General features: G+C 48.1%; 1 protein-coding gene across 1 annotated transcript; it reads left to right on the top strand.

Moving 5' to 3' along the window:
• Positions 1–19,371: 19,371 nt before the first annotated feature.
• LOC140898107 (uncharacterized) lies at positions 19,372–56,015 on the top strand. Its single transcript, XM_073311558.2, has 9 exons — positions 19,372–19,567; positions 20,636–20,749; positions 22,670–22,794; positions 23,944–25,320; positions 38,900–38,919; positions 39,129–39,215; positions 40,013–40,139; positions 49,804–49,917; positions 50,276–56,015. The coding sequence occupies exons 3-9, from the start codon at positions 22,761–22,763 to the stop codon at positions 51,397–51,399; spliced, it is 2,883 nt and encodes a 960-aa protein (XP_073167659.1). The 5' UTR covers positions 19,372–19,567; positions 20,636–20,749; positions 22,670–22,760; the 3' UTR covers positions 51,400–56,015.
• Positions 56,016–59,636: the final 3,621 nt, after the last annotated feature.

Genomic DNA, 59,636 nt, shown 5'->3' with positions numbered 1-59,636 from the left:
AACAGTGGGAATATTGGTTTCGCTGAGGTCTAAGCGAGTCAGTAAACTGCGCCAGCGCGCCTTTAAACGTCCAAATGCACATTCTACCACCATTCTGCACTTGCTCAGCCTGTAGTTGAACAGCTCCTGACTACTGTCCAGGCTGCCTGTGTACGGCTTCATGAGCCATGGCATTAAGGGGTAGGCTGGGTCCCCAAGGATAAATATAGGCATTTCAACATCCCCAACAGTTATTTTCTGGTCTGGGAATAAAGTCCCTTCCTGCAGCTTTTGAAACAGACCAGAGTTCCTGAAGATGCGAGCGTCATGCACCTTTCCCGGCCATCCCACGTTGATGTTGGTGAAAACGTCCCTTGTGATCCACCAGAGCTTGCAGCACTATCGAAAAGTACCCCTTGCGGTTTATGTACTCGGCGGCTTGGTGCTCCGGTGCCAAGATAGGGATATGGGTTCCGTCTATAGCCCCACCACAGTTAGGGAATCCCATTGCAGCAAAGCCATCCACTATGACCTGCACATTTCCCAGGGTCACTACCCTTGATATCAGCAGATCTTTGATTGCGTGAGCTACTTGCATCACAGCAGCCCCCACAGTAGATTTGCCCACTCCAAATTGATTCCCAACTGACCGGTAGCTGTCTGGCGTTGCAAGCTTCCACAGGGCTATTGCCACTCGCTTCTCAACTGTGAGGGCTGCTCTCATCCTGGTATTCATGCGCTTCAGGGCAGGGGAAAGCAAGTCACAAAGTTCCATGAAAGTGCCCTTACGCATGTGAAAGTTTCGCAGCCACTGGGAATCGTCCCAGACCTGCAACACTATGCGGTCCCACCAGTCTGTGATTGTTTCCCGAGCCCAGAATCGGCGTTCCACAGCATGAACCTGCCCCATTAGCACCATGATGCATGCATTGGCAGGGCCCATGCTTTCAGAGAAATCTGTGTCCATGTCCTGATCACTCACGGGACCGCGCTGACGTCGCCTCCTTGCCCGGTATCGCGTTGCCATGTTCTGGTGCTGCATATACTGCTGGATAATGCGTGTGGTCGTTGATGTGCTCCTAATTGCCAAAATGAGCTCAGCGGCCTCCATGCTTGCCTTGGTATGGCGTCCGCACAGAAAAAAGGCACGGAACGATTGTCTGCCGTTGCTCTGACGGAGGGAGGGGCGACTGACAACACGGCTTACAGGGTTGGCTTCAGGGAGCTAAAATCAACAAAGGGTGTGCCTGTACATCAAGGAGTATTTTAGGCAGGACTGCACGAAGGGTTCCAATAAGAAATGGTGCACCAAAGTTATCGTCGTTATTGGAACAAGGAGGTTAGCCTGGCCTCTGATTGATTCATGGCTAGATTTACCTCGCTGCGCCTTCTCTGTGAGTGACTGCAGTGTGATCTAGACAGGGGAGGAGGAAAATGAGTACAAAACAGATCTGGTCTATTTCTTGTTCTGACCCACTCCATCTATCCTTTACATCTTTGGCTGGCAGCAGACGGTGCAGAAGGACTGCACGCCATCCACATCTCATGGCTGCTTGGCAGAAGATGGTACAGTACGACTGCTAGCCATCTTCATCTCTTGCCTGCCTGGCATAAGATGGTACAGTACGACTGCTAGCAGTCCGTATCGCCTGCCCGCTCACCATAAGACGGTTCAATAGGACTGCAGGACTAAAGAGAATGACCTGGTCAAGTCACTCCAAATTTAGTCCCTGCGCCCATGTCTGCCCAGGCGCTCCCAGCCGACGTGGCCAGGAGCACCTCGGACACGACGAGGATGACTACCAGTCGTATTGCACCGTCTGCTGCCAGAAGGCAATGGGTTGCTGCTACTGTGCAGCAAAGCCGTACCGCGTCTGCCAGCACCCAGGAGACATAGGGTGACGGTTACCTGAGCTGGCTCCATGCTTGCCGTGGTATGGTGTCTGCACAGGTAACTCATGAAAAAAGGAGCGAAACGATTGTCTGCCCTTGCTTTCACGGAGGGAGGGAGGGAACGGGGGCCTGACGACACGTACCCAGAACCACCCGCGACAATGTTTTAGCCCCATCAGAGTGCTCCATTGTGAGTGCTCTGGACAGCACTCTCAGATGCCCGATTGTTTGCCATTGCTCTGACGCTGGGAGGGGCGCTTACAGGGTTGGCTTCAGGGAGCTAAAATCAACAAAGGGGGTGGCTTTACATCAAGGAGTATTTCAGGCAGGACTTCACGGAGGGTTCCAATAAGAAATGGTGCACCTAAGTTATTGTTCTTATTGGAACAAGGAGGTTAGCCTGGCCTCTGATTGATACATGGCTAGATTTACCTCGCTGCACCTTCTCTGTAAGTGACTGCAGTGTGATCTAGAAGAATGAGTCCCCTAGACAGGGGAGGGGGGGAAGCAAATCTGGTCTATTTCTTGTTTTGATCCACTCCATCTATCTTTTACATCTTTGGCTGGCAGCAGACGGTGCAGAAGGACTGCATGCCATCCACATCTCATGGCTGCTCGGCAGAAGATGGTACAGTACGACTGCTAGCAGTCCGTATCGCCTGCCCGCTCACCATAAGACGGTTCAATAGGACTGACTGCAGGACTAAAGAGAATGACCTGCTCAAGTCACTCCAAATTTAGTCCCTGCGCCCATGTCTGCCCAGGCGCTCCTGATCGACCTCACAGAGGCGACCAGGAGCACCTCAGACATGACGATGACGGCTACCAGTCGTACTGTACCGTCTGCTGCCACAAGGGAAGGGGTTGCTGCTACTGTGTAGCAATGCCGTACCGCGTCTGCCAGCATCCAGGAGACATAGGGTGACGGTTACCTGAGCGGGCTCCATGCTTGCCGTGGTATGGCGTCTGCACAGGTAACTCAGGAAAAAAGGCGCAAAATGATTGTCTGCCCTTGCTTTCACGGGGAGAGGGAGGGTGGGAACGGGGGCCTGACGATATGTACCCAGAACCACCCGTGACAATGTTTTAGCCCCATCAGGCATTGGGATATCAACCCAGAATTCCAATGGGCAGCGGAGACTGCGGGAAATGTGGGATAGCTACCCACAGTGCAACGCTCCGGAAGTCGACGCTTGCCTCGGTACTGTGGAAGCGCTCCGCCGAGTTAATGCACTTAATGCACTTAGAGCATTTTCTGTGGGGACACACACACTCGAATATATAAAACCGATTTCAAAAAACCCAACTTCTATAAATTCGACCTAATTTCGTAGTGTAGACATACCCTTAGGAAAGGAAGGAGTCAGAGCAGCAGAATAAAGACAATGGACTTCAAAAATGCAGACAAACTCAGAGAACTGGTAGGAAAGGTCCCACGAGAAGAAAATCTAAGGGAAAAAGGAGTTCAGGATTGCTGGCAGTTTCTCAAGGAGACAATATTAAAGGAACAACTGTATATCATAGAATCATAGAATATCAGGGTTGGAAGGGACCCCTGGAGGTCATCTAGTCCAATCCCCTGCTCGAAGCAGGACCAATTCCCAGTTAAATCATCCCAGCCAGGGCTTTGTCAAGCCTGACCTTAAAAACCTCTAAGGAAGGAGATTCTACCACCTCCCTAGGTAACGCATTCCAGTGTTTCACCACCCTCTTAGTGAAAAAGTTTTTCCTAATATCCAATCTAAACCTCCCCCACTGCAACTTGAGACCATTACTCCTCGTTCTGTCATCTGCCACCATTGAGAACAGTCTAGAGCCATCCTCTTTGGAACCCCCTTTCAGGTAGTTGAAAGCAGCTATCAAATCCCCCCTCATTCTTCTCTTCTGCAGGCTAAACAATCCCAGCTCCCTCAGCCTCTCCTCATAAGTCATGTGTTCTAGACCCCTAATCATTTTTGTTGCCCTTCGCTGGACTCTCTCCAATTTATCCACATCCTTCTTGTAGTGTGGGGCCCAAAACTGGACACAGTACTCCAGATGAGGCCCCACCAATGTCGAATAGAGGGGAATGATCACGTCCCTCGATCTGCTCGCTATGCCCCTACTTATACATCCCAAAATGCCATTGGCCTTCTTGGCAACAAGGGCCCACTGCTGACTCATATCCAGCTTCTCGTCCACTGTCACCCCTAGGTCCTTTTCTGCAGAACTGCTGCCTAGCCATTCAGTCCCTAGTCTGTAGCGGTGCATTGGATTCTTCCGTCCTAAGTGCAGGACCCTGCACTTATCCTTATTGAACCTCATCAGATTTCTTTTGGCCCAATCCTCCAATTTGTCTAGGTCCTTCTGTATCCTATCCCTCCCCTCCAGCGTATCTACCACTCCTCCCAGTTTAGTATCATCTGCAAATTTGCTGAGAGTGCAATCCACGCCATCCTCCAGATCATTTATGAAGATATTGAACAAAACCGGCCCCAGGACCGACCCCTGGGGCACTCCACTTGATACCGGCTGCCAACTAGACATGGAGCCATTGATCACTACCCGTTGAGCCCGACAATCATAGAATCATAGAAGGCTAGGGTTGGAAGGGACCTCAGGAGGTCATCTAGTCCAACCCCCTGCTTGAAGCAGGACCAATCCCCAATTTTTGCCCCAGATACCTAAATGGCCCCCTCAAGGATTGAACTCACAACCCTGGGTTTAGCAGGCCAATGCTCAAACCACTGAGCTATCCCTCCCCCCAATCTAGCCAGCTTTCTACCCACCTTATAGTGCATTCATCCAGCCCATACTTCCTTAACTTGCTGACAAGAATACTGTGGGAGACCGTGTCAAAAGCTTTGCTAAAGTCAAGAAACAATACATCCACTGCTTTCCCTTCATCCACAGAACCAGTAATCTCATCATAGAAGGCGATTAGATTAGTCAGGCATGACCTTCCCTTGTTGAATCCATGCTGGCTGTTCCTGATCACCTTCATCTCATGCAAGTGCTTCAGGATTGATTCTTTGAGGACCTGCTCCATGATTTTTCCAGGGACTGAGGTGAGGCTGACTGGCTTGTAGTTCCCAGGATCCTCCTTCTTCCCTTTTTTAAAGATTGGCACTACATTAGCCTTTTTCCAGTCATCCGGGACTTCCCCGGTTCGCCACGAGTTTTCAAAGATAATGGCCAATGGCTCTGCAATCACAGCCGCAAATTCCTTCAGCACTCTCGGATGCAACTCATCCGGCCCCATGGACTTGTGCACATCCAGCTTTTCTAAATAGTCCCTAACCACCTCTTTCTCCACAGAGGGCTGGCCATCTCTTCCCCATTTTGTGATGCCCAGTGCAGCAGTCTGGGAGCTGACCTTGTTAGTGAAGACAGATGCTAAAAAAGCATAGAGTACATTAGCTTTTTCCACATCCTCTGTCACTAGGTTGCCTCCCTCATTCAGTAAGGGGCCCACACTTTCCTTGGCTTTCTTCTTGTTGCCAACATACCTGAAGAAACTCTTCTTGTTACTCTTGACATCTCTCGCTAGCTGCAGCTCCAGGTGCTATTTGGCTCTCCTGATTTCATTCCTACATGCCCGAGCAATATTTTCATACTCTTCCCTGGTCATATGTCCAACCTTACACTTCTTGTAAGCTTCTTTTTTATGTTTAAGATCCGCTAGGATTTCACTATTCAGCCAAGCTGGTCGCCTGCCATATTTACTATTCTTTCGACTCATCGGGATCGTTTGTCCCTGTAACCTCAACAGGGATTCCTTGAAATACAGCCAGCTCTCCTGGACTCCTTTCCCCTTCAAGTTAGTCCGCCAGGGGATCCTGGCCATCCGTTCCCTGAGGGAGTCCAAGTCTGCTTTCCTGAAGTCCAGGGTCCGTATCCTGCTGCTTACCTTTCTTCCCTGCGTCAGGATCCTGAACTCAACCAACTCATGGTCACTGCCTCCCAGATTTCCATCCACTTTTGCTTCCCCCACTAATTCTACCCGGTTTGTGAGCAGCAGGTCAAGAAAAGCGCCCCCCCTAGTTGGCTCCTCTAGCACTTGCGCCAGGAAATTGTCCCCTACGCTTGCCAAAAACTTCCTGGATTGTCTATGCACTGCTGTATTGCTCTCCCAGCAGATATCAGGAAAATTAAAGTCACCCATGAGAATCAGGGCATGCGATCTAGTAGCTTCCGTGAGCTGCCGGAAGAAAGCCTCATCTACTTCATCCCCCTGGTCCGGTGGTCTATAGCAGACTCCCACCACTACATCACTCTTGTTGCACACACTTCTAAACTTAATCCAGAGACACTCAGGTTTTTCTGCAGTTTCGTACCGGAGCTCTGAGCAGTCATACTGCTCCCTTTCATACAGTGCTACTCCCCCACCTTTTCTGCCCTGCCTGTCCTTCCTGAACAGTTTATAACCATCCATGACAGTACTCCAGTCATGTGAGTTATCCCACCAAGTCTCTGTTATTCCAATCACGTCATAGTTCCTTGACATCACCAGGACCTCCAGTTCTCCCTGCTTGTTTCCAAGGCTTTGTGCATTCGTATATAAGCACTTGAGATAACCTGTTGATCGCCCCTCATTCCCAGTATGAGGCAGGAGCCCTCCCCTCACAGACATTCCTGCCTGTGCTTCCTCCCGGTATCCCGCTTTCCCACTTACCTCAGGGCTTTGGTCTCCTTCCCCCGGTGAACCTAGTTTAAAGCCCTCCTCACTAGGTTAGCCAGCCTGCTCGCAAAGATTCTCTTCCCTCTCTTCGTAAGATGGAGCCTGTCTCTGCCCAGCACTCCTCCTTCATGGAACACCATCCCATGGTCAAAGAAACCAAAGCCTTCTCTCCGACACCACCTGCGTAGCCATTCGTTGACTTCCACGATTCGACGCTCCCTACCTAGGCCTTTTCCTTCCACGGGGAGGATGGACGAGAACACCACTTGCGCCTCCAACTCCTTTATCCTTCTTTCTAGAGCCACATAGTCCGCAGTGATCCGCTCAAGGTCATTCTTGGCAGTATCATTGGTGCCCACGTGGAGAAGCAGGAAGGGGTAGCGATCCGAGGGCTTGATGAGTCTCGGCAGTCTCTCCGTCACATCGCGAATCTTAGCCCCCGGCAAGCAGCAGACTTCTCGGTTTTCCCGGTCAGGGCGGCAGATAGATGACTCAGTCCCCCGGAGGAGAGAGTCCCCGACCACCACCACCCACCTCCTTCTCTTGGGAGTGGTGGTCGTGGAACCCCCAACCTCAGGACATCGCATCTCATGCCTTCCAACCAGCGGAGTCTCCTTCTGCTTTCTCGCCCCAGACATATCATCTGGTCCACTCTCCGCAACGGTACCTGTGGAGAGAACATGAAAGCGGTTAGTTACCTGTGTCTGTGTTACTGGAACCCGGACATTCCGCTTACCTCTTCTGGAGGTCACATGTTGCCAAGCTTCTTCACTGGCCTCTTGGCTCCTCTGTGCAACCTGCTCTATATCTGTAGAGCTTTGTGCCCCTAGAAGCCTATCCTGAGTTTTGTCTAGAAAATCCTCAGTTTCTCGTATGCAACGCAGGGTCGTTATCTGTTGCTCCAGACCTTCAATCTTCTCTTCCAATATGGAGACCAGCTTGCACTTTGTACAGACAAAGTCGCTTCTGTCCTGTGGAAGAAAGACAAACATGGCACATCCAGTGCAGGTCACAACAGCTGAACCCCCCCTTCCATATCACCTTCCTACTATGAGCTTCCTCAGAGAAGTTTGCAAGACGTAAGCCTCACTGGGCTCACTCCAGGTGAACTCCCAGGCAAACTCCTGCTGTGTGCTGCTCTGCTGTCCCTGTTGGTTCGCCGCCGCTCAGCTGGTTCGCGAAGCTCTGGCTATTTTTAAACAGCCAGGCTTCCCTGACGCAAACAAATAGACACCCTAATGCCCGCCCCCTGCAGGCTAGCAGCCAATCAGACACTCACTCAGGCTCTCACACTGATGATGCAAAGGAAAGATGGGAAGAATAACAAAAGGCCAATATCACCCTATGACGGGGTTGGGACTCACCACCGTGGTGCTTCCCGCTGGTGACTCTGGGAATTAGCTCAATCCTTGTGGAGCACCCTCCACCGGTGGTTTCCCATCTGTCTCTCACCCTCCATTGGTGTCTGGACCCACATTGCTCCTCTCGGCAGCATCCTCTTCAGTATACTGCCCTCCGGCAGTGTCCCTTAGTCCACACTCACCCCCTTCCAGGGGAGGGTGGTGTTTAACAGCAGTCTCCTAGTTTGCCCCTGCTGCAGTGGGCAACCACACCCCAAAGTCTAACCCCTTCCCTCAAGGGTCTGGTGCAGTCCATTATGGCCACTTCCCACCGCCAGATGCAAGATAAGGGGGAAAGGGGGGGACCCAGGCCCACCCACTACTCTGGGTCCCAGCCCAGGGACCCTCTAGCGACAGCCTCCCTGCCCTCCTTCTCTCCCCTTGTCTGTCTGCTCTCCCTGGGTCACTTCCCCTCTGACCCCTTTGCATCCTCTAGGCCCTTCTGCACAGAGCCCACAGCTTGGCAGGTAACAGGCTGGAGCTCTCCTACACTGTCCAGGTGCTGGTCTCCTTGCTCAAGAGACCAACCTTCCCTGCTGAAAGTCTGGGAGAGACTAACTGTTCCCTTCCTGGGCAGCCTTCATATAGGGCTGAGCCCAGCCCCGATTGGCCACCTCTTGCCCAACCCTGATTGGCTCTCTAACAGGCCCTCCCTGATTGGCTGCTGCTTTGCACCGCCTCTCTGGCCTGTCTTTGCCCACTCTCACAGGGGGGTTGGGCAGTCACCCCACCACACACCCCATCAGGAGCTCTTTATTGCCTTAAAAATCTAAAAGGAATCCTTCAAAAATTGGAAACATGGACAAATTGCTAAGGATTAATACAAAAGCATTGCACAAGCACATAGGGACAAAATCAGAGAGGCTAAGGCACAGAATGAGTTACACCTAGCAAAGGACAAAAAAGGCAATAGGAAGAGGTTCATTAAATACATTAGGAGCAAGAGAAAGATGAAGGAAAGTTTAGTTCCTCTGCAGTGCTGGCCTTACCATGAGGCGAACTGAAGTGGCTGCCTCAGGTGCCAGACTGTGGGGGAGCTCCATGAGGACCCAGAGTGTAGGAAATTGTGTCTGCTGCTGGTGCATCTGTATTCTCTCTGCTCTAGATGCACAGAGATAGTGGAGTGCTGTGCTGGGGGAAGGACGGCACAAGAGACATAACAGGCAGGCAGGAGAAAAGGTGAGAAGGAATAACAGAAAGCAGCAGGGGCTGCAGGGAGAGAGAGGAGGAGGAGCCTCTTATGTATGTCTCTAGCATCCCCAGGAGCCTGGACTGATTAAAACCAGCTTCTCAGGGAGCTTCCTGTTTTCTGCTGCTACCCTGAACCCACTTGAGGAGAACAGGCAGTCAACTGAAGTAGTAGGAGCCAGTTAGGCCCTTAAGACGCTGATATCTTCCCTCACTCAGGCCCTCCTATCAGCCTGCTTATTTGCCCCCTTCAATTGAGTGTTGAGAGCCACTATAGCTGGCACAGAACAGCAGTCATGAGTGAAAGAAGAAAACGCCCCTCTGGGGCAGCATTCAGAAAAGGAAAGAAAGCAAAGGAAGCTTCTCTATCTAAGCAGGAAGGAGCTCTCCTGAGATACATAGACACAAATGTTCACGGTGAGCCTTCCTGCCCCAGTGAGGATGTGAGTGGTGCGGAGATGCCTGATCTTCCGGTTAGAGTGCAGGTGACCTGGCAGCTATTGCAGCATCCATATCTACATCTCAAATAGATGTAACCATGCACATTGCTGAAGAAAAGTGTAGATCAAAGAAGAGTGTGGTGGAGGCACAAGAAACAGCTGCTTCTGAGTTTAGTTCCTTAAGTCTAGATGATCCAGGACTGTGGACTCACTTGAGCAGTAGCCCGAGGGACTTCCTTGTACTGCATGGACCACAGCAAGTGAAAAACTTCATGTTCCCCAAAGACAATGAAAATAGAAGTTTCCATCCAACACATTACTGGCGTGAAATCCCCAATGTGACAAAAGTGGAGAGGCCATGGCTTATGTACTCAAAATCTCAGAATGCTGCATACTGTTTTTGTTGCAAACTCTTCCAGTCTAATGTTCCAGCCACATTGGGTTCTACAGGAACAAAGGACTGAAAAAATCTGGCTAGAAATCTGGCATGCCATGAGAAGGCAGCAAATCACCAGAGAACATTCCATAGGTGGAAAGAGCTTGAGATGAGACTAAGGTTAAAGGCCACCATAGATGATCAGCATCAAGAGAAGATTGCATCAGAGTCTCTTTACTGGCAAAATGTTCTGAAAAGGCTCATTGCCATTGTGAGAATGCTTGCTACCCAAAACCTAGCACTGCGTGGCACTTCAGATCAGCTGTATGTGCCAAACAATGGAAACTTCCTTAAAGTTGTGGAGCTGATGGCTGAGTTTGATGCTGTACTCCAGGAGCATCTAAGAAGAGTCACCACCCAAGAAATTGGTACACATACCACACCCTTGGAAAAATCATTCAAAATGAGATCATACAGTTACTGGCAACAAAAGTCAAACAGAAGATTGTGGCAGATCTGAAGTCAGCAAGATATTACTCTGTTATTCTGGACTGCACACCTGACATCAGCCATATGGAACAAATGACTTTAATGGTGCGTTTTGTAACAACAACAGAACCTAGTGAAAATGTCCCTGCAATAGTGACGGTCAGAGAGCATTTTCTAGAATGTATTGACATTGATGATACTATAGGAGCTGGTATGACAAATGTGCTTCTTAAAAAGCTGGAAGATATGGGAATTGCGATAGCTGACGTGAGAGATCAGGGCTACTATGATAATGGTGCCAACATGAGAGGAAAGAACAGAGGAGTGCAGACACGGATCTGAGAATTAAACCCTCGAGCTATTTTTGTCCCATGCAGTTCTCATTCATTGAACTTGGTGGTCAGTGATGCAGCATCAGCTTCTAGTGAGGCTATTGAATTTTTTAATGTAATTCAAAGCATCTATGTATTTTTCTCTGCATCAACTCATCGATGGCAAATTTTGAAGCAACATCTGGGAACTTCCTCTCTGACACTGAAACCACTGAGTGCCACATGATGGGAAAGTCGAGTGGAGGCGATAAAGCCTATCAAACACCAAACTGGGAAGATAGATGATGCCATAGTTGCTATTATGAAGGATGACGCTATGACAGGAACTATTCGTGCGAGAACAGTGGCAGAGGGAAATGGAATCATCAGAAATGTACATAAGTTCAAAATTCTGTCTGGCTTAATGTTGTGGCATGACATACTGTTTGAAATAAATACTGTTTGAAAAAAATGTTGTAAGCAAGAGACTCCAAGGTGTTGACCTTGATATATGTGGAGCAATGGAACAACTGGACAAAGCAAAGTCATACCTACAGTCTTACTAGACAGATGAGGGATTTCAAAACTTTCTGAAAAGTGCACAGAAGTTGGCAGAGGAACTTCACACTGAAGCTATTTTCCCACCCATTCAAGAATGCAAGAGTCACCAAAGAAGAAGACATTTTGATTAGGAGGCACGGGATAATCCCATAAGAGACCCCAAACAACAATTCAAAGTTGAATTCTTTAACCAGGTGCTCGATTGTGCAATACAGTCAGTTGAAGAAAGTTTCATGCAGCTCAAGGAACACAGCAGTATATTTGGGATGTTGTATGATATTCCAAAACTCCTCACTATACCTGAAGAAGACCTACACCAGCAATGCAGGGCACTAGAGACACTGTTGACACATGATGACATGCACGATATTGATGCCAGTGATTTAGGTAATGAACTGAAAGCCCTTTCAAGATACATTTCAGCAGGATCAACTCCAAAGGCTGTTCCGAAATATATGTGCACAAATAAGATGACCACCCTTGTCATAAATATAAAGGGAAGGGTAAACACCTTTAAAATCCCTCTTGGCCAGAGGAAAAACCCTTTCACCTGTAAAGGGTTAAGGAGCTAGGATAACCTCCCTGGCACCTGACCAAAATGACCAATGAGGAGACAAGATACTTTCAAAGCTGGAGGGGGGGAGAAACAAAGGCTCTCTCTGTCTGTGTGATGCTTTTGGCAGGAACAGAAAAGGAATGGAGTCTTAGAACTTAGTAAGTAATCTAGCTAGATATGCGTTAGATTCTGTTTTGTTTAAATGGCTGACAAAATAAGCTGTGCTGAATGGAATGTATATTCCTGTTTTTCTGTCTTTTTGTAACTTAAGGTTTTGCCTAGAGGGATTCTCTATGTTTTGAATCTGGTTATCCTGTAAGGTATTTACCATCCTGATTTTACAGAGGTGATTCTTTTGTTTTTCTTCAATTAAAATTCTTCTTTTAAGAACCTGATTGCTTTTTCATTATTCTTAAGATCCAAGGATTTGGGTCTGTGTTCACCTATGCAAATTGGTGAGGATTTTTATCCAGCCTTCCCCAGGAAAGGGGGTGTAGGGTTTGGGGAGGATTTTGGGGGGAAAGACATTTCCAAGCGGGCTCTTTCCTGGTTATATATCTGTTAGACGCTTGGTGGTGGCAGCAATAGAGTCCAAGAACAAAAGGTAAAACAGTTTGTACCTTGGGGAAGTTTTAACCTAAGCTGGTAAAAATAAGCTTAGGGGGTTTTCATGCAGGTTCCTACATCTGTACCCTAGAGTTCACAGTGGGGAAGGAACCTTGACATGGTGGCAGAGCGGTGGGATTAATATGAAATCATTTTGAGATCAATTTGAGATTTTTTTGAACCAGAAACACAGATTTTAAAAGGAAATATTTTTTTTTAGTTTGGGCTGCTGGAAAGCAGGTTTTAAGCTGAAAGCAGTTAGAGGTGGTTTTTTGATTTTTTTTTTTTTTTTTTTTTTTTTTGGTCTCTGCTTGGGGGCCAGAACAGGGAAATTCATAAGTTTTCACAGACCTGAAGAAGTTTTTTTTACCTAAGAGCAACTGGAGGGGTTTTCTCTCTATTTGCCTGGAGACAAAGGTGTTAGGCTTTTTTGTTGTTGTTGTTTTTTGTTTAAGCATTTTTCTGTAGGCTGACAATCACTATCAGAGACTATAGGTATCATATTACAGCACAGCAAAATGTTACAAGCCAAGTTTTTTTGTTTGTTTGTTTTATTTCTACCTCTCGGGTGTAAAGTTAGTTAAAAACAGAGAGGCAAAGATGACAGAAACCAAGACACAACACAAATTGGAGTTAATCAGACTGGAGGCAGCGAAAGACGCAGAAAAAGTTCTAGAAGCTGCCCACAGGAGAGCTATGGAGGCAAGGGACACAGAACTGGAGGAGAAGGAAAAAGAGAGGAAGCATGCACTGGAGATGGAGAAGGCAAAGGCTCAGCAGAATATACCAACAAACCCTAGCAATCCTTCTCCAGGTACCACTTCCCATCCCAGAAAGTTCCCCACCTACAAGGCAGGCAATGATACCGAGGCCTTCTTAGAAAACTTCGAAAGGGCCTGCCTTGGATACAGCATCTCTACAGACCAATACATGGTAGAGCTGAGGCCACAGCTCAGTGGACCCTTAGCTGAGGTGGCAGCTGAAATGCCTAAAGAACACATGAACCAATATGAACTGTTTAAAACCAAGGCGAGAGTCAGAATGGGGCTAACACCTGAACATTCCCGTCCGCGGTTCAGAGCCCTAAAGTGGAAACCAGACGTGTCATTTACCTGACATGCCTACCACAATGTGAAACATTGGAATGCCTGGATATCGGGAGCAAGTGTTAAATCTCCAGAAGATTTGCCCTTCCTGATGCAAATGGAGCAGTTCCTAGAGGGTGTTCCTGAGGAAATAGAAAGATACATCCTAGATGGGAGGCCCAAAACTGTAATCGAGGCGGGGGAGATTGGAGCCAAATGGGTGGAGGTGGCAGAGAAGAAAAAAACTGATCGCAGTTGGAGTGGATACCAGAAGGGACAACCTCAGACCACACCCTACTACCGGGGGCAGCCCAAGGCCCCTCCTACACCCCAAGGAACCCTCCAGCCACCTTATCGTCCTGCCACACCGTTCTCCAGCAACCCACCTCACCCCAGTGACCCATCAGCTGGACGATGTTTTAAATGTAACGAGCTAGGGCATGTAAAGGCCAACTGCCCCAAGAACCTCAACAGATTACAGTTCATTGCACCAGAATCACACCAGAGGTCCTCAGGCCCAGATACCTCCCAGATACCCTCAGAGCGGAGGGAAACTGTGAAAGTGGGCGGGAAGAAGGTCACCACGTGGAGGGACACCAGAGCACAAGTTTTGGCTATCCATGCTTCCTTAGTGGACCCCAATTTAATCAACCCGGAGATCCAAGTGACCATTCAACCCTTCAAGTCAAACTCTTTCAATTTGCCTACAGCCAAGTTGCCTGTCCAGTACAAGGGCCGGTCAGGAATGTGGACTTTTGCAGTCTATGATGATTATCCCATCCCCATGCTGTTGGGGGAAGACTTGGCCAATCAGTGTGAAGCTAGCCAAGGGGGTGGGAATGGTCAACCACAGCCAGGCTAAGCAAGCTGTCACGCCTAGCTCTGTTCCGGAAACTTCTACCAGGACTCGGTCAGAGGTGATCGGCCCTGACCCCAGACCAATGTCTGCAACAGCAGTAGTGGATCCAGTCCCAGAGACCCAGAAAGAGCCAGTCCCAGAACCGGAACCGGCAGCAGCCGATAACCCTACACAAGAGGCTCAGCCAGAGCCTGAACCCCAACATAGTGCACCAGTGGAGACCGGTTCACAGTGCACGGAAACAGCCCCATCCCCAACATCACTTCCAGAGGTACCAAGCCTAGGTCCACAATCCAATGAGGAACTGATGTCTCCAGCATCAAGGGAACAGTTCCAGACCGAACAGGAAGCAGATGAAAGCCTCCAGAGAGCTTGGACAGCGGCCCGGAGCAACCCACCACCTCTCAGCTCTTCTAATCGATCCAGGTTTGTTGTAGAAAGAGGACTTTTATACAAGGAACCTCTTTCTGGTGGACACCAGGAAGACTGGCATCCTCAGAGACAGTTGGTAGTTCCAACTAACTACTGGGTCAAGCTCTTGAGCTTAGCCCATGATCATCCTAGTGGCCATGCTGGGGTGAACAGGACCAAAGACCGGTTGGTGAGGTCATTCCACTGGGAGGGAATGGGCAAGGATGTTTCTACCTATGTCCGGTCTTGTGAGGTATGCCAAAGAGTGGGAAAACCCCAAGACCAGGTCAAAGCTCCTCTCCAGCCACTCCCCATCAGTGAAGTTCCATTCCAGCGAGTAGCTGTGGATATTCTGGGTCCTTTTCCGAAAAAGACACGCAGAGGAAAGCAGTACATACTGACTTTCATGGATTTTGCCACCCAATGGCTGGAAGCAGTAGCTCTAAGCAACACCAGGGCTAAAAGTGTGTGCCAGGCACTAGCAGACATTTTTGCCAGGGTAGGTTGGCCCTCCGACATCCTCCCAGATGCAGGAACTAATTTCCTGGCAGGAACTGTGGAAAGCCTTTGGGAAGCTCATGGGGTGAATCACTTGGTTGCCACCCCTTACCATCATCAAACAAATGGCTTGGCGGAGAAATTTAATGGGACTTTGGGGGCCATGATACATAAATTCGTAAATGAGCACTCCAATGATTGGGACCTAGTGTTGCAGCAGTTGCTCTTTGCCTACAGAGCTGTACCACATCCCAGTTTAGGGTTTTTCCCATTTGAACTTGTATATGGCCACGAGGTTAAGGGGCCCTTACAGTTGGTGAAGCAGCAATGGGAGGGATTTACACCTTCTCCAGGAATTAACATTCTGAACTTTGTAACCAACTACAAAACACCCTCTGAAACTCTCTAGCCCTTGCTAAAGAAAACCTACAGGATGCTCAAAAAGAGCAAAAAGCCTGGTATGATAAACATGCCAGACAGCATTCCTTCAAAGTAGGGGACTAGGTCATGGTCTTAAATGTGCTCCAGGCCCATAAAATGGAAGCTTCGTGGGAAGGGCCATTCACGGTCCAGGAGCGCCTGGGAGCTGTTAATTATCTCATAACTTTCCCCACCTCCAACCGAAAGCCTAAGGTATACCATATTAATTCTCTAAAGCCCTTTTATTCCAGAGAATTAAAGGTTTGTCAGTTTACAGCCCAGGGAGGAGATGACGCTGAGTGGCCTGAAGGTGTCTACTACGAAGGGAAAAGTGCTGGTGGCGTGGAAGAGGTGAACCTCTCCATGACCCTTGGGCGTATGCAGCGACAGCAGATCAAGGAGCTGTGCACTAGCTATGCGTCGACATTCTCAGCCACCCCAGGACTGAATGAACGGGCATACCACTCCATTGACACAGGTAATGCTCACCCAATTAAAGTCCAACCTTACCGGGTGTCTCCTCAAGCTAAAACTACTATAGAACGGGAGATCCAGGATATGTTACAGATGGGTGTAATCCGCCCCTCTGGCAGTGCATGGGCATCTCCAGTGGTTCTAGCTCCCAAACCAGATGGGGAGATACGTTTTTGCATGGACTACCGTAAGCTAAACGCTGTAACTCGCCCACACAACTATTCAATGCCACGCACAGATGAACTATTAGAGAAACTGGGACGGGCCCAGTTCATCTCTACCTTGGACTTAACCACGGGGTACTGGCAGGTACCGCTAGATGAATCCGCCAAGGAAAGCTCAGCCATACATGCTGGGCTGTATGAATTTAATGTACTCCCTTTCAGGCTGCGGAATGCACCCGCCACCTTCCAAAGACTTGTAGATGGTCTTCTAGTGGGATTAGGAGAATATGCAGTCACCTACCTTGACGATGTGGCCATATTTTTGGATTCCTGGGCAGAACACCTGGAACATCTACAAAAAGTCTTCGAGCGCATAAGGGAGGCAGGACTAACTGTTAAGGCTAAGAAGTGTCAAATAAGCCTAAACAGAGTGACTTTACCTTGGACACCAGGTGGGTCAAGGAACTATCAACCCCCTACAGGCCAAAGGGGATGCTATCCAAAAGTGGCCTGTCCCAAAGTCAAAGAAACAGGTTCAATCCTTCTTAGGCCTGGCCAGTTATTACAGGCAATTTGTACCGCAATACAGCCAAATCGCCGCCCCACTGACAGACCTAACCAAAAAGAAACAGCCAAATGCTGTTCAGTGAACCGAAGAGTGTCAGAAGGCCTTTAACCAGCTTAAAGCGACACTCATGTCTGACCCTGTACTAAGGGCCCCAGACTTTGACAAACCATTCCTAGTAACCACCGATGCATCTGAGCGTGGTGTGGGAGCAGTTTTAATGCAGGAAGGACCGGATCAAGAATTCCATCTTGTAGTGTTTCTCAGCAAGAAGCTGTCTGAGAGGGAAAGCAACTGGTCAGTCAGTGAAAAAGAATGTTACGCCATTGTCTACGCTCTGGAAAAGCTACTCCCATATGTTTGGGGACGGCATTTCCACCTGCAAACCGACCATGCTGTGCTACAGTGGCTTCATACCACCACGGGAAATAACAAAAAACGTATTCGATGGAGTTTAGCTCTCCAAGATTTTGATTTCGACATCCAACACATCTCAGGAGCTTCTAACAAAGTGGCTGATGCACTTGCCTGTGAAAGTTTCCCAGAATCAACTGGTTAAAATCGTCCTTGAGATATGGAAAATATCGTTAGTTTTTATATATTTGGTAGTATATTTAGAGGTGCATGTGTCTATTTAACTCTGTTTTTTCCTAGAGCTCCAGGAAGAAATCCCAGACAGCGTTTCAACCTATCTGTGATTTGGGGGGCGAGGGGGCACGTGTCATGAATACAAAGGGAAGGGTAAACGCCTTTAAAATCCCTCCTGGCCAGAGGAAAAACCCTTTCAACAGTAAAGGGTTAAGAAGCTAGGATAATCTCGCTGGCACCTGACCACAATGACCAATGAGGAGACAAGATACTTTCAAAGCTGGAGTGGGGGGAGAAACAAAGGGTCTGGGTCTGTCTATGTGATGCTTTTGCCGGGGATAGAACAGGAATGGAGTCTTAGAACTTAGTAAGTAATCGAGCTAGATATGCGTTAGATTCTGTTTGTTTAAATGGCTGAGAAAATAAGCTGTGCTTAATGGAATGGATATTCCTGTCTTTGTGTCTTTTTGTAACTTAAGGTTTTGCCTTGAGGGATTCTCTGTGTTTTGAATCTAATTACCCTGTAAGGTATTTACCATCCTGATTTTACAAAGGTGATTCTTTTTACTTTTTCTTTTATTAAAATTCTTCTTTTAAGAACCTGATTGTTTTTCCATTGTTCTTAAGATCCAAGGGTTTGGGTCTGTGTTCACCTATGCAAATTGGTGAGGATTTTTATCAAACCTTCCCCAGGAAGCGGGGTGTAAGGTTTTGGTGAGGATTTTGGGGGGAAAGACTTTTCCAAACGAACTCTTTCCCAATAATAAATACCGGTTAGACGTTTGATGGTGGCAGCGATAAAGTCCAAGGGCAAAAGGTAAAATAGTTTGTACCTTGGGGAAGTTTTAACCTAAGCTGGTAAAAGTAAGCTTAGGAGGTTTTCATGCAGGTCCCCACATCTGTACCCTAGAGTTCAGAGTGGGGAAGGAACCTTGACACACCCTAATGAATATTTTATTTTTTAAGTTTACAAGACAGTTTCATGTGTTTTATAATAATAATGTTGTCTGCTCCACGATACGGTCAAAACATGAGAGATCCTTAGACCAGAGGGTAAACAAGCTAAAAAGAAAAAGGAAAGAGACAGCTGAGAAGGAAAATTCACTAGCATCAATAGCTGATCATAGAATCATAGAATATCAGGGTTGGAAGGGACCCCAGAAGGGTCATCTAGTCCAACCCCCTGCTCGAAGCAGGACCAATTCCCAGTTAAATCATCCCAGCCAGGGCTTTGTCAAGCCTGACCTTAAAAACCTCTAAGGAAGGCAGCTCCGGGACACGCAGACCCCCGCCCCCCGCCCCCCGCCCCGGGAGCGGAGCTGGGGCGAGGAGGGGCCGTTGGTGCAGAGTCACTTTCCTGCCCGGCCCCAGCCCTTCCCCCGGGTCTCTCCCCTCACCTGCAGGCTCCGGCTCAGGGGCTGGTTCCAGCCCCCGGAGAAAGTCCCCCCGCTGGGCCCGGAGGGGCGCTGGGGAAGGGCTCTCCCCGCACACACCCCGCTGGGCAGCGGCAGCGACTGACCCAGGAAGCTCTCACACCACCACTACCCCCGTATGCTGGTCAGAGAGACTGAGCGCTTCCAGCTCTGCACACCCGCCATTGCAGCAGTGCCCGGCGTGGGGGTCAAAGGATCCTTCCCCAGGACCTCCCTTTGCCCCACTCCCCCCAGGGATGTGCCCGAGGCGATCACAGCCTGTCTCCGCTGAGCTCGGAGGCCCTGACACTGCGAGCCCTCGCTGCCTCCTGGCAGCTGAAGAGTTAATGCCCCCTGCCGCCGCCGCGCAGCGCGACTCTGCCCATCCGGGAGGGAGGCGGCTGCTCTCTCTGCCTTTGAGCGGATCCGGGGCTGAGCTTCCCGGGTCAGACGCTGCCGCCGCCTCCATCGTGAGCCGGAGCCCGGGCTGAGCCGCTGCCGCTGCCCAGCGGGGTGTGTGCGGGGAGAGCCCTTCCCCAGCGCCCCTCGGGGCCCAGCCGGGGGGACTTTCTCCGGGGGCTGGAACCAGCCCCGGGCTCTGCCGACACCAGCCTCTGAGCCGGAGCCTGCAGGTGAGGGGAGAGACCCGGGGGAAGGGCCGGGGCCGGGGCTATGGCACCATCTGCGCTCAGTCCCACCTGCTGGTTCCCCGGCTCCACCCTGCACAGCGCGCTCGCGGGGGCAAATCGGAGGGGCCAAGTCCGTGCAGGGGCCAGACTGACTGGGCGGGGGGTGCCACACAGCTGGAGGCAGGGCCAGGAGAGCGGCCAAGGCGCAACATCAGGGCAGGGGGTAGGCAGCGGGGTTAAGAACAGATACAGGCACTGCCAGCCAGTGGCAGAGGGGAAACCCCGCGATAGAAGTGACCCCAGACGTGGGGGAGCCATCTGCAGTCTTTGCAAAAATCGAGTGTGCTCTATTAATAGGAGCTGCTCTCGGCCCTCCCTTCCGCAGCTCAGCACCCACTTTCTAGGGTTGAGTTCTTAAAGGCACAGGGCAGCCCAATGCATAGGCCAGGCAGATCTTCCTTAAATAACATGTTGTACTGAGCTGCCAAAGGAGACTTGGTTCAGTGACATATTTTACATACAGCCCCCCGATGTCAGACATGTTTTTAAGGTTTGAAAGAGTCCCTTATCAGTTTCTGTGACTGCATAAAACCTCATGGCAGTTCACAAAATGCCCTAGCTCCTATTCTCATTGCCTGAATTGCTCTGCCTTTTTCTTGTGTTCCATGGAACCTAGTTGCATTCCTTTGTCATTTTATTTTTAAACTATTCTTTTGCTCACTCTGAGCACTTCATAACGTACCTGCCTTAACATTCTGCATGTGGATGTCGTGCATCACTGTACATATTTTTAATAGCAAATAATCACTGAAAATATTAATTCGCTAGTGGCTTCAGCAATCCCATCTCACGGTGTTTCTAGTATAACACTTCCCATTTGCCTTGCAACATTTTAATTTTAAAATTTCCTGCGGGGAGATTTTCTTTTTTTTTAATACACAAGTTTATTCTTTGAGATCATATTTCTTGAAGGCATTCTGATTTCCTGGGTTGGTGTCAAAACGTCTTTCATTTCTTTGATCCACCAGTGGTGACTGCCTTTGTCAACTGTTATTTTGTCTTTCTATCCAGCACTCTAGTGCTTTTTCTACATACGGAGATAAAGGAAGAAGGGGGTACACGTCAGGACCATAATTGGGCCCTGGGTGATCGCTACTTCCCACCACCCAACACAGATGTAATGAGGTTGAGTAGTGCCTGTATAAGAAAAATTAAAACTACTAGTTATTCCTCAAAAAAGGTTTTTAATGATTTTTTACTATAAAAGCAGCACAGACAAAATAAGAAAAGAAAAAGTAAAGAGCAGCTTTGGATAAGAATTGATATAAATGGCAGATTATACTGAAGACAAGCACAGGTACATGTTATGAATCATTAAGAAGATAATGAACAGCAACCCTACATACACTGGTCCTGGCAGGTTATACTGAAAGCCCTGAAGACAAGCATATATAAAGCTATTATCCACCAGTTATTTACCACTGGTTTTACACTATAGTATTGATACAACTGAGATCAATTTAGCTCAAGCAACCAAACTACTTTACTCCATAATCTTACCCTGCATTTGTCTGAAAAATACGTTACCCTTCAGTCAGTCGTTTTCTGCACTGGCCAGGTACAGACAGTCGATAAGTGCACGTCCCTTTGGTTCAGGGGGTGTGGGTCAGGTTTCCCTTATGACCAAAAACACACACACAGTCCCGTGCCTTCGTAGTTTTTATCTGATCTGTTGGCCGTGTTTCAAAACAGACCAACCAATCAGGGTGGACCACATCGTTAATGTGGTCAGTGTGGTTGCCCCAGTTGTATAATTGATGCATACCTATCTCCTTATAGCCAATTTTCATATAATTTAGGCCTATTTATCTCCTGTAGCCAATTGAGTTTTAAGTGTGGTTAATGTGGGTTTGCTTAGTTCAGGGGTCTCCCACACGGTGCCCGCGGGTGCAATGGCACTTGCCAGGGTAGTTGTGTGTGCCTGCAGGACACCACGCCGCTGAAATGCCGCTGCCGAGCGCGGCCGCTGGAGAACTGCCCGCCGAAATACCGCCAAGAAGTGTTGGCCACATTTCTTGGCCACATTTCAGTGGCGACGCTTATTTCCATTGCCATTTTTCGGAGGCAGGGTGTCTGGCACCCACCACAATCCTTTGGGAATAGGAATGTGCTATTCCCACAGAAAAGTTGGGGACCACTGGCTTAGTTCATAGGAGTCAGCAAAAAGTTGCCTGGTTACAGCGCATCCTGACCACAAGTCTTAACTTCCTTTTGCAAAGCTTGCTTTCTAGAGCTTCCGGAAGTTTGAGGCCTAACATTGACAATACTTTTGTTCAGTTCAAGCTTGACAATACAGTTGTTCAAATTATTCACAGTCTGTAGAATTTGGTTGCCAAATATTCACTGAAGGCCATGTTTTTAAACCCTCCTACATCACAGTGTCCTCGAGCCTGGGCTACAGTCCAAGACCAGACATCTACACAGCAGTGAAACAACCCCACAGCCTGAGCTCCATGAGCCCAATTTGGCTAGCACAGTCCAGCCTCGGACGTCTAATTGCAGTGTAGATCTACAGAAAGGGGGTGTAAGCACAGTTCCCAGAATTAGGGGATAGTTGTTTTTGGGTGTGCATGTGTTGGGAGCATGGTCAGTACGTACTGCACGACAGCTCTTCTGTCTCTCGAGGCCCATGGGGCCTGCGGAAAGCAAAGTGTAAGTTAGAGCAGCATTAAGGCTGCTCTAACTTACACCAATAGCCAAGTAGGACTTTGCATAGACCCTGAATATAAGAAGTGTAAAAATGAGCCATACCCAGCTCCCTGATGTACCATCTAGCAGGCCTGGCATGGTGGGCAAACTGAAACTGAGGTAAACTAAATAGCCAGAAACACAGTGAAAATTAATATGAGGTTTCTGCATACTCTGCCAAGAGCCATAAAGAGGGTGAGATTTGAACATCTATTTAACTGTTGGCAATGTGATGCTGGAAACAGCCCTGGTGATAGGGCAGATGGCAAGGGAGGATGAGGAAGGGGAGCCAGTGACTGAACTTGTGAGATTGTGCTGTGGCTGCACGTGCTGAGTGAGGGACCCTTGCTGTTTCAGAAGCCAGTGACCTTCAAGAAGGTGCCTGTGTATTTTCCTGGGGCAGTGGGCTCTGCGGGACCCCAGTCAGAAAGCTCTGTACAGGGACGTCATGCAGAAGAATTCTGAGACTGTGACCTTGCTGGGTAAGGATTCCTGTCCCTTTGGTACTGCAAGCTGGGGTCCAGAAGCATCTGGGTTGGGTTGTGTTCATGGGTGTTCCCTGGCCTCTTAGATTTCAGAGGGAGGCACCTCTATCGTCCCATATCCCATGTGTGAGAGACCATCCCCTCTGCACCTCTCCCGCGGGGCCAGAGATTCATGGACATAATGATGGTGCTGCTTTTCCCATAAGTAAGGCTCCCAAGTGGGAGAAACTCCATGTTCCCAGCCGCTCCTTCCCAGGGAACGTTCCATCCTGTGGGGCCTGTGACCCCTCTGCCAATTTAGGGATGGACTCGTGTCTCATGAGTCAGCGCTGCCTAAGTCCCCAAGGGCCAGGTTTTCAAGGGTATTTAGACATCAAACTATGCAGATAGCTGCCTCGTGGGATTTTCCAAAGCACAATGGAGATAGGTGCCTCGGCGCTACTGAAAATCCCCCAAGGAGCCTGTATGCATCTTTAAGCACCTGAAGACCTTTAAAAATCTGGCTCCAAATTCCCTGTCGGTGTGGATCCCTAAACTCACCTTAGTGACTCAGCATCTGGGCCACACATGCTGCCTTTCCCAGGAGGATATGGGACTATTTCCCTTGTTGTTTGTATTAAATGTCCCTCCAGCAAAGAAAGGGGTTAAAATCCTGGCATAACCTCCCTAACAACCACTCAGCAAACAGAGGGTGGGTTTGATCCCACTTGCTTTCTGTCCTCTGAGTAGGATTTCCCATTCCCAAATCCAGCATCATCTCCTGGCCAGAGCAAAAGGAAGAGCTGTGGGTCCTGGCTGTCCAGGGCTCTGAGGAAAGGGAGCTCCCAGGGGTGGTTAAACCAACTCAGAAACCATCAGTGAGGGAAGCAAAAATCTGAGATTCCCACAAAAGGTCCATGAGCTCCACCAGTTCTGCCTCTTCTCACCCAGGTCAGGATTATCCCCATCTGGGGTCATAGTCTCATGGCAGATGTCACTCATCATAGCTTCCCACCCACCCTAACAAATAGCTGGCAGTCTCTCCCTCTCTCTGAGTGTTCAGATGGGATGTAGATGAGAATCGGTCCCCTCCTTTCTCCTCTCAGGTATTCAGCTTCTGAATCAGCTCCTCTTTGGTTTGTTCCCCCCTTTCTTGTTCTCTTTCAGAGGTTCCCATTCCTGCCAGTACAGGGAGTGGCTCCTGTCTGGATTCTCTCTCTGTCCCAGCAGGGGATAGGACACCGAGAAAGAATGAGGAAGAGAATCTGCAGCAGGAAGGTGTCAAGCGAGTGGAATTGCCCGGGGTGTTATTGCGACATCCTGAAGGGAATGTTTCCCAGAGCCTGGAGCAGGGGACTGACAGGTGGAATCTGCGCAGGTCCCTTAGGCAGAAAGGAAAACAGCCTGTGGAGAGAGAGCTCAAAGAAACCATCCACCAAGAAATTCCCACTGGAGAGACACCGAACACGTGTAGTGAGTGTGGGAAGAACTTCCGGTGGAGATCAGCCCTTATTGACCACCACAGAATCCACACGGGAGAGAGGCCCTATCACTGTGATGAATGTGGGAGAAGCTTCAGCAGGAGTTCGAACCTTGCTACCCATCAGAGACTGCACACGGGAGAGAGACCCTACAAATGCCCTGACTGCGGGAAAGGCTTTAATCACAGCTCCAATCTTTCTGCACATCAGAGAACCCACACAGGAGACCTTCCTTACAAGTGTCCCGAGTGTGGGAAAAGCTACAGCGTGAGCTCCTACCTCCTGAGACATCAGAAAATCCACACAGGAGAGAGACCCTATAAGTGTGATGAGTGTGAAAAGAGTTTCGGCCAGAGCTCAACCCTTGTTATTCACAAGAGAGTGCACACGGCAGAGAAGCCCTATAAATGCCTTGAGTGCGGAAAATGTTTCAGGAACAGCTCTGACCTTATTAGACACCAGAGAACCCACACAGGAGAAAGACCTTATGAATGCAGCAAGTGTGGGAAAAGTTTCAATGAGAGCTCGCACCTCACCAGGCATCAGAAAACCCACACACGGGAGAGATCCTATAAATGCCTCGAGTGCAATAAATGTTTCAAGAACAGCTCCAGGCTCATTCGACACCAGAGAACCCACACAGGGGAGAAATCCTATAAATGCCCTGACTGCGAGAAAAGCTTCAATCGGAGTTCAAATCTCATTGTCCATCAGAGATCCCACATGCAGCAAAAGCCCTACAAGTGCCTGGACTGTGCTAAAACCTTCAGCTGCAGCTCACAGCTGATCAGGCACCAGAGGATCCACACAGGAGAAAAACCCTATAAATGCCCCGACTGCGGGAAAAGCTTCACCGTGAGCTCACAACTGACTTCCCACCAGAGACTCCACACCGGAGAGAAGCCCTATGGATGCCCCGAGTGCGGGAAAAACTTCCGTCACAGCTCAGGACTCGTGTCACATCAGCGGAAACACAGGAAGGAGGGCTGCCCTGTGACTGTTCCCATTGTGATGACAGCCCACACTTTATTGCATATTACAGTGATGCCCGTGCAAAGCAGCAGTGCCTAGATCCCACGCAGGAGAGAGGCACTATACATCTGTAGAATGGGTTGAAACTTTCCCATGAAAACTATTTTTGATGGAAAATTGTGTGGGTTGATTTGACCCGTTTTTGTGAAAAGTGTCAAGTGTCTGGGTTTTTTGTTGTTTTTTTTTTGGGGGGGGGGATTGGTGGTTTTGGGGGGGGAGTTGGCAAAAAAACTGAATGCCCCGAACCTGAAATATTTTGCTTTGGAAATGTTGCTACATTGCCTCATGGGAGTTATAGTTCGGTTGTCTTCCTCCTGTCCCAATTCTCCCCTATGGGCCAGGCTCTCAGCTGGATTACATCTCCCATGATGCACCACCTCCCTTCTCTAAGAGTATGTCTGCACTGCAGCTGGGAGCATGCTTCCCAACTTGGGCAGACAGCACATGCTAGCTCTGCTCATGTTAGTACGGTGAAAATTGCAGAATGAGCCAGGGCGGCAGCTCGAGCCAGCCACCTGAATCCAAACTGACCCAGACTACCCCTGGCTATGCTGCTATTTTAGTGCACTAGCTTAAGCAGAGCTAGCACGTGTCTGTCTACCCGCTCTGGGATGCACCCCCCCAGCTGCTGTTTAGATGTACCCCAAGAGGGAAAAGTATGGTGCATCATGGGACTTATAGGTGAACCTGGCCTATAAAGAACAATTCAGGCATGAGATATCCACGCTATAACTCACATGAGGTACTGTGGTGACATTTCCCATTCAAAATATTGCTGGTTTTGGCCAAAATTTTCTGTTGGGTGTAGAATCATTTTTCACAAGCTAAAGATGAGTCGAATATGAGTCAACAGTGTAACACTATTGCAAAAAAAGCAAACATCATTCTGGGATGTATTAGCAGGAGTGTTGTAAGCAAGACATGAGAAGTAATTCTTCTGCTCTACTCTATGCTGATTAGGCCTCAGCTGGAGTATTGTGTCCAGCTGTGAGTGCCACATTTCAGAAAAGATGTGGACAAATTGGAGAAAGTCCAGAAAGGAGCAACAAAAATGATTAAAGGTCTAGAAAACATGACCTGTGAGCAAAGATTGAAAAAACTGGGCTTGTTTAGTCTGGAAAAGAGAAGCCTGAGAGGGGACATGATAACAGTTTTCAAGTACATAAAAGGTTGTTACAAGAAGGAGGGAGAAAAATTGTTCTCCTTAACCTCTGAGGATAGGACAAGAAGCAGTGGGCTTCAATTGCAGCAAAGGTTTAGGTTGGACCTTAGGAAAAACTTCCTAACTGTCACAGTGGCTAAACACTGGAATAAATTGCCTAGGGAAATTGTGGAATCTCCATCACTGGAGATTTTTAAGAGCAGGTTAGACAAACACATGTCTGGGATTGTCTAGATAATACTTAGTCTTGCTCTGAGTGCAGGGGACTGGACTAGATGACCTTTCAAGGTCCCTTCCAGTCCTACACTTCTATGATTTCACTAGTTCAAAAATCCCTTCCCGAAGAGGAGGCTTATTAACCATGAAACAACCAGCAAAGGAAAGAACTAGATTGACCTCCCCTCCCATTAAAGGTGTGAAAGCAGGACACACCTCAGGATCCAAACACTAAAAAAAGGAAATGGGCAGCAATTATTAAAATTAGGTAGAGCTTACATTTAAACACAATTGTACAATACAGGCTACTATCGGCCCTCTTGCAACCACCTCTCATGGAAGTGCCACTTACATCCCCGCAACTGCAAGACATTATCCCACAGTACGACACTCCCACTGGACAGCTCCGGCAGCACTGGTGTGCCATAGACTTCAGGAGTTTGTGATGCACTGGCGGGATCTTTGTGTTATTGCATAGGAACATGCTTAACACACTACTGAACAGCAGCATAGTTGTAGCTGTGTCAGTCCAAGGTTATTAGAGAGATAAGGTGTGGGAGGTAATATCTTTTACTGGACCAAATTCTGTTGGTGAGAGAGACAAGCTTTCAAGCCACAGAGAGCTCTTCTTCAGGGCTGGGAAAGGTACTCTGAACATCACAGCTAAATGCAAGTTGGAACATTGTTTAACATAAGTAATTAGCACATAGGGACCATTAGCACTCAGATTCTATGGTGGGGGAGCACAGTACCTATATAAAAAAATAGATAAAATAGAACATAGGACTGGAAGGGACTCCGTGTCACTGAGTCCAGTTCCATACTACTACAGGCAACCCCAGCATATACTCCAATTAATAAATGTACCAAGCTCGATCTTAAAACTAGTGAAGTTGTTTGGCCACTGCTCCTCATGATGGGAGGCTGTTCCAGAACCTCACTCCTCTGATGGTTAGAAATCTTCTTCTCAGTTCCAGTCTAAACACGTGTGACCAGTTTATACATTTGCAGCTTACCTCTGGGGTGGGTGGGGTTCTGTACCGGCGAAAAGGAGAACACAGTCATAAGTTTATGGTACAGTTGTTAGTGACGTTCACATTTTGTCAACAGAATGGACTATGTATTGGATAGTTGGCAAATACGGTGAGTGGAAATTATCAAAGCCTACAGATTAACTGGCAGATCTTTCACACTCTATACTTGGTTACTGAAGGAAGTTGTGCTAACATGTTAACATAAGGTGTGAATTTAAAATGATTTAGTTAAATCAATGCAAACTCATTTGTGGACATTCTTATTTTGATTTAAGATTGGCCAATTGCAGTGTAGCTTCAGTCAATAATGAATAGGGTGAAGTTAACTGAAATAAGCCACTCTTCAAATGTGAGGGTTGAAATGATTTAGTAAAATCAGTGTTTTAACCCATTAAGTCAGTGCAAAAGCTGTATGTGAAGAAGGACTCTGCTCACATTTTCAAGGTGGTATTTGCACACATAACCAATCGAACCAAAGATTATCTTTATCAAGTTGCAGTGGGGGAGGTTTAGGTTGGATAGTAGGAAAAACTTTTTCACTAGGAGGGTGGTGAAACACTGGAATGCGTTGCCTAGGGAGGTGGTGGAATCTCCTTCCTTGGAAGTTTTTAAGGTCAGGCTTGACAAAGCCCTGGCTGGGATGATTTAATTGGGGATGGGTCCTGCTTTTGAGCAGGGGGTTGGACTAGATGACCTCCTGAGGTCCCTTCCAACCCTGATATTCTATGATTCTATGAACAACAATCCGACCAAAGATTATCTTCGCTAACTGGTAAAGACTGATGTTTCTATTGTATTTTGGATGTAGCTATAACTTCCATTGAAGAAAGATTTTATCAGTTGCATGGTCATTGTGAAACTTTTGAATTTTTATATGATATTGGAAATATTAAAAATCAGTTTTCCAAAGAAGACCTCATGAAGCACTGCCAAGACCTACATTTAGCACTCAGTTCTGATAACGCTTCTAACATTGATGAAGTAGAATTGTATGATGAATTAATAGCTTTATCTGAGATAATAAGTCCTAAAACTTCTCCTCTAAAAGTATTAGAATTTATAGCAAAAAATGATTTTTTCACTCCAAACACTGCTATAGCAGTACACATTCTTTTAACATTGCCAGTATCAGTGGCTTCTGGTGAGCGCAGTTTCTCAAAACTGAAATTACTAAAAAATTATTTGAGGCCCACCATGTCTCAAAATCGTTTGTCAGGACTCGCATTAATTTCAGTTGAAACTACCATTGCAAAAAATTTAGATTTCACTGAATTATTAAAAGACTACACAAGTATAAAAACCAGAAAAATTCAGTTCATATAAATTCTTTTAATTTATGAGAAACTGGCCGCACCAGAAGACACTGATGTTTTTCATTACAGTGTATAGTTGAACCCAAATTGTTTGTAATTATGATTTTGTTAAAATTAAATGAGTACACTAGTAGGAAGTTGTTTTATTTCACTCACTACAAATTCTCTGTTTTAATTTTTTTAAATTTTAAACAGTGAGAAAAAAAAAATCATTGCAAAGTGCAAACGTGTAAAAGCGAAAAGAGGGGGCAGCCAAAAATTTTTTTGCTTGAGGCAGCAAAAAACCTAGAGCCAACCCTGGCTGAAGTCCCAAGCTCTGGGGCTCTTGGAGAATTTAAGCCATGTTGGGGGGTGAGGAGCCCAAATAAAAGAGGACTAGATGGAGTAGGGAGAGGGGCTACTAACCCTAATTTAACTCTCACATAACTGCCACACACCTGTATCCTGAGGGACCCAACTGTGATATTACAGTTTTCTGATTTTCCCAAAAGTCAGTAGGGTTCTGTCCATTAATGCCTAGAACATTCCCTGAAATTTTGGAATTGATCAGATATGGCTTTCAAAAGTTGTCATGTTACTTACACATAAGACAACAGAGAAATGCCATTGAGTTGAGGACAGAAGGTCCTTGTTACTTAACCAGTGAAACCAGTGCACAGACAAACCCACCAGCTTAACCTGACAGGTCACAATGGCTGTTTGTTCAGGGTAGGTAAAATCTTTAGTCCAGCTCATGGACATTCTAGGCCATGTCTACATGGTAGCAATTAAAATGGCATAGCTGCAGCACTGTAGTTACACTGGTATAACCCAATAGTGCAGACGTAGCGCACAGCAAGGGAAGGGGTTTTTCCATTGTTGTAGGAACACTCCCTCTCCAAGTGACAGTAGCTGGGTTAATGGAAGCATTCTTCCATGGACCTACCTGCATCTGTGCCAGGGTTAGGTTGGCATAGGTACAGTGCACAAGGATGTGGATTTTTCACACCCCTAAATGCCATAACTATGTCAACCTACATATTAAGTGCAGACCAGGCCTTCCCTGCCTCAGCTGTAATCTTGTTCAGTCCCGATAATGCTACTTCTCTGGGTTGCACTCGTATTGGGACAGGACATGAGCCCTGCTCTGAAGCTACCATTCTGGACTCCAGCATGTCAGTTCCAATTTCCTTTGTCAAAAGTAGTCTAGATTCATGAAGGGACATAGGTGTTTTGACACCAAACGTCACAGTGCCTAACGTTTAGGCATGTAAAAGCCACAGGAACACCCCTGGTATCCATAAAGCCTGAGGTAGGTGCCCAGGCTCAAAGAATGGGGACAGACATGTGCCTTAGATTGTGGGGAGCCGCGTAAGATTGCTAGTGGGAGATTCCAATGAAAGGAGTGGTGTGCAACCCCCACCCCCATGGAGATAGGGCCTAAATCCAGGCTGCAGGGAACCCTCTCTTGGAGTTAGGCACGTGAGGCAATAATTCAGTGCTGGGAGCATGGGGTTAGAATTAAGGTGCCTAAAACTGGGGATTAGGTATTTAAGTACCTTTGTGAGTATAGGCCACAGTATCTCTGTTGTGCGTGCAAATACCACCTTGAAAACGTGAGCAGAGTCCTGCTTCACACACAACTTTTGCACTGACTTAATGGGTTAAAGAAATGATTTAGTAAAATCAGTGTAACCCTCACATTTGAAGAGTGGCTTACTTCAGTTAACTTCACCCTATTCATTATTGACTGAAGGATTTAATTCTCACTGTCTTGAAATAATGGTGAGTCAATAAGAGGCTAAGAGTCCTGAGACTAGCAAGGAATTGCTTAACAGGATTGGCAGGAGAATTGTAGTCATTAGGTTTCAGAGTGAACATGCAGTGGCTATTAATGTTACCATTCTAAATTCTTGGAGCTCTTGTAGTAGCATGTCGATCTGAGACACCAGTGCCGCAGTGTGACTCTGACAGGGTCTCTGCAGCCAAGGGAGTAAAGTCTGCAAGAAATCTCAGAGGCCCCAAAGAATCCCAGGCGACTCAAAACCTTTGGATTGGGCAGGAATTCTGCTCTCCCAAGTTCCAGTCCTCCAGCCCTGCCCATCCCTCTCTGCAGCAGTGTCCAGAGTGGGGTACAGATACCCATACTCCCTGTCCCCACTCACCCTTCCACCCTAGCACACATGTGTCAAGGTTCCTTCTGCACTCTGAACTCTAGGGTACAGATGTGGGGACCTGCATGTCCCCCAACAGCATGGGGATGGGATAATCATCATAGACTGCAAAAGTCCATGTTCCTAACCAGCCCTGGTACTGGAAAGGCAACTTGGCTGTAGGCAAATTGAAAGAGTTGGACTTGAAGGGTTGAATGGTCACTTGGATCTCCGGGTTGATTAACTTGGGGTCTACTAAGGAAGCATGGATAGCCAACACTTGTGCTCCGGTGTCCCTCCATGCAGTGACCTTCTTCCCGCCCACTCTCACAGTTTCCCTCCGCTCTGAGGGTATCTGGGAGGTATCTGGGCCTGCGGACCTCTGGTGTGATTCCGGTGCAATGAACTATAATCTGTTGGGGTTCTTGGGGCAGTTGGCCTTTATGTGTCCCGGCTCGTTACATTTAAAACATCGTCCAGCTGACGGTTCACTGGGGCGAGGTGGGTTCCTGGAGAACGGGGTGGCAGGACGACAAGGTGGCTGGAGGGTTCCTTCGGGGGTAGGTGGGGCCTGGGGCGGCCCCCAGTAATAGGGTGTGGTCTGAGGTTGTCCCTTCTGGTATCCACTCCAACTGCGACCAGTTTTTTTCTTCTCTGCCACCTCCACCCATTTGGCTCTAATCTCCCCCGCCTCTATTACAGTTTTGGGTTTCCTATCTAGGATGTACCTTTCTATTTCCTTAGGAACACCCTCTAAGAACTGTTCCATTTGCATTAGGAAGGGCAAATCTACTGGAGATTGAACACTTGCTCCAGATATCCAGGCATCCCAATGTTTCACAATGTGGTAGGCATGTCAGGTAAATGACACGTCTGGTTTCCACCTTAGGGCTCTGAATCGCCGACGGGAATGCTCAGGTGTTAGCCCCATTCTGACTCTCGCCTTGGTTTTAAACAGTTCATACTGGTTCATTTGTGCCTTAGGCATTTCAGCTGCTACCTCAGCTAAGGGTCCACTGAGCTGCGGCCTCAGTTCTACCACGTATTGGTCTGTAGGGATGCTGTACCAAGGCAGGCCCTTTTGAAGTTTTCTAAGAAGGCCTCGGTATCATCACCTGCCTTGTAGGTGGGGAACTTTCTGGGATGGGAAGTGGTACCTGGAGAAGGATTGCTAGGGCTTGTTGGTATATTCTGCTGAGCCCTTGCTTCTCCATCTCCAGTGCATAGAATCATAGAATCATAGAATATCAGGGTTGGAAGGGACCCCAGAAGGTCATCTAGTCCAACCCCCTGCTCAAAGCAGGACCAATTCCCAGTTAAATCATCCCAGCCAGGGCTTTGTCAAGCCTGACCTTAAAAACCTCTAAGGAAGGAGATTCTACCACCTCCCTAGGTAACGCATTCCAGTGTTTCACCACCCTCTTAGTGAAAAAGTTTTTCCTAATATCCAATCTAAACCTCCCCCACTGCAACTTGAGACCATTACTCCTCGTTCTGTCATCTGCTACCATTGAGAACAGTCTAGAGCCATCCTCTTTGGAACCCCCTTTCAGGTAGTTGAAAGCAGCTATCAAATCCCCCCTCATTCTTCTCTTCTGCAGGCTAAACAATCCCAGCTCCCTCAGCCTCTCCTCATAACTCATGTGTTCCAGTCCCCTAATCATTTTTGTTGCCCTTCGCTGGACTCTCTCCAATTTATCCACATCCTTCTTGAAGTGTGGGGCCCAAAACTGGACACAGTACTCCAGATGAGGCCTCACCAATGTCGAATAGAGGGGAACGATCACGTCCCTCGATCTGCTCGCTATGCCCCTACTTATACATCCCAAAATGCCATTGGCCTTCTTGGCAACAAGGGCACACTGCTGACTCATATCCAGCTTCTCGTCCACTGTCACCCCTAGGTCCTTTTCTGCAGAACTGCTGCCTAGCCATTCGGTCCCTAGTCTGTAGCTGTGCATTGGGTTCTTCCGTCCTAAGTGCAGGACCCTGCACTTATCCTTATTGAACCTCATCAGATTCCTTTTGGCCCAATCTTCCAATTGGTCTAGGTCCTTCTGTATCCTATCCCTCCCCTCCAGCGTATCTACCACTCCTCCCAGTTTAGTATCATCCGCAAATTTGCTGAGAGTGCAATCCACACCATCCTCCAGATCATTTCTGAAGATATTGAATAAAACCGGCCCCAGGACCGACCCCTGGGGCACTCCACTTGATACCGGCTGCCAACTAGACTAGACCGGATGCCAACTAGAGCATGCTTCCTCTCTTTTTCCTTCTCCTCCAGTTCTTTGTCCCTTGCCTCCATTTCCCTCCTGTGGGCAGCCTCCATTTCTTTTTCCCTGGCCTCATGTACATCCATCTCTATCCGCATGAGTTCTGTCTGTCTTTCATATTCCTTTTGTTTTTCCTCAGCCTCAAATCTGGCTAATTCCAGCTTTTGTTGAACCGTGGAGTCTGTCATCCTAACCTCTCTGTTTTTAACTAACTTTACACCCGAGAGTTACACAGGAAACAAACAAAAAAAAAAACTTGACTTTTAAAATTTTGCTGTGCTATTCTCTGATAGGGATTGTCAGCCTACAGAAAAATAATAATAATAAAAAAATAACCCAAACCCACCAACTATAAAAAAAATTCAGAAAAAAAACCCCCGAAACCCTAACACCTTTGGCTCCAGGCAAATAGGTAGAAAACCCCTCTAGTTGTTCTTAGGAGAAAAAAAAAAAACTTCAGGTCTGTGAAGACCTGTGAATTTCCCTGCAGGAGGTTAACTACTCTGCCTTTAGGAAGAGAAACTGCAGCTCACAAAGGCAAATCCCTTTTGTCTCTGCTCTGGCCCCAAAGCAAAACAAAAAACCTCGAACTATTTCCAGTTGGGAAACTTGCTTTCTAGCAGCCCAAACGAAAAAAAAAATTCCCTTTTAAAATCTGTGTTTCTGGTTCAAAAAAATCTCAGATAGATCTCAAAATGATTTCAAATTGATCCTACCGCTCTGCCACTCTGAACTCTAGGGTACAGATGTGGGGACTTGCATGAAAACCTCCTAAGCTTACTTTTACCAGCTTAGGTTAAAACTTCCCGAAGGTACAAACTATTTTACCCTTTGCCCTTGGACTTCCACTGCCACCACCAAATGTTTATCTGGGTTTATTTTTATTAGGAAAGCATTGTTTGGAAAAAGTCTTCCCCCCCAAAATCCTCCCAACCCTTGCACCCCACTTCCTGGGTAAGGTTTGGTAAAAATCCTCACCAATTTGCATAGGTGACCACAGACCCAAACCCTTGGATCTTAAGAACAATGAAAAAGCATTCAGTTTCTGAAAAGAAGGATTTTAATAGAAGAAGTAAAAAGTAAAAAAGAATCATTTCTGTAAAATCAGAATGGTAAATACCTTACAGGGTAATTTGATTCAAAACATAGAGAATCCCTCTAGGCAAAACCTTAAGTTACAGAAAGACACACAGACAGGAATATTCATTCTATTCAACACAACTTAATTTCAAAAAGAAAAGGAGTACTTGTGGTACCTTAGAGACTAACCAATTTATTTGAGCATAAGCTTTCGTGAGCTACAGCTCACTTCATCGGATGCATAAAGTGGAAAGTACAGTGAGGAGATTTTATACATACACATGGACCATGAAAAAAATATACATTGTAAGGAGAGTGATCACTTAAGATGAGTTATTATCAGCAGGAGAGTGGGGTGGGGGGAGAGAAAACCTTTTGAAGTGATAATCAAGGTGGGCCATTTCCAGGAGTTAACAAGAACATCTGAAGAACAGTGGGTGGGGGGGAAGGAATAAACAAGGGGAAGTAGTTTCACTTAATATAATGACTTAGCCACTCCCAGTCTCTATTCAAGCCTAAGTTAATTGTATCCAATTTGCAAATTAATTCCAATTCAGCAGTCTCTCGTTGGGGGGCTGTCTGTAGGCAAGGACTGGCCTGTCTCCCAAGATTTGTGAGAGTGATGGGTCGTCCTTCAGGATAGGTTGCAGATCTTTGATAATGCGTTTATCATCTAGACCCATGGAAAAGAAGCCCTTGAGGAATTCCACCACGATTTCAACAATTTCCATCCCACCATCAAGCTCAACCTGGACCAGTCCACACAAGAGATCCACTTCCTGGACACTACAGTGCTAATAAGCAATGGACACATAAACATCACCCTATACCGGAAACCTACTGACCGCTATTCCTACCTACATACCTCCAGCTTTCACCCAGACCACACCACACGATCCATTGTCTACAGCCAAGCTCTACGATACAACCGCATTTGCTCCAACCCCTCAGACAGAGACAAACACATACAAGATCTCTATCAAGCATTCTTACAACTACAGTAGCCACCTGCTGAAGTGAAGAAACAGATTGACAGAGCCAGAAGAGTACCCAGAAGCCACCTACTACAGGACAGGCCTAACAAAGAAAATAACAGAACGCCACTAGCCGTCACCTTCAGCCCCCAACTAAAACCTCTCCAACGCATTATCAAGGATCTACAACCTATCCTGAAGGACGACCCATCACTCTCACAAATCTTGGAAGACAGGCTAGTCCTTGCCTACAGACAGCCCCCCAACCTGAAGCAAATACTTACCAGCAACCACATACCACACAACAGAACCACTCACCCAGGAACCTATCCTTGCAACAAAGCCCTTTGCCAACTGTGCCCACATATCTGTTCAGGGGACACCATCACAGGGCCTAATCACATCAGCCACACTATCAGAGGCTCGTTCACCTGCACTTCTACCAATGTGATATATGCCATCATGCGCCAGCAATGCCCCTCTGCCATGTACATTGGTCAGACTGGACAGTCTCTACGTAAAAGAATAAATGGATACAAATCAGATGTCAAGAATTATAACATTCATAAACCAGTCGGAGAACACTTCAATCTCTCTGGACACTCGATTTCTGATCTCAAAGTGACTATCCTTCAACAAAAAAACTTCGAAAACAGACTCCCACGAGAGACTGCTGAATTGGAATTAATTTGCAAATTGGATACAATTAACTTAGGCTTGAATAGAGACTGGGAGTGGTTGAGTCATTATACTAAGTGAAACTATTTCCCCTTGTTTATTCCCCCCCCCCCCCCCCATTCCTCAGACATTCTTGTTAACTCCTGGAAATGGCCCACCTTGATTATCACTTGAAAAGGTTTTCTCTCCCCTGCCCCCCTCCTGCTGGTAATAGCTCATCTTAAGTGATCACTCTCCTTACAATGTATATTTTTTCATAGAATATCAGGGTTGGAAGGGACCCCAGAAGGTCATCTAGTCCAACCCCCTGCTCAAAGCAGGACCAATTCCCAGTTAAATCATCCCAGCCAGGGCTTTGTCAAGCCTGACCTTAAAAACCTCTAAGGAAGGAGATTCTACCACCTCCCTAGGTAACGCATTCCAGTGTTTCACCACCCTCTTAGTGAAAAAGTTTTTCCTAATATCCAATCTAAACCTCCCCCACTGCAACTTGAGACCATTACTCCTCGTTCTGTCATCTGCTACCATTGAGAACAGTCTAGAGCCATCCTCTTTGGAACCCCCTTTCAGGTAGTTGAAAGCAGCTATCAAATCCCCCCTCATTCTTCTCTTCTGCAGGCTAAACAATCCCAGCTCCCTCAGCCTCTCCTCATAACTCATGTGTTCCAGTCCCCTAATCATTTTTGTTGCCCTTCGCTGGACTCTCTCCAATTTATCCACATCCTTCTTGAAGTGTGGGGCCCAAAACTGGACACAGTACTCCAGATGAGGCCTCACCAATGTCGAATAGAGGGGAACGATCACGTCCCTCGGTCTGCTGGCAATGCCCCTACTTATACATCCCAAAATGCCATTGGCCTTCTTGGCAACAAGGGCACACTGCTGACTCATATCCAGCTTCTCATCCACCGTCACCCCTAGGTCCTTTTCCGCAGAAGGGTCTGTGTGTATGTATAAAATCTCCTCACTGTACTTTCCACTTTATGCATCCAGTGAAGTGAGCTGTAGCTCACAAAAGCTTATGCTCAAATAGATTGGTTAGTCTCTAAGGTGCCACAAGTACTCCTTTTCTTTTTGCAAATACAGACTAAGACAGCTGCTACTCTGAAACCTAACAACTTAATTTCTCAGCCATTTAAAGAAATCATAATCTAATGCATATCTAGCTAGATTGCTTACTAAATTCTAATACTCCATTCCTGTTCTGTCCCCAGCAAAAGCATAACACAGACAGACTTTTTGTTTTTCCCTCCCCACAGCTTTTGAAAGTATCTTGTCTCCTCATTGGTCATTTTGGTCAGGTGCCAGCGAGGTTATCCTAGCTTCTTAACCCTTTACAGGTGAGAGGATTTTTCCTCTGGCCAGGAGGGATTTTAAAGGTGTTTACCCTTCCCTTTATATTTATGACAACATGCATGAGGGACAGTTCCACCAGATCAAAACCTTCACTGGGATGGGAGACACAGAGGCTGCTGGAACATGCCCTCTGTCTGTGAGAGCTGCTGCTAGCAGAGACATGTTTAATGAATGTTACAATACCCAGTGACACTGGGGGAGACTAGCAGAGCTTAATTTGTAATGAAAGAGGTGCCAGGGCACAAGCACTTTTTTTACATTAATAACTGATGCAGCAAGACCAGAGGTGCTGGAGCTATGAACTGTCAAGCCCACAGGTGCCAGGGCTCAGCACTGGCAAGCCCTGGCACAAATTAAGCACTGGAGACTAGTCCTGAGGTTTTAAAGCCCAGGTCTAAACTACACCTAGGGGGGTGATTTTCTTAGTGACTTTCTATAGTACAGACTTAGTGATTTTCTATAGTGCAGACACAGTTATATCAGCATCACAGTGCTTCAGCTGTGTCCCTGCAGCTTATTTTGCTTGGGCAGCACCTGGATTAAGCTCTGCTAGCAAAAGCACATCTTTGCTTGTATAAACTGCATCCCCAGGAGGAGGTCTGCGCAAATCTATCTCTAGTGTAGAAATTAGCTGTTGCCACAGGAGGGCTCTGGATAAAGCTGTGGGAGAGGGCTGCTCTTTCTGCGCTCAGATCAGGATATCAGCAATTGAGCTTCCGGGGTGAGACATTAGTGACCCCTCCATTGTCATGTAGGGGAGCCGGGGCTGAGCAGCCACTGCTCCCTAGCCGGGAGAGAGACACCCCCCCCGCCCGTGCCCAGCCGGGGGGGACTTTCTCCGGAGGCTCGAACCAGCCCCGGGCTCTGCCGACACCAGCCCCTGAGCCGGAGCCTGCAGGTGAGGGGGGAGACCCGGGGGAAGGGCTGGGGCTGGGCAGGAAAGTGACTCTGCACCAGCGGCCCCTCCTCGCCCCAGCTCTGCTCCGGGGGGGGGGGGGGGGGGCGGGGGTCTGCGAGTCTCGGAGCTGCTGCTGCTGCCCGCCCCCCGGCTCTGCCCCCCTGAGCGCCTGCAGGAGCCGAGCCAGCGCCGGGAGAGCGACCGCCTCGGGACCGGGCCAAGGACCGAGTCTCCCAGCCCGAGGGGAGGGGGCAGGAGGGAGACAGGGGCAGAGGCTGGCAGGGGCAGCAGGAGCAGTCAGTGGGGAGGGAGGTTCCCGGCTCCCTGCCCAGCCCCATTCCCTGCAGCACCCTGGGCAGATTGACTTTTCTGGGACAAGGTGAGGAGCAGGAAGAGGAAAAGCCAGTTCCTGCCTCTGCTGGGAGAATGTGCTGCTCTGGGGACAGTGTCAGGGGGATCCCCCAAAGTGGCTCCTTTCATCTCTTTTCTAGTATTTGGTTCAGAGACGCTGGTATTGGGGCGAGTGGGGGGTTGAAATGTTGTAGTGGGGTTGGTCCTGGTGCAGGGAGCTGAGTCTGCACTAGCATGAAGCAACCAAGCCTTTTCCCGCCACCACTGAGTCATGAGCGTCAGTCCACAGGGAAAAGGCCTGCTGGGAATCAGGGTGTGAAATGGCCTAAAGCCCCTTCTGAAACCTGCCCCATTTTTTCGCCCTGACAGGCTGAAGAACCACATCCGGTCCATTCCAGACTGCACTACCCTCCTGGGGCATGGGGCAGGGACATGGCTGGAGCAAGGCTGGCTCAGGTAGGGCATTTGTATTGGAGTTCATGGAAAAGAGAAGAAGGCAGTGAAAGGCTGGGGTCAAACAGGCCCTCATGCTTTGGATACAAACCTGTCCTGGAGGGTTGGGAATCCTCCTGTGATGTGGAAGGTGAACCAAGCCCCTGACGGTCCTGAAGCCATATTTAAACTCCCTTATGGGTAGGGGCTGCTGGGAGTTTCTGAAGGAACTTCTCATTTCTGCTACAGGTCCTGTTTTGGCCCCACTGCTCTTTGGTAGTAGAGACCAGCTCAGTTACGTCTAGGACTATCTGAGCCACATAGTGCAATCAGGGAACCCTACTGAGGATGGCAGCTTTGAGGCCCCCAGACTACAACTCCCATGAAGCACCAGGGCAGCATTTCCAAATCAAAATATTTCTGGCTTTGGATACCATTTTCCACAGGGGTAGGTGGGTGCAGGAATGGTTTTTTGACCTGCCTTTTGGAATTGAACTAGTTGAGGTTTTGTCCAATATTTTTTTTAGTATTTGAATTTTTACCAAAAAAAAAAAAAAAATCCTGTTTTCTGTCCCACTCCGGTGATGCTTCTGGGAGTAATGAAAGCAGGGACAGAACCATCAACAGTCTGTGGGGTACAAGGAAAGTGGGGTGAGGGCCTTTTGGAAGGTGATTCTAATTCTAAGCTAGGATTCATGGGAACTATACCGATCCCTGCAGGGCAGAATTCAGCAGAGGGCTCAACCAGGTCTCCCGTGACTGAGCTGGTGGGACTGTGGCTGGCACAGGAAGCTCTGAATGGGGGATTCTTGGTATTCCAGGAGCCGGTGACCTTCGAGGAGGTGGCTGTGTATTTCACCAGGGAGCAGTGGGCTCTGCTGGTCCCAGGTCAGAGAGCCCTCTACAGGGACGTCATGCAGGAGAATTATGAGACTGTGGCTTCACTGGGTAAGGATTCCTGTCCCCTCGGGTACAGCTTGTGACCATGGGGGCCTCTTCCAGTCTTCTGTTCTTATAAGGGAGCAGGGAAGGAACCCTGAGCAGAAGCCAATGCAGGTGCTTAAGAGACCCCACATCTTAGGGATACATTTCATAGTCCCCAGATCCCATATGAGAGACATCCTCCACATCTCTTCTCATGGGCCAGAAGATTCTGGGACCCACCAGGGATTCTTCTCTTAATATCTCTAGTGATTTGAACAGGGACACACTTGCTTTATTCCCCCAAATTCCTGATAGTGGTTTAAACCCTCTTCTTAATCATTATTAATACTGTGAGTATTTAGCTTGCAGTAGTGCGCAGAGGCCCAAGAGGCCAGGGCCCCATTCTGCTAAGCACTGTACAAACATATAGTAAATGACTGTCTGTGACCCGAGGAGTTTACAGCCTGAAAATCTACTATAACAGGTGTTGACGCACACAGAGACAAGACACATCTGTGGGATCTGTAAAGAAAATAGAGTTCCCCCTCACACAATTTATTTCAATTCAAGGTGATAATATTTCTCCCTAGCCTCTTAGTAATTGTAGAGATGCCTGCCTTAAAACAACACAAAAGAGTGTGTTTATTAGCTGTCAGTGTTTAGGGAAGATCATCAGCACAGCCTGCTTCAGAGCTTCATAAAGAAGAGACTATAATAACCATCTAGTCTGACCTGCATCACACAGGCCAGCGAATTTTACCCAGAGATTCCCAATATCTTGTGGTTGAACTGGAGGGTATTTTTTAGAAAGACATCTGGTCCTGACTTGAAATCTCCAAATGATGGAGAACATGCCCTGTCCCTTGGTAAATTGTTCCAGTGGTTAATCCCTCTCACAGTTAAGCCTGTGCACCTTATTTCTAGCTTGAATTTATCTAGCTTCAGCTTCCAGCTTTGGACCTTGTCACTATTTTTGCCTACTAAATTAAAGACCTGACTGCTACATGAAATCTCCTGCCCATGTAGGTAGGTGCTTGTAGACCTTTCAGGTAGAGCTAGATGAGAAATCGTTTTCCCATCTTGTGAAAATTTTGAGATTTCAAAGGGTTTGGGAGTTTTTTTCTTTTTTGACCCATCCTCATCAAGACAAAAAATGAGACCTTTTGAAATTCTGTTGCAGAGATCCACCCAGAATAGCTAGAAGCCCAGGCATTAGGAAACTCATCTGGGAAGTGGTAGACCCAGTTATATAAGAATACTAGAATGGCCACAATGTGTCAGACCAATGGTGCATCTAGTCCAGTATCCTATCTTCCAACCGTGGCCACTGCCAGACGCTCAAGAGAGAATGAACAGAACAGGCAATTATCGAGTGATCCATCCCCTGTCATCCAGCCCCAACTTCTAGCAGTCAGAGGTTTAGGGACATCCAGAGCATTGGGTTGAATCCCTGACCATCTTGGCCAATAGCCATTGATGGACCTATCCTCCAGGAACTTATCTAATTCTTTTTTGAACACAGGTATAGTTTTGGCCTTCACAACATGCCCTGGCAACGAGTTCTGCAGGTTGACTGTGTGTTTGTGTTTGTTGTAAACCTGCTGCCTTTAATTTCATTGGGTGATCCCTGGGTCTTGTGTTTTGTGAAGGAGTAAATAACATTTCCCTATTCATTTTCTCCAAACCATTCATGATTTTGTAAACCTTTATCATATCCCCTGTTAGTCATCTCTTTTCTAAGATAAACAGTTTCAGTGTTTTTAATCTTTCATTGTATGGAAGCTGTTCCACACCCCTAATCATTTTAGTTGCCCTTCTCTGTACTTTTTCCAATTCTAATATAACTTCTTTGAGATGGGGCGACCAGACCTGCATGCAGTATTCAAGGTGTGGATTTATATAGTGGCATTATGATATTTTCTGTTTTATTATGTATCCCTCTCCTAATGATTGCTAACATTCTTTTAGCTTTTTTTGCTTACTGCTGCACTTTGAGCAGATGTTTTCAGAGATCTATCTACAGTAACTTCAAGATCTCTTTCCTGAGTGGTAACAGCTAATTTAAACTCGATTATTTTGTATGTGTAGTTGGGATTATGTTTTCCAATATGAATTACTTCGCACTTATCAATATTGAGTTTCATCTGCCATTTTGTTGCCCAGTCACCCAATTTTGTGAAAGCCCTTTGTAGCTCTTCACAGTCAACTTTGCACTTAACAATCTTGAGTATTGTCTGCAAACTTTGCCCCTTCCCTGTTTATTCACTTTTCCAGATCATTTACGAATGTATTGAACAGCACAGGTCCCAGTACAGATCCCTGGGGACCCCACTATTTACCTGTTTCCATTCTGAAAACTGACCATGTATTCCTACCCTTGTTTCCTGTATTAACCAATTACTGATCCATGAGAGGACCTTCCCTCTTATCCCATGACAGCTTAATTTGCTTAAGAGCCTTTGGTGAGGGACCTTGTTAAAGGCTTTCTGAAAGTCCACATACACTGTATCAACTGGATCACCCTTGTCCACATTTTTGTTGATGCCTTCGAGGAATTCTAATGAATGGGTGAGGCACAATTTGCCTTTACAAAAGCCATGTTGTCTCTTCCCCAGCTTATTGTATTCATCTATGTGTCTGATCTGTTCTTTACTATAGTTTCTACCAATTTACCTAATACCAAAGTTAGGCTTGCAAGTATTTGCCAGTACTGCCTTTGGAGCCTTTTAAAAAAAATCAATGTTACATTAGCTATCCTCCAGTCTCCAACCCTACTCCCTGGCAGGAGCACGGAAGGGGTGGGGAGGGACCCCCACTTGTTCTGGTCCAGGGCCCCACAAAACCCTAATCCATCCCTGTGCAAGGGTGTTAAATTTAACTGCATTGCGGTCACTATTACCAAGCAGTTCAGCTATATTCACCTCTTGGACCAGATCCTGTGTGTCATTTAGAACTAAATCAAGAATTGCCTCTCCCCTTGTGGGTTTCAGGACTAGTTTCTTCAAGAAGCATCCATTCATGGTGTCTAGAAATTTATCTCTGCCTCCCATCCTGAGGGGACATACCCAGTCAAAACGGGGTAGTTGAAATCCCTCATTATGATTGGGTGTTCTGTTTTTGTGACCTCTCTAATCTCCCTGAGCATTTCACAGTCATCATTACCATCCTGGTCAGGTGGTCGGTAGTATATCCCTACTGCTACACTCTTATTATTCAACTATGGAATTTCTATATATGGAAATTCTATGGTATGGTTTGATTCTTTTAAAATTTTTTCTTTTTTGGCTCTATGCTTTCTTTCACACGTAGTGTCACTCCCCCACCAGTGAGACCTTCTCTGTCATTCCTCATCACACCCTATTTTGTACCCTGGTGTTCCTGTGTCCCACTGGTTATCATCATTCAATCAAATTTCTGTGGTGGCTATTATATCAATATCCTCATTTAATACCAAGCACTCAAGTTCACCCCTCTTAGTATGTAGGCTTCTGGCATTTGTACACAAGCAATATTTAGTTGTCTGCCTTTCTGTGATGTAACGGTGATGGATTCTTTTTCTTTGAACTCTTTTTTTTTTTTTTCCGCTTCCTACATGTACAGTACTTTATATCTTCTCCTCTTTACTAGGTCCTTCTTGTAGTGTGGGACTCAAAACTGGACATAGTACTCCAGATGAGGCCTCAGCAATGTCAAATAGAGGGGAACGATCACGTCCCTTGATCTGCTGGTAATGCCCCTACTTATACAACCCAAAATGCCATTGGCCTTCTTGGCAACAAGGGCACACTGTTGACTCATATCCAGCTTCTCGTCCACTGTAACCCCTAGGTCCTTTTCTGCAGAACTGCTGCCGAGCCATTCGGTCCCTAGTCTGTAGCGGTCCATGGGATTCTTCCGTCCTAAATGCAGGAATCTGCACTTGTCCTTGTTGAACCTCATCAGATTTCTTTTGGCCCAATCCTCTAATTTGTCTAGGTCCCTCTGTATCCTATCCCTACCCTCCAGCATATCTACCACTCCTCCCAGTTTAGTGTCATCTGCAAACTTGCTGAGGGTGCAATTCACGCCATCCTCCAGATCATTAATGAAGATATTGAACAAAACCAGCCCCAGGACCGACCCTTGGGCACCCCAGTTGATACCGGCTGCCAAGTAGACATGGAGCCATTGATCACTACCCTTTGAGCCCGATGATCTAGCCAACTTTCTATCCACCTTCTAGTCCATTCATCCAGCCCATACTTCTTTAACTTGCTGGCAAGAATACTGTGGGAGACTGTGTCAAAAGCTTTGCTAAAGTCAAAGAATAACACATCCACTGCTTTTCCCTCATCCACAGAAACAGGCATATTAGAAGGCAATTAGATTAGTCAGGCATGACTTGCCCTTGGTGAATCCATGCTGACTGTTCCTGATCACTTTCCTCTCCTCTAAGTGCTTCAGAATTGATTCCTTGACGACCTGCTCCATGATTTTTCCAGGGACTGAGGTGAGGCTGACTGGTCTGTAGTTCACTGGATGCTCCTTCTTCCCTTTTTTAAAGATGGGCATTACATTAGCCTTTTTCCAGTCATCTGGGACCTCCCCCCGATTGCCATGAGTTTTCAAAGACAATGGCCAATGGCTCTGCAATCACATCTGCCAACTTCTTTAGCACTCTTGGATGCAGCGCTTCCAGCCCTATGGACTTGTGCTCGTCCAGCTTTTCTAAATAGTCCCAAACCACTTCTTTCTCCACAGAGGGCTGGTCACCTCCTCCCCATGCTGTGCTGCCCAGTGCAGTCGTCTAGGAGCTGACCTTGTTCGTGAAGACAGAGGCAAAAAAAAGCATTGAGTACACTAGCTTTTTCCACATCCTCTGTCACTAGGTTGCCTCCCTTGACTTTCTTCTTGTTGCTAACATACCTGAAGAAACCCTTCTTGTTACTCTTAAAATCCCTAGCTGCAACTCCAAGTGTGATGTGGCCTTCCTGATTTCACTCCTGCATGCCTGAGCAATATTTTTATACTCCTCACTGGTCATTTGTCTAAGCTTCCACTTCATATAAACTTCTTTTTTGTGTTTAAGATCAGCAAGGATTTCACTGTTAAGCCAAGCTGGTCGCCTGCCATATTTACTATTCTTTCTACACATCGGGATGGTTTGTTCCTGTAACCTCAATAAGGATTCTTTAAAATACAGCCAGCTCTCCTGAACTCCTTTCCCCCTATTGTTGTTCTCCCAGGGGATCCTGCCCATCAGTTCCCTGAGGGAATCAAAGTCTGCCTTTCTGAAGTCCAGAGTTCGTATTCTACTGCTCTCCTTTCTTCCTTGTCAGGATTCTGAACTCGATCATCTCATGGTCACTGCCTCCCAGGTTCCCATCCACTTTTGCTTCCCCTACTAATTCTTCCCAGTTTGTGAGCAGCAGGTCAAGAAGAGCTCTGCCCCTAGTTGGTTCCTCCAGCACTTGCACCAGGAAATTGTCCCCTACACTTTCCAAAAACTTCTTGGATTGTCTGTGCACCTCTGTATTGCTCTCCCAGCAGATATCAGGGTGATTGAAGTCTCCCATGAGAACCAGGGCATGCGATCTAGTAACTTCTGCGAGTTGCCGGAAGAAAGCCTCGTCCACCTCATCCCCCTGGTCTCGTGGTCTATAGCAGACTCCCAGCACGACATCACCCTTGTTGCTCACACTTCTAAACTTAATCCAGAGACTCTCAGGTTTTTCTGCAGTTTCATACTTGAGCTCTGAGCAGTCATACTGCTCTCTTACATACAATGCAACTCCCCCACCTTTTCTGCCCTGCCTGTCCTTCCTGAACAGTTTATACCCATCCATGACAGTACTCCAGTCATGTGAGTTATCCCACCAAGTCTCTGTTGTTCCAATCTCATCATAATTCCTTGACTGTGCCAGGACTTCCAGTTCTCCCTGCTTGTTTCCCAGGCTTCTTGCATTTATGTATAGGCACTTGAGATAACTCGCTGATCGTCCCTCTTTCTCAGTATGAGGCAGGAGCCCTCTCCTATCCTTCCTTACGTCATTGGTACCTACATGGACTACCAGCTCCTCCCCAGCATTGAACACATGTCTATCTAGATGTCTTGAGAGGTCTGCAACCCTCGCACCAGGCAGGCAGTTCACCATGCAGTTCTCCCAGTCATCACAAACCCAGCTACCTATATTTCTAATGATTCACTCTCCTATTCCTATTACTTGGCTCTTCCTAATAACTGGAATACTATGACATCATCTGGAATCGTTTCCCTCTGCTCCAGTTGGATGTTCTCCTTCCCCATAAGAACATAAGAATGGCCATACTGGGTCAGACCAAAGGTCCATCCAGCCCAGTATCCTGTCTACCGACAGTGGCCAATGCCAGGTGCCCCAGAGGAAGTGAACCTAACAGGTAATGATCAAGTGATCTCTCTGCTGCCATCCATCTCCACCCTTTGACAAACAGAGGCTAGGGACACCATTCCTTACCCATCCTGCTTAATAACCATTAACCCCAAGACTTCCTTACCCATCCTAGCTAATAGCCATTAACCCTGAGACTTCCATCCTCCTCAGCAGCACAGAGGCTGTCAGACTTGGGGTGGGACCGTTCTGCTCTGTCCTGAAAAGTCTTGTCTGTAATTAGGGGGCTGGAACACATGACTTATGAGGAGAGGCTGAGGGAACTGGGATTGTTTAGCCTGCGGAAGAGAAGAATGAGGGGGGATTTGATAGCTGCTTTCAACTACCTGAAAGGGGGTTCCAAAGAGGATGGATCTAGACTGTTCTCAGTGGTAGAAGATGGCAGAACGAGGAATAATGGTCTCAAGTTGCAGTGGTGGAGGCTTAGGTTGGATATTGGGAAAAACTTTTTCACTAGGAGGGTGGTGAAGCACTGGAATGCGTTACCTAGGGAGGTGGTGGAATCTCCTTCCTTAGAGGTTTTTAAGGTCAGGCTTGACAAAGCCCTGGCTGGGATGATTTAATTGGGGATCGGTCCTGCTTTGAGCAGGGGGTTGGACTAGATGACCTCCTGAGGTCCCTTCCAACCCCGATATTCTATGATTCTATTATTCTACCTCTCTGTCTCCCTTAGCTTCTCCAGTTTAGTCACTCTGGTCTCCACAGCCCATACTCAGTCTCTGAGGGCCATGAGCTCTTTTCACCGAGTGCAAAAATATGCCACCATAACCCGCCCACAAGGCAGATAATCATACATGTTTCATTCAGGGCAATAAACTGGATAGCCCCCACACTGCTGCTGGGCTTCTGCCTGCATTCTTTTTTGCTTTTGCAGGATTGGTTGGTTTGTTTGTTCATTCATTCTTTGGGGGTTTTGTTTTGGGTTTTTTTTGGGGGGGTGTGAGTGGGGTTATTGGCCTAAGTTTAAAGTATGTTTGTTAGATGTATCTTGCTTTCAGGCTTCCCCCCCCACACACACCCCCGAAGTTGCCTTGCAAAACTCAGAAGCAGATTTTTTAAACCCCTCTTTTCCCTGAATTAGCCTTGCTCCTTGTCAAGGGGTCAAAGGATGGCTGGCAAGAGCCCCATTAGTAAGGTCTCAGCCTAGCCTAGCAGGCCACTAGGCTCAGCACACAGCCCCCAAAACAGACCACACTATAAACATCAATCAAGCAGGCACACAACAAGCTAACAGACAGCAAACTCACCCCCAGGATCACCTAATCACTCCTCCTGCACCTGCAGAGCTCCCTCCCAGGACTCCCCCGTTTGCAAGGCTCTGATCTGGAGCAGAGACTTGGCTCTGCCAGTCCCTCTGGGGTGCCCAAACCCCCAGGCTGTGGAACCAATTTCTCTTGCGTCGGCCCAATTAATATTTAATTGCTTATTCAAAGTGGAACAGCTCCAATGGGGGAAGTTCGCAAAGAGTGAGAAAGATCTGAGCTCTCCCTGGGGTGCAGAAGGTATAGACTGAACTTGCTGCTCTGCTAGATTCTGGCCACGGACTCAAACCTAGATCCCAGCCGCGTTCCCTACCCATTGGAATGGATAGGGCTGTCTGACCCTAGGCTTCATCCTGGACCTGAGAAATTGGTTTCCATAAATTGGCATTTTCTGATTTAAGAAAAAAAAACATTGTGTCAAAAATTTCCCCACCAGCTCTGTTCCAGGTCTTTGCGGTAAGGGCAGGATTCATGTCCTTCCCCTGATTTCCCAGCATGCTTTGGCCCACTCTAGAACATTGACAGAGAATCATAGAAGATTAGGGTTGGAAGAGAACTCAGGAGGTTATCTAGTCCAATCCCTGCTCAAAGCAGGACCAACCCCAACTAAAGCATCCCAGCCAGGGCTTTGTCAATCCGGGCTTTAAAAATCTCTAAGGATGGAGATTCCACCACCTCCCTAGGTAACACATTCCACTGCTTCACCACCCTCCTGTGGAAGCGTTTCAGCTTCAGAGAGAGGACCTGGACTTCAATCTCTTACTAGCAGCCTAAATTTAGCCTCCAGGACCTCTCTCATAGAATCATAGAATATCAGGGTTGGAAGGGATCTAGTCCAACCCCCTGCTCAAAGCAGGACCAATCCCCAACTAAATCATCCCAGCCAGGGCTTTGTCAAGCCTGACCTTAAAAACTTCAAAGGAAGGAGATTCCACCACTTCCCTAGGTAACACATTCCAGTGCTTCACCACCCTCCTAGTGAAAAAGTTTTTCCTAATATCCAACCTAAACCTCCCGCACTGCAACTTGAGACCATTGCTCCTTGTTCTGTCATCTGCCACCACTTAGAATAGCCTAGCTCCATCCTCTTTGGAACCCCCCTTCAGGTAATTGAAGGCTGCTATCAAATCCCCCCTCACTCTTCTCTTCTGCAGACTAAATAAGCCCAGTTCCATCAGCCTCTTCTTGTAAGTCATGTGCCCCAGGCCCCTAATAATTTTCATTGCCTTCTGCTGGACTCTCTCCAATTTGTTCACATCCTTTTTGTAGTGGGGGGCCCAAAACTGGATGCAGTGCTCCAGATATGGCCTCACCGGTGCCAAATAGAGGGGAACGATCACATCCCTCAATCTGCTGGCAATGCTCCTATTAATGCAGCTCAGTATGCCATTAGTCTTTTTGACAAGGAGGGCCCACTGCTGCCAGAGCTGCCAGAGTGAGCTACATTTCCCAGTATGCCCTGCTCTTGGGCAAAGACATCTGAGGGCAACTGCCTGGAACCCCCAGAAGCCATCTTGGCCCATCACTGGCAAGTGGAGCACAAGCTTGTCTGGAGATACTTGTACCACTCCAGCCTCAGGCGGTAAAGCTAAGGTCAGCAGTTGCTTCCTTATTAATTCCTGGCTGCTTCTCCAGTTCAGTGACTTGGTCTTTTGACCAAGGATCCTAGAACTGAGCTGGGCTGACCGGGTTCCCATCGTACACCTTAAAAAGTCAGTCCACTGTCCTGTTACACCGTGAAATGGGCAGGTGGATTTTTACACCCCAGGGACACGTGTGTGTGTGTGTGTGTGTGTACAAACCGGGGAGCCTTAAGTGGACTGCAGAGAACCCCATTTGTCTGCCACCGGATGTGTGAACCCACAGAGTGGGTCTCCATGAATATTTTCCAGTCGCTTTGTCTCAAGCACCCCCTCACCCAGCAAAGAAAGGGGCTGATATGAAAGCAGAGAACTGCCTGCATGAAAAGCACAACGTGAATACCAGCCTCAACCTCTCCCATTTTCTACCCCTGAGCAGGGTTTCCCGTTCCCAAACCCCGTGTGATCTCCCAGCTGGAAGGAGGGGAGGAGCCGTGGGTACCAGATCCCCAGGGCTCTGAGGACAGGGAGGTCCCAAGACACAGCCACAGAGGTGAGGATTTAGTTAAACTAACTTGGAAACCATCCAAGCCCTTGGGAGCTCCCCCAGTTCTGTCTCATCTCATCCAGGTCAGGATTGTCCCCAGCAGGTCATATCCTCATGGCGGACTCAACTCAGCGCTTCCCGCCCACCCTGGCTGGAGATCCCTTCCCATGCTTGCTCAGACGGGCTGCGGGGGCAGGCCTGGCCCTGCTCTCTCTCCTCTGGGAGAATGGAGGGTTTGGGGAATCAGCTTCTGATTTTTGACCCTCTCAATTCCTTTGTGACACTCCCTTTAGCATCCCCATTCCCAATGTTCCCTTGCTGCCTGCAGAGACACTGACTCATCTCTGGATTCTCTCAATTGCAGCTGCCGAGGGGATGGCGAGGGAGGAGGAGGAGAGGCCGCAACAGGACACCCCTGCGCAGCTGCAGGTGCAGAGCCCTGGTCAGGGAGCAGCCTGTGTGACTGAGGGCAGTTCAGGAAGGCAGCAGAGAAACTCGCCCTCAGAGTCGGAGTGTGAGCCAGGCTCTGGGCAGCACCCCACCAGGGGCCCATCCCCTCCCTGTGGCGGAGCTGTGGAGAGTCAGGGCCAGGCCAGGGAGCGGCCCAATGTGTGCAGCGAGTGTGGGAAAGGCTTCCGGCGTGGCTCAGACCTCAGCAAGCACCGCCGGTCCCACGGCGAGCGTCCCCACCAGTGCCCCGAGTGCGGGAAAGGCTTCCCCGTCCGCTCAGCCCTGGCCACCCACCGGCGCATCCACACAGGGGAGCGCCCCTATGCTTGCGACGCATGCGGGAAGCGCTTTGGCCAGAGCTCCCACCTGATGCAGCACCTGCGCTCCCACACAGGGGAGAAGCCCCACCGGTGCCCCGAGTGTGGGAAGAGCTTCCGGGAGGGCTCCACGCTGGCCCGGCACCGCCGCACCCATCGCCAGGAGAAGCCCCACACCTGTCCCCACTGCGGGAAGGGTTTCCACGAGCGGTCCAACTTCGCGCGGCACCAGCGCACCCACGCCGGAGAGCTGCCCTCTGCCCCAGAGGAGGAGGGGAAGTCCTTCATCTGCCCCGAGTGCGGGAAGGGCTTTGGCCGCAACGCCTACCTGACCCTGCACCGGCGTGTGCACACCGGGGAGAGGCCCTACTCCTGCACCGACTGCGGGAAGCGCTTCAGCGCCAGCTCCAACCTGACCCGGCACCAGCGCGTCCACACGGGCGAGAGGCCCTACCCCTGCGCCCGCTGCGGGAAACGCTTCTCCCAGAGCTCCACCCTCTTTGTGCACCTGCGCACCCACACCGGGGAGGCACCCTACCGCTGCGCTGCCTGCGGGAGGGGCTTCAGCCAGAACTCCACCCTCCTGGCGCACCAGCGCACCCATAGGGGTGAGAAACCCTGCCGCCTGCCGCCAGGAGCCTGTGCCAGGAACGGGCCCTACCTGGGCAAGTGCTGTGCCAGCGACCCGCTGCTCCAAAGGCACCAGAAGGCACACCTGTGATGGGGGGCTGTCCCCACACGGAGGCATGGTAGAGCGCAGCCCTGAGGAATAGCCCAGGGTCAGGGCCCTGCCTGGGGATAGGAGACCCAAACTCAGTTTCTTGCTCTTCCATAAATCACTTAGGCCCAGATTGTCAAAGGTATTTAGGCTCCTGACTCTTATTGATTTAAATGGACTTTAAGGTCAGATTTTAAAGGTATTTGGGTGCTGAAAGATGCCTAAAAATTCAGTTCCAAAAGGGAACCAAAAAAAGTAGAAATTTCCCATGCAACAAAATTCCATCATGTTCTGGCTGTGACTTTATATGTTTTTATTTATTTATATATAATACACACACACACACACACACGTATACTATATGTATTATGCAATATATATATTTTTTAATTGAAACAAACAATCATTTTTAAAAGGAAAATCAAAATGGTCCCTCCCCAAAAGGTAGAAATAGAACCTTTCCGCCTTCTAGGCATGTTTCCATCTCATTTTATTTTTCCTCAGTGAAATTTCATCAGAACTAATCCATTTCTCCTATTTTGACAGAATGCCCCTTCCAACAGAGAACCATTCCCTCAAAATGTTTTTGGCTAGCTCTAGTGCTTAACCTCCTCCAGTGCTTTCAAAAAATCCCTCCAGCTGCCTATCTGCAGCTTTAGGCACCTAGATACCTTTGTAAACCTGGGCCTTTGTGTGTGTGGCTCTCAGTCCCCCATCTGTAAAATGGGGTTATAGCTCTGCCCTGCCTGGCAGAGGTATGCAAAGAGAAATGCACTGAAGGTTGTGAGGTGCCCAGATGCTACAGTGATGGAAGATCTCTTAGCATCATAGATAGGTAGCATGGGGTTAGCGAACTGCCATTGAATTTCCCTGGGACTTGGGTGCCCAAGTCTTTGGGGGCCTAAGTCCTTTAGGTTTGTCATAAATATAAAGGGAAGGGTAACCATCTTTCTGTATACAATGCTATAAAATCCCTCCTGGCCAGAGGCAACATCCTGTTACCTGTAAGGGGTTAAGAAGCTCAACTAACCTGGCTGGCACCTGACCCAAAGGACCAATAAGGGAACATGATACTTTCAAATCTTGGAGGAGGGATAGTTCAGTGGTTTGAGCATTGGCCTGCTAAACCCACGGTTTTGAGTTCAATCCTTGAGGGGGCCATTTAGGGTTCTGGGGCAAAAATTGGGGATTGGTCCTGGTTTGACTAGGGGGTTGGAGAAGATGGATTTCTGTCTGGTCTCTCTCAGTCCCAAGAGAGAACAAACACATAAACAAAGAGCACAAACAAAAGCCTTTCCCCTGTGAGAGACCGCGAGACCCTGAAAAAGAGCTGCACGAGCTGCAGCAGCAGCATGAACGGGCTGGTGGAGAGATTTTATGGGACCCTGAGGATGATGCTGAGGACTTTTATGAATCAGCGTCCGCAGGACTGGGACAAGTACCTGCTGTGACCAAGTGGGACTGTTCTTAATGTTTCCTCTGAATACTATAGGGGTGCCTCAGTTTCCCCTATGCATTTCTTAAGTCTCTAGGTGGTGGGATAAGGGAGAGTAATGGCCGACACTCTGTCTCCTGGCAACTGATGGCCTGGGCCCTTCCCCCCTGCAAGGTGAGAGCTAAAGGGTTGGAGAACAAAGAATCAGGTGACCTCCTGGCCTGGGAAAGGGACAAAGCCCAGAGGAGGCGGGGCTGGAGGGTGAGTCAGTGTGGGGCCAGCTGGGGACGTGGAGTGAAGTGCAGACAAGGTTGTCTGGCTCACTGCCCCCCAAAATGGATCCGGCTGAGGGGTCCTGTTCTCTGTACCTACAAGCTCTGTTTTAGACCATATTCCTGTCATCTAATAAACCTCTCTTTTACTGGCTGGCTAAGAGTCACGTCTGACTGCGAAATTGGGGTGCAGGACCCTCTGGCTTCCCCAGGACCCCGCCTGGGTGGACTCGCTGTGGGAAGCACACGGAGGGGCAGAGGATGCTGAATGCTCTGAGGTCAGGCCTAAGAAGGTGGAAGCTGTGTGAGCTTTTTGCCCTGTAGACAGGCTGCTCACAGAGAGGAGACCTCACCCCAGTCCTGTCTGGTTTCGTAGGGAGTAGTTCCAGAACATCGCCCAGAGACTCTGTGACAACTGGTGTCAGGGGTGGGATGTACTGCACCCCGTGGATGGCACTTCCTGCAGTAAGTGACTGGGGAGCAGTAAAAGGAAGGAGGGCTAATGAGGACCAGGCATGCTGAAGGCTCAGAGAGGAGCAGTTTCAGGGGCGGAGGAGCTACGCTTAACTCCTGGGAGGGTGTGACCAGCGAGAAGGACTGTGCAGTAATGGGGTCCTCCTGGGGACTGCAGTGAGCAGTCTCAGGGCAGAAGAGCCTGTGGCTTGGCCCTGGCAAGGAGGTGGTGACCTTGAGAAGGCTGGCACACTAGGGGTTCTCCCTAGAAACCATGGGGGAGCTAAGAGCACACAGGCCTGTGAGTCCACAACAACTTGGGAACAGCAAAGTGATGGCCTATCACCATCTCCTTAAGAAGGACACTGTAATCCTGTGCAAAAAGAGAGGGTTCCACATTCAAAAGTTCACCAAAGCACAGTTAATCGTGCAGCTGGAGGATGATGACCACTCTAAGGAACAGATTCCTGACCCAAATGAGGCTATAGCAGGATCTGGGAGCAGCTGGAGTGGTAGCCAGGCATCCCCAAGGCTCCTGTCCCCAACCAGATGAGGGTCTTCACGATTGGGTTCCTCATCAGGGGATCAGAGACAGACGGATTGGAGCTGAGTCCCAAGAGAGAACCAACAGGTAAACAAAGAGCACAAACAAAAGCCTTTTTCCCCCCCTCCAAGATTTGAAAGTATCATGTTCCCTTATTGGTCCTTTGGGTCAGGTGCCAGCCAGGTTAGCTGAGCTGCTTAACCCTTTACAGATAACAGAATGTTGCCTCTGGCCAGGAGGGATTTTATAGCACTGTATACAGAAAGGTGGTTACCCTTCCCTTTATATTTATGACAAGGTTCCTTTGAAAATCTTAGCCCACAGTGCTTAGGAGGATAAGGGGATTGGTGTGTGTGTGGTGTAGGGAGAGGAACAGTCAGAGGAGGGAGGGAGCTGGTATTTGAGTGGGGGAGGGAGTGGCTGCCTTGGGAAGCAGGGGTTCTGGTGAAAGAGGTGGGCACTGCATGAATGGATTGTTTTTCTGGGGTTGCGAGGAATTGGGAGCCAAAGGGAAATTTTATTTTTCTTAAAGCCCCAAACTATCCAAAGTGATGAAGGCCTCTGGTTCTCTGGGGTGGCAGGAGGGGAGATAACAAGCTAGCTGTGCCATCTGGTGTATTGCCCCCTCCTGCCACACACATGCATTCTGGGCAGTTCCTGTGTTTTGGAGCTCTCCATAGTGATGGACAAAAATCCTGTAGCTCCCTCTCTATGCAGCTGGTCACAATACAGGAAACAGCATTCACAAATGTGTTTCAAGGGATGTTTCCTGTTCTTTCACCCGTATGCAGTCCAGACCAAGGGCAAAGCCCCACTTCAGTCCCATTTGTGCTCTATTTTGAGGGATTAAGGGGGATTTAATACCCTCTAACCCAGGGGTAGTCAGTTATTTTTTCTCAAGATCCAAATTTCTTGGTCAAGTATAATCAAGGTCCAGACTCCAGAGAACATAATTTTAAAAATCCCAACAATAATGATAATAAGTAAATAACATTTTGGGGTCTATTCAAAAGTGTCTGGTGGTCCGGATTTGGCCCATGGTCCACCTATTGACTACTCCTGCTCTTATCTATCAATCTATCTATCTAATCACATTAAAGTTGGTCCCATGGAAAATTATCATGAAAATGAGGGGGGAAATGTTTTTGTTGAAATTTTTCACAGGAAATTTCAACTTTTAAATGCAAAATGGAAATATTTCAATTCTGAAAGGACACCATGGTGCCTCATGGGAAATGTAGTTTGTGTGCTTCTTGCCCCCATTCTCCTTTATGGCCAGGCTCCTTAGTTGGCCCTCATCTCCCATGATGCCTTGCTGAGGGAAGGTGGTGAATCATGGAAGTCCCATGGCCACGATACATCATGGGAGATGAAATCCATCTGGGGAACCCGGCCCATCGAGTAGAATGGGGATATGAAACAACTGAACTACAATTCTCATGAAGCAACCTTGGCAGAATTTCCAAATGGAAACATTTCATTTTGAGGGAGTTCAGGGTTTTGCTTTTTGTTTTGTTTTGTCTTTTAGATGAAAAACTGATATTTTCCTCAGAAATCATATATTTTCCTTTTCATGAAAAATATGTTAGTCAAAATTCAAATTTCTATCAATAAAAAGTTTAGACAGCATATGTTTTGGCCAGTCATAATCACCATGCATATCCCTCTGTCAGTCTAGCTGTACTTCATATATGTGTTTGGTAATATATATGTGGAGAAAACTTCCAGTCATTTCCTTATCTGTAGTCTGTCTTTTTCTCTGTTTTGTCTTGTTTAAATTGTAAACTCTTTGGCACAGAGACCATGTCTTTCTATGTGTTTATGTAGCGCTCGGTGCAATGGAGCCCCAATCAGAACTGGGCCTGTTCATTGCTACTGTAGTACAATTAATAAATGTTAATTACTTCTGTTTAAATATGAATCATGCTTGGAACACACAGAGAATTGTGTGTGTGTTTGTGAGCGAGCAAATGTAGGCCTGGAGCAGGATGTAAATGGTAGAGCTGGGCAAAAAATTTTGGAGAAACAAAAAGAAAAGAAACCAGAACATTTTTTTTGATGTTTTTGGAAATGAAACATTTTGATTTTTGGTTTGGAACAACATTTTGTTTCATAATTTCCTTTAATTGTTTTTAATGTGAAAAGTATTGAAATCAGAAACCTTGTTCGATCCAAAACCATTTTTTCTGACTTTTCAATACACTTAAACTTTAAAAAAAATTGTTTTTAGGTCGACCTGATCTTTTTTTCCTAATTTTCTTTAGGAATTGCCAGTGACCTGAAAAGTCAGTTATTTACCTGGATTTAATAAGCAGAGCCTGGCTCTCATGCTGATCCTCTGCCCAAGGGGAATTTCAGCCAATGTCTATGAAATAAGTACATTTTATGGCACACATACTCAGCTGGTGCACTGAGTCCAATGGAGCAACACCAGTTTACACCCAGCTGGGGATTGACTGTAGTGGAGATAGGGCTGATTCACACCAGCTGGGGCTCTGGCCTCATTTACGTCTCTGGGGGCTGTTGATGAACACATGTAGCTGGCTCTAGGTCAGAGGTGAGCAAACTACGGCCCAGCCCGTGGGACCCTCCTGCCCAACCCTACCCTGAGCTCCTGACGTGGGAGGCTAACCCCTGGCCCCTCCCTTGCTGTTCAGCCTCCCCTGCAGGCTCAGCTCACAATGCTCTGGGTGGCAGGGCTGTGAGCTCTTGCCGGGCAGCACAGCTGCAGAGCCAGGGCCTGACCCGGTGCTCTGTGCTGCACGGTGGGGTGGCTGGCTGTCCTGGCGCTCTGAGTGGCGCGGCTGTAGCTCCGGTAACCACCGGTGCTCCAGGCAGTGTGATTAGGGGGCAGGGAGCGGGGGGGGGGGGTTGGACAGAGGGCAGGGGAGTTCAGAGTGGTGGTCAGAGGACGGGGGTGTGGATAGGGGTTGGGGCGGTCAGAAGCCAGGGAACAGGTGGGTTGAATGGGGGCAGTGGTCCCGGAGGGGGGCAGTCAGGAAGGAGGGGGGGTTAGATGAGGCAGTTGGGGGCAGGAGTTCTGGGGGCTGTCAGGGAGAAGGGGTGGTTGGATGGGGCAGGGGTCCCGGGGGGGGCAGTCAGGAATGAGAGATGGGGCGGTAGGGGGCAGGGAGGGATGGATGGGGCAGGGGTTCCCAGGGGGGCCATCAGGGAACAGAGGGGGTTGGATGGGGCGGGAAGCAGGGGGGGGTCAGATAGGGGGTTGGGACTGGGCCAAGCCTGGCTGTCTGGGGAGGCACAGCCTCCCCTAAGCGACCCTCCATACAATTTCAGAAACCTGATGTGTCCCTCAGGCCAAAAAGTTTGCCTGCCCCTGCTCTAGGTGAACCCAGGTAATGCAGGCCAGAGGAGATAAATGTCTTGATAAACCCTATTATCCTGCATTAGGTAGCTTCAGCTATGGTAAGTAGCCTTGTGGACTCTCCTCACTGATCCTAAATACCCATATAATGATGCTACTAGCTGGGGTCAGCTGTAGCTTTTCAACATGGGACCTCACCCCAGGAGCCTATACTGCCTGAGCTAAAGCATCATTAACTCATGTTACCCCTTTTTGACCCAAGTTGGTAACCAGATTTTGGGGTCCTGTGAGTTGCTTCTACTAGGAAGAGAAATTAATGATAGAGTCAGGTGTTTCTTTGGTGCAATCCTGTTTGTTTGCAAAGAATGTACAAAGCCCTGTTTTCCTGAATACAAGAGGAATCAAACAACAGGAGACAGTTTCTTTGATCACAGCTCAAAGGTCTTTCAGCCAGCACTCTGCCCAAAAGCTCTCCCTTGGCTTTTCACAGGGCCTCCTTTCTTTCTTGCTGCCCTTTATCTCAACTTCTGTGGTTGTTCTGCTGCTTCCCTTCCAGACACACAAACCTTCACAAAACACTAGCCAGCAAAACTTCTCCACAAAGCTCAGATTCTGGATGGGGACATGTACTTTTGTTTTGGGTGGAGGCTGCTATTGTTTCAGTTATTTCATTCTATAAAGGAGCTTCATTGTTTCTTACATTTATCCCAGTTGAAGGGTGGTTACAGTCACCAACTTCACTGAGGTTTTACCCCACCCATAACAACCCAAAAGAAGCAGCAGACTCTCTAGAGGCAGTCTAGCCACTAAGGGGGGCCAAACAGCAGGACTGGATTAGTTTGTGTTACACCCACATAGCAACAATCACTGTGATTATTTTTTCTTCTTCCATCAGCAGCTGGACAGGAAGTGATATGGACTTGCCCTGGTGGTTTATGCCCTTGTAACCACCAGACTGGAGTGCTGTAAGAGAAGAGGAAGGGTGGTCCAGCGGTCCAGGATCTAGCTTATCACTTGTGAGACCTTGGTTCAATCCCTTGTGCTGCTGCAGCCTCCCTTTGGGCAAATCCCTTAGCCTTTCTGCACCTCAGATCCCTATTTGGATGCTAGCACTGCCCTACCAAGTATGTTGTGAGGAGAAACGTACTGAAGATCATGATGGGGACCAGATAAATACATGAAGCTGACAGAATGTCCTATACATACGAGTGAATACAATACTTCTAAAGAAGCCCCTCAGCCAGGCATAGAACAGGGTAACCTGCTGCCGCGGTGACCTGTGCAGGGGAGGGAAGCTGTCTTCCTGATTTTGAAATTTGGCTTTGTACTAAATTGGAATGAAAAATTACCGCGCTGCCCCTCCCCCAAATTGTTTCAGTTCATGGTGTCACGGTGGATTCTCCATCACAGGCAATTTTTAAATCAAGATTGATTTTTTTCAGATAAGCTCTAGCTCAAACAGGAATGGGCCTGTCTCTCTCTCTGGGTTTCTCTCTGAGGTTTCCTACAGAATTTACCCTCCTGGCTGCGGAGATCCTATGGGAGCATCATTGGTGTCTGGCATAGCTACAATGGCCCCAAGAGAGATGGCAATAGTCCCATTCATCCACAAATAACAGAATCAGCGGGTGCCCACCTTATGCTGAATCCCTCCCTCTTCGACCTCCCTGTACCCATCAATGAACTGTCATGAGCCAGGCCTGGACCATCCCTCCTGTCCCAGGGTGAGGGAATCATAGAATATCAGGGTTGGAAGGGACCTCAGGAGGTCATCTAGTCCAACCCCCTGCTCAAAGCAGGACCACTCCCCAATTTTTGCCCCGATCCCTAAATGGCCCCCTCAAGGATTGAACTCACAACCCTGGGTTTAGCAGGCCAGTGCTCAAACCACTGAGCTATCCCTCCCTCAATACACATCCTTTGATGGCCTGGGGGGACTCAGGCTATATCCTCCCTAAAACACTTCAACCTCTTCTACCCCCATCCCCGGGCGTGACTGTGCCTGAGCGTGAGGGACAAGCTCCTTAGGCCCAGAGCGGCTGGGAGTCCAGCACCAAGACTGAGCAACTGAGGGGAAGGGAGCCCAGCAGAAGGACCATGGGCTGCAGGTATAATAGGCCAGGGGAGACTAAGCCTCCCCAAACAGGATGCTGTGCACCTCCATTTGGAGGCATGTCACCGGCTCGCCGCCTTTGAGAGTGCGGACACCTGGGC

The sequence above is a fragment of the Lepidochelys kempii genome, chromosome 14 (assembly GCF_965140285.1).
Source record: "Lepidochelys kempii isolate rLepKem1 chromosome 14, rLepKem1.hap1, whole genome shotgun sequence".
Classification (NCBI taxonomy): Eukaryota; Metazoa; Chordata; order Testudines; family Cheloniidae; genus Lepidochelys; species Lepidochelys kempii.
Note: the sequence above shows the minus strand (reverse complement) of the source record. Positions and strands in the feature narration are given on the sequence as shown.

Coding starts and splice junctions, on each gene's coding strand:
- LOC140898107 (XM_073311558.2), top strand. CDS start 22,761: ATGCAGAAGAATTCTGAGACTGTGACCTTGCTGG. Junction 22,795..23,943: donor TGAGACTGTGACCTTGCTGG/GTAAGGATTCCT, acceptor GTTCTCTTTCAG/AGGTTCCCATTCCTGCCAGT. Junction 49,918..50,275: donor CCCAAGACACAGCCACAGAG/GTGAGGATTTAG, acceptor TCTCAATTGCAG/CTGCCGAGGGGATGGCGAGG.